The 67,359-nt window shown below is 39.8% G+C and overlaps 2 long non-coding RNA genes across 7 annotated transcripts; one reads left to right on the top strand and one right to left on the bottom strand.

Annotated features, from left to right (window-relative positions):
• Positions 1-25,929: 25,929 nt before the first annotated feature.
• LOC146767530 (uncharacterized) lies at positions 25,930-50,864 on the bottom strand. Its single transcript, XR_014954694.1, has 2 exons — positions 36,290-50,864; positions 25,930-28,113 (listed from the first exon to the last, which is right to left on the bottom strand). It is a non-coding gene; the product is annotated as an uncharacterized LOC146767530 (long non-coding RNA).
• On the top strand, positions 50,669-66,239 carry LOC110481881 (uncharacterized). Of its 6 annotated transcripts, none has more exons than XR_014954691.1 (7): positions 50,669-50,790; positions 50,862-50,987; positions 54,814-54,938; positions 56,348-56,475; positions 57,732-57,789; positions 59,466-59,720; positions 65,146-66,239. It is a non-coding gene; the product is annotated as an uncharacterized LOC110481881 (long non-coding RNA). The 6 variants fall into 6 exon arrangements; XR_002467333.4 differs by having other exon boundaries at positions 50,680-50,790; positions 50,875-50,987; XR_002467336.4 differs by lacking the exon at positions 54,814-54,938.
• The last annotated feature ends 1,120 nt before the right edge of the window (positions 66,240-67,359 follow it).

Here is a 67,359-nt window from a genome sequence, read left to right as displayed (position 1 = left end):
AGAAGTAAAATGTAAAAATTTAAAAATATTAATTGATCTTCACCTCAGTCATCACAAAATGCATTCTATACAATTACTGCTCTGCTCTTTGTCACATGAGAGTGGTGATTTGGTAGTTTATCTGGGGGCCATCTCTGGAGAGACAATATGACACACCACCAGAGTCCCAACAACAAAGTGAGAAGAGACAAGAAGCCTTTAGCCTTTGAAAAAGAGAGAGAAAGAGAGAGAGAGAGGGAGAGCATGGCTTTACAGCCCAAATTTACTCATGTCTGAGCTTCTTTTGAGTTTCTCAGCCTTACCCCTGCAATGTACCATTAGTCTTACTTCTCTCCCTGGGAGCAGTTTGCATATCAAACTCCATTCTTTAGTTTTTAGCTGTAGTGTTGGGTTTTTTTTAATAATATTTTTTTTTTATTTGATGTCATTACATATCATCTTTTTTTTCATGGATTTTGACACCCCCTCTGAGTTCAAGTCCTGCTTTCTGTTTTGGGATTTCCACAAGGTATGACTTAGCATTTTTTCTAGGTTTACTACCCAGACACATACAATTATTCATAAACCCCTGAGCTCTATAGTCACTCTGCAACCTCATCCTTTAGTTTCTCACTCTCCACCCCAAGAGCAGGAATGTCCCTTAATGGCCCTGACCAGCCTCACCTAGGACCACTCCCCAGCCCCTGACCATGGAATCTCATGTAGGCTTAGACTTGGCCCTGACCTGAGTTATGCTGTAGGTGTAGCTGTCTTTACTCCTAGGTTTGGCCCTATCTCCAGGATGGCAAATACACCTATGTTGAAGATTTGGGTCCAGCTCCAACCCTGCTGCTCCCAAATATCCAACAGAAGCTCTTATACTCTGGGCAAATTCCTGGTTACACTTCGGCCTCAGCAGTGATGACCTAGAAACTGCGGGAGTCAAATAATTGGAGGACTACAGTGAATGTGTTACAACCAAATGGCAGAAATGAACTTTTGCAGCTGCTAAAAGCTGAATTCACATGCAAGGCAAGTATTAAATCACATTTCAATTCTGTATAGTGAAATCCATTACAAAATTTCATGACTTTTTCATATTGCTAGAACAAAATACTTTTTTAAAATATATTGATCTCAGACTAACAGGGACTTATTTGACATTAATCTGGCAGTATCAAAGTGCTTTGACTCAGATACAAGAATTGTAGTGTTTCATTATAAGATAGCTCTGAAAGAATAGTAAAAAACCTCAGATTTAATGAGTTGATGTATGTGTTATTGACTTCTAACCACTTCACAAACAATTACTATTTAGCCCTAAAGGCAATTCATTTCAATAATTGCCACAAAACTACCTGAGCTGGTCTACATGGTTGTCAGTTTTCAGATCAGGCTGACTTGTCAGATTCAAGATTTTTCTGCTTTGGGTCAGTAATTAGGTCACATGAATTCTTAGGTTGTATTTCTTAGTTTTAACTAGCCTGTGCCAAAAGACTGCTGACACTGAAATGTTAGAAACATATAAAGCCATTTTGAGGAACCTGTTGTTATAAGTGAGCATATAAGAATTAAAATAAAATATAATCTGGCAGAAAAAACTGTGCAGCTCTGGAATGTGAGTAGATTATAATGGGTGTTAGATTAAAAAGAACCTTCTTCAAGTGATGAGGTCCTGACAGCTTCTATTTTAGAAAGAAGGCAAGGGGTCAGGAAAGAGGCTTAAAACAGAAGGGTGATGTGACACATAAGTATTTTATTAGATATAGGATTTAATTATTTCTTTCAATTTAAACTACTGAATTGCTACACTTTTGTTCCTTAATCTATTTTGCTGAAAAATACTGAACATAGTTTTTATCACTTCATTAAATCAGTATTTCTTGTATGCTCAGTTCCATTAATAGGGACTTTAAGAGCTTCAGCTGATTTCCAAAACCTCTGTGTATAGATAGGGAAGCTAACAAACCATGCAAAATTCCCTCCTGAAATCAATGATAAAGCCAGAGAAAGACATGCACATGTTTTGTTGCTATGACTTCCAGCTGAATAGTAACTTCCATCTCTAATTCAGCAATGCTTTTAATGACATGATATTGGCTTTTGTTGACAGAGGCTTTAATCCATAAGTCACTATATAGAATATGACTGCTTTTTGCTTTTGGCTGGCAGGTTTTGGCAGTTATGCTCTTCAAGTCATAATTAAGGATCTGAAGATAATCATTGTGAATCTAATGTAATGGACTTTGTAATAGCTACAAAAAATTGAATCATGAACCAAACCTTTATATAATTTTGAGCAATAAATAATTTAACACGGTTCTTCAATTTTACTATAGGTGCAGCTAATGTTCCATCTCTACTTGGAGCTAATACTGAATGCAGATCCTGGTGTAACAAGTAACAAAAAATACTGGCACTATTCATCTAAACAATTTACAGTGCTGCTCTACTTCTGAGTAGAAAAAGTACAATCATGGAATGAAAGCTCTAAGTCATCTGGAGAAACAAACTCTGAGTCCTACAGCAAGCTCAAACAGTGCTTTGTGAACTGATTGATATTATGTATTGTTTGAAAAAAACTTAATTATTTGCACTATAATTCTTACATGTCTATAATGCACTCTTCTTTGAGGCTACTATGAGTATACAAAAGAAAAAATTTCTCCTAATTAATCGTCCTCTTGTTGCTTCTTTAGGGAGAAGTTTATTTTAAAACATCTTGAGTTTTTCATAAGATGTGGAATAATATTTTGTACACATTGGTACATGTACTAGTACTTCAGAAGGCACCAAAAATACATGTTTATGTGGTTGCCAGCTGTTGGAGTGGTGGACTTGGCACCTGGAATACTACTTTCATTTCTCTAATGGTAAATTCACTACACCCCCAAACAGACATCAGGGTTTTCTTGAGGTTAGAATTACTCCATTAGGCTGTGAATCATGCTTGAGCCCCTTTTGCTTTGCCAGACGACATAATGTGAGTGGTGGCTGAACAATGTGTGGGAACAGGCAAGGGCCTGGATGTGCCTGGAGTGGGCATGAGAGCAGCTGGAGGCCATTGAAATCACCTCTTTCAAAGGCCATAATTTGCCCCTGAAGAGGAACAGGTTATTAAAGCACAGGACTGGTGAGCACAACATGCTTCTCAAACTCTCTGTGTAGAGAGCAAGAAGCTGCAGTGCAAATTCAGGAGCAAAAGAACAAAAGCCCAGCCATTTGTTGTTTTTCTACACATCTACTGACACAGAGGAGTGTGACACAGAAAACTGCAAACCTCTTTGGCAAAAAGGACAGAATGATGAGTGGGTGTCCCTCGCTTTGTCTGTGCTCAGCTGCTTGGGTGCCTCTCTTTTCTAAACTAGTGGTAAGGTTCATGTATATTGAACATACTGTAAATCTGCCTTTTGGCTGATTATGAAGTGTTTAGACTGCATGAAGTGATTAGCTAGATAAGGGGAGATGAGAATTTTTGTATAAATTGGATGTAAAGAAGATACATTAACTAAGCAGGGTCAAGAGCACCTTGTTCTGGGAAAGAGTCAGGGATGCTCATGAGGATGAGAGAGCACAGAAAAAGGTCTCCTGATGCAGCCTGGAACCCAGCTGTGCTAGCGTGAGACCTGCCACTCCACAAAGAGGTGGCAAGGCTTCTGTGCTTGTGACGGTGCCATTTCAAAATGCTTTCCCCTACAAGACACCCTGTAGACTGTTCCCACAGGGTAAAAGATAGAGATGAAATTTAAGTGGCCTGATGATGGATTATTTGTCTCGCCTGAGCACCCAGCTGTGCCAGTGAGCAAAGTGCTTCCAGCCCTTGCCATGGGAACAGCACGGAACACAAGGATCAGCAAAGGATGTTTCATACAGATACATGAGAATGATCATTTTGATCACTGCATGCCTGCTGGAAGTGAATTCTCTCATGGTGGCTAATGAATACTTCCTGCAGCACTATTTTTTGGGGGGAAATCTGCTTTTGCTTTGCTGGACTTGTGGTGTGTTGAGCACTTGTCTGCACTGGAGCAGAAGGCAGCGTCCACAGTTGAGTCTTGCCACCCTCAGCTTCTGATGCCTTTTTTGGGACATAGAGGTCTTAAATACAGTTCCCTGCAGGAACTGCACTCTCTCCCATTAGGAAGATGTAGTTATTAATTAATGATTTGAGGGGAAAAGAAATTAGGTGGTTGAAGTCTCCAGTTGGCAAGAGGTTTGCATACAAATCTTCTTCTTCCCTCAGGAACAATTAAATGAAATCTGTCATATTTGCATATAAAATAGCTTATTTTTTCCCTCATCTGAAAATAAGTATTGAGTCTCTTTTTCCTCACAAGAATTCACATGAGAATTATTTAATTGGAAATATTAAATCTATTTTTTCTAAAACCAAATAGAAAATGAGATTTTTAAATAATATTCATAAATGGGAACTTGAATAACTTGGTAATCTGTAAAGAAGCTGAATGTAATACTTTAATGAATTTATAATGTTTTGGGAAGTTTGTGCTTATTAATTTAAAAATTAGTTTCAGTATTTTAAAGGATTTTTTTTAACTAGTCTAGAGAAATGATAAAGAAATCCTACTGCAGAAGCATGGCCAGTTTTCCAAATTCATATTCCTGAGGATTTGTCATGACATACTTTTTTAAAATGTGCATTTCCAGACTACTATTTTAATTTAAGATTAAATGTTGAGATGATCCATAAAATAACAATAAATAAATCTCCTTAATTTACTTGGTAGTTATATAAGTAGTTTCATACCTGTTTCTGTATACCCTGTTCATGCTGAACAGCAGCTTTGCTTCACCTCACCTGCATTGCACATCTCTTCTACCGGGAGCAGGATTTGATTCATGGTGATACACAGAACTGACTCCAGAGCTCCTGAGATTAACACACCATGCAGTTAATGGGTTTTTTACACTTTGATTAGTGGATCTGTGACTGATGGTCCATTGGCCAGAGGAGCACTTCCTAGATCAGGAATCTTCAGGACTAAAAATATGACTGCTACTGGGCCTTGAACTCCACAGCAGGAAATCCATGGGCAATTCTTTACCCATGTGGCACGAGGTTGCTTTAAAGTGTGTTCATTACACCATGGGGCTTGCCCATGGCTACTAGGAGGACTGCTGGGTGACTCAATAGGCTGAGGGGGGGCAGGAAAGCCTGGAAACCCATGGTTTTATCAGCCAGACACTGGATCCTGCAGGGAAATAAGGGATGAGGCCAGCAGGACCCCTCTGGCCTCAGGGTCCTGCTGGCCTCATCCCTATTTCCTTGCAGAATCCTCTCCTGGCTCTATGAACTGCACGTGGCATTTGGCTGCTCCCTACTTACAAACTGAAGTCCTGGAGTTCTCAAAGCTGCCCTCTTACAGTGCATCTCAAGGACACCAAAGTTGGAACAAAATAGATGTCCCAAGTTGTACTTTTTATGAGTGCTCTGAAACAGTTCTTTTATGCCTTTACTAATAGCCATTGCTTTGCCTATAGTTTTTATCCTCACTATTTGAATTTTAGAGACCATATGTCAGAATTTTTACATGCAGCCAACTGCTTTTCTTTCCACGTGTGAAGTTACGGTGCTGCTCTGCTTTCAGGCTTTCAGGTAGGGTTTGGGTTTTTTCTTATTTTATTTTATTTCCTTTTAAAAACAGGGGAGAACTTGGAATCAAAAGAGCAGCTGGAGATATATTTTGTCAATGTATTTACCTGCATCAAACCTGACTTGTTATGAAAGAAAGCAACTGCTTCCTCTGCTCAAGAAATACTTCAGAACATGATTAATTCACTGCCAGCATAGATTTTGATGTGTCTTTGTCATATGTGAATGACCAGTTGAAATGTATGTTTTTCAGATTTAAGCAGGAGTCCACCATTTGAAGTTCAGAACTCGGCAGCAATAAGTTCCCTTTACTCTAAATGACTATTGCAGAGAGAGAATAAGGTTGAGGAACAGAGAAGCAGCACTGGCAGGTTGATGCCTGGACTTCTGCTCAGAAACATTATACAGACAGAAATCCCACTTCCAGCTTCCAAAAGCCTGGCATTTTATTAAAGCTGTGCAAAATGTGCCAATTTCTCCCCCCACTTCTCTTGATTTTAATTACGAGAAGACACCCATGTGCTCTCTCAGAAACTTCTCTCTCTTTTAGCAATAATATCTCCCAACTCATTGATTAGCTCCTCTCAAACCTGATAGGAGGGTGGGATAGTCAAAAATCTCTTTTCAGGTCTGCCTGACGACCCCTCCCTCTGCAGACCTGAGGCTGTTGGCTCCATGCTTGCAGGGATGCCAAGAGCAGCCAGCTGGCCCAGAGCAGCCCTCTGGCTCCAGTGGCACAGGCGTGTGCCTGAGCCTTGCTGCAGCGGCAGCTGAGGACACGGAGGGGAGCTGAGGTTACTGCAGGGGAGGAGGGAGGGGTGGGTATGGAGCTGGGGAATTGTGCTGCAGCTTCAAGAAATCAGTCTTCATTAGTCCTGCTGCAAAGACTTGGAGTGATTCTTCTCTATCTCACAGGAGACAATCTTAATCATCTGGGACAGAGGCGTTCGGTGTCTTTCTCCTGATTGCCCCTCCAGAGCTTCTTCCTTTTGCCTGGGTAATCCACAAATCAGTTCAGAAACACCAGGGACTTGCTGGAGAATGTTAGGGGAATGCACCACCCATAGCTGCTATCTTTGCCCACTGAGTAATGAATTATTTTACAGCTACTTTTAAAAGGAAAGAGGCACTTCTTAAAGGATAACTGTTCAGCACTGGTGGTGAATAACTTGTAATAGAACCACTGAAGGGTTTGGGTTTAAAGGGACCTTAATGATCATCTTGTTCCAACCCCTCTGCCATGGACAGGAGCACCTTCCACTAGAACAGGCTGCTCTGAGCCACATCCAACCTGGCTTTGAACATTCCCAGGGATGGGGCAGCCACATCAGCTTGTTACAGTGCCTGGTCAGCCTCGCAGTGAAGAATATCTTCCTGATATCTAATCTCAATCTACCTTCTTTCAGGGTATTACTCCTTGTCCTATCACCACATGCTCTTGTAAAAAGTCCTTCTTCTTGAAAAGTCACTCTTCATGAAGATGCTGCTTTCTATGCTTTTATGTTACAAGTCATATGCTTTTAAAATAAAATTAGCAGGAAGGTAAGTGGATTCAGAAAAAAAAAATTAGAAAAATAGTCTTTTTCTCTTCCACCCAGAAAAAAAGTCATACCCAGGGCATATTTTGGATCAGTGTTGAAGGAGAGCTATGCTAGGCCCATTGCTTGGGCAAACATTTGGGTTCTCAGAGGAACACCCCAGGCATTGCTAGTTCCTCTAGAACTGCAAATCCTAGAAGAATGGCTCAGCAAAGAATCCCTGCTCAACTTTCTGTTGATTTTTCTCTTTTAGTTTTGTCAAAATCATGCTTTTTTACAGGGATAATTTGATCCTTCAAAAATCAAAGGATCTCTCTGAAACAGTAGGTTGTTAACATATTATCAGTCAAATCCAGATTACATCAGATTTTTGGAAAATGCTGTTGTTAAATCCAACAGACTTTTCATTCTTATTTGAAATTAGTTAGAGCCTCTGCCTTCCTTGGATTTTCTAAAAGGCTGCAGTGGGGGAAATTCAGTTACTCTCACACCTCTTGCCCTATAGAAACATCTCTGTTATGAGAGTTGGCATTTAGATAAAAATATGTATTTTGTATAATATTTACATACAGTATAGAGAGACATTTGTCTGGTTTAGAGATACAGCCAAACAAACACTTGTAGTGTTTCTTTGTGTGCAAGTAAACTCATATTAATTCCAAGACAAAAAAAAAAAAAAACAAAAAAAACCAAAAAACCCAAAAACAAAAACAAGAAAAACCCCAAAACCAAAAACAAAAACAAATCAGAATTCTGGTAATTGTCTACTTCCAATTAAAAGATCATTGTGCAATGAATAATAATAGAAAAGAGCCATGATTTTCAAATGTTTGAGGTTGAGTGCCTTGAATGAATATTTATGAACAGAAAAACTGTTCTGACTTAGTAAGAGTGCTGTACACTCAGCAGCATCCTCTGCAATTGACAAAAAACATGGATGAAGCACAGAGTAAATTGTCCTTTCTGCATTTTGATTAAGGACACACCTTGCTGCCTTGTTAAGTGCACAAAGCTTTTGGGCCAGTTGTGAGTTGAAATTTCCTTGGTTAATGATGACAGTTTATAGTAATAACCAGTTTCAAGAAGCAGATGTACTTAGCACTTTGAAAAGCACTCAGCAACTTCTCCTGAAATCCTGGTGTCTGAAATATAAAACTCTTATTTTGTTTAGATTTGCTGGATTTTTGTGTTGTTGGTGGTTTTTTCATCCGTTGTTATTGTTTTGTGGGCTTGTTTAGTTTTGGGTTTTTTTGTTTGGTTGGTTGGTTTGGGGGGGGTGTTTTTCTTTTTTCTTCTTTTCTTTTCTTTTCTTTTCTTTTCTTTTCTTTTCTTTTCTTTTCTTTTCTTTTCTTTTCTTTTCTTTTCTTTTCTTTCTTTTCTTTTTTTCTTTCTTCCCTTCCCTTCCCTTCCCTTCCCTTCCCTTCCCTTCCCTTCCCTTCCCTTCCCTTCCCTTCCCTTCCCTTCCCTTCCCTTCCCTTCCCTTCCCTTCCCTTCCCTTCCCTTCCCTTCCCTTCCCTTCCCTTCCCTTCCCTTCCCTTCCCTTCCCTTCCCTTCCCTTCCCTTCCCTTCCCTTCCCTTCCCTTCCCTTCCCTTCCCTTCCCTTCCCTTCCCTTCCCTTCCCTTCCCTTCATTCCCAGCTTTGAAAAACTGCCCAGTTTTGGCCATTTTCCTGTTGCAGCTGTAGGTGCTGCTCTCATAAGAAATACAGTAAAAATTTTCTGTATCTTGTCTGTTAATGACTAATAAAAGTGTATTTGAGCAATGGCTAATGAAACCCCCTACTTTACACCCTTCAGAGTAGGCAGCTAGAGAAAGTGCCAGACCAGAATCAGGGCCCTGCTCTGTGCATCTCCTCCCTGGGACTCAGGACCTCTGTCCACATGATCCCACAGAGATGAGATGAAGATGTTTTATAGTATCCAGTAAGGTGTGGTTTAGATTTTTTATCCACTCTTAACTGTGAATGTCTGCCAAGTAATAAGCAATAAAATAAAATCTTTATATGGAAAGATGAGTCATGGTATCAGCTGGAACTACATTTGGAGGGAGGGTTTACTAGTACAAGTGGTCAATGCATATCAATATTTTCTGACTTTTAGTCATTATTCCCTGACTTTAATTCTATCTTAGATTTGTTAAATAACATTCTGCTTTACACAGGAATTGCAGAACTGATTGTACCCAAGGGACATGTACTCTAACACTCACGTGGAGGCAGTATCAGCTATTTCAGTAGAAGATGTAATAAATACTCAGCCATTTGAAGAAAACAGGTAAAAATGTGTCATTTTAGATCCTTTGTCTAACAGAGATTTGTCTATATGCTCATATATGACATTTCAATTATTCAATTCACTTGGGATAATTCTGAGAAGTATTATAAATACACACGTCCAATTCTTTCCAGTAAAAATAAATTTTTGCCTGCTTATGGTTTGGCTCTTCCCTGTAAGGACTGTTTTGTTCCAGACAGATGAGTGGTTATGTTTCCTTAAAGAAAATTATCTGTTTTCTCTTGGATCAAAATTTTACTTCCTCCCTTTTTACATTCATTTCTCAGATATATCTGAAATAGTAATTTGAAATAAATGGGAGCAACTTCTTCCACCAATCCAGTTGTCAGGAGTCAGCAAAAATCAGCCCCTGGCATCCATAGTAGGCCAAGGAGTGTTTTAGGAAAGCTGGAAAAGTTCAGCAATTCAGCACTGGTGAAGATTACTCTGTATTTCAACATCTCTATTCTTAGGTTGTGCCAATCTGCAGGAATATAGATTTCTCTGCAGATTGCAAGAACAGGTTTATGTCTGACCAAAGGGGAAAATTCTTTAAAAGTCTCTCAAAATATTGCCAGCTTTAACGTCTGATGAAAAACTCGATCTGCTCCATTAACTGATTTCCAGAACTCCATTTTCTCTCAGAAATGCCCTCCTTCCTCAGCTCTCTGTCCCTGCCCTGCCTGAGCCCATGGTGTGTGCTGATGGCACCGAGCTCTGTGCTGCACTGGAGGGGAGGGAGCCCATCCTGAGGGACCTGGGTGAACCTCATGGAGCTCAGCCAGCCCCAGTGCCAGGCTCTGCATCAGGGTCAGGGCAGCCCCAAGCACAAACACAGGCTGCGAGGAGAAAATGGAAGCCCTGAGGAGGAGGACGTGGGAGTGTTTGTGGACAAAAAGTTCAACACGAGCTGACAATGTGCACTTGCAGCCAAAAAAATGTCTCTTGGGCTGTATCCAATGAGACCAGCAGGACAGGGGTGTTTCTGTCCCCTGCTCCACTGTTGTGACACCCCACCCAGCTCTGGGGTCCCCAGCACAGGAAGGACATGGGCTGCTGGAGAGATCCAGGGGAGGGCTGCAAAGATGCTCCAAGGGCATTGAAATTGGAGGGGGAAGTTTTCGTTTTTCAAAGAAAATCTTTGACTCACATCTAATACAAAGTTATTGCCTTACACCTGACAAGGACTGCAAATTGCTCATAGGTTTTCTGAATCACACGTATTGCCACCTCAGCATTTTACTGAGTGAATTTTCTAGTCTTCTGAATAGTCTGTTGTGATGTGAATCTCTGGATGGACAAAGACCAGAGACAGCCCTGGACTATGTGCATATTTCTCTTTGTTTTGAAGTGTCATGTGTGCAAAAAGTATTTGATTACTGATGGGTTTTAAAACTTTTATGGCTTCTGCTCCATGATCTAAGGTATGCTTTTGTCTTTTTCCAACTTGTCATATTGAGATATTCCTAAATAGATCAAAGGCAAACTTAAATTTATTTCTTTATTTCCTATTCCATTTTGAACATAAAGCTTTCATTATTGTCTTCCATATAACAGTCCCCTGTCCAGGTGCATCTCAGAATCATAGAACCATTTAGGTTAGAAAGGATCTTTAAGATCATTGAGTCTAGTCATTAAACCAGCACTGCTAAGTCCACCATTAAACCCTGTCCCCAGGTGCCACAGCTACATTTCCAAATCCCTCCAGGAATGGTGATCTAACCTCTTTCCTGGGCAGCTTGTTCCAATTCTTGACAATCCTTTCCATGAAGAATTTTTTTCTAATATACAGTCTAAACCTCTCCTGGCACAGCTTAAGGCCATTTCCTTTTATCCTATTTCTAGTTACCTGGGAAAGGCCCAAAACTGAACACAATACTTGAGGTGTGGACTCAGCAGTGCCCAGTATCACTGCCCTGGTCCTGCTGGCCACGCTGTTTCTGATCCAGGCCAGATTCCATTGGCTTTCTTGGCCCCCTGGGCACACCTGGCTCATGTTCAGCCCCTCTCAACCAGCACCCCCAGGTCCTTTTCCATGGGGCCCTTTCCAGCCACTCTGCCCCAGCCTGTGGCACTGCAGGGGTTGTTGTGACCCAGGGGTAGGATCCTGTGCTTCACATTGTTGTACTTCATAAACTCAAGGCATCTTTGTTGTCCTCCTAGGCTACCCCTGCTTTCAAGTGATAAACTTTTTTTTGAGTTCCAGGCAAAGCTCTCTGTTCAGCCAGGCTGGTTGTCCTCCCTGCTGGTTCATTGTTTAGGACACAGGAGCAGCCTGTTCCTGCACCTTTAGGATTTCCTCCTTGTAGGTTGTTCTTTCCTGCTCTTGCCTGCTCCTCTCAGTGTGCCTTCATATAGGCATTGATTTGATGGGCAGACCTGACCTCAAGGACTGCAGTTTAGCAGCCCTGTTTTGATGCCATGTGATTTCCCTTCAAGTCTGTCTTAAACAGCTCCAAGTCTCTCTCTCCCATTTTTGTGACATTGGCTTTTGCAGCACTTCACCAAGAAACACCGGGGTAGAGGGACCTGCAGCCTGGGTCAGATGGGTGCTGTGACCTGTGGAATGAGCAAAGTCTGCACTTTAACATTCAGTGCTGCAGTTAAGTTTGGGGGCATGAAGCAAAACATGGAGGGAAATGATAAAGAGGGAAGAACAAGCTGCAAATTTCACTGCTCAGGCCTCATGGCCTGGAAGCTTATGCCACATGTAAATGTACAGCAAACAGTTATATTGTAGCATATTATTGTGTTCACCTGTTTCAGCTCGATGAAATGATTTGATTTTTTTTTTCTATGCCTGCAGTTTATTAGTTAAATGAGAAGCTCAGCTGGACTTCATCACCAGAGCATCCTGGTGGACGTACTATAATTGAATCTCCACTTAAATCTTAGTTATACAGTCAACAAGACTATACCAAATTTTGACACAGAGCTAAAAAGTTTCATTTTTGCCAGGCTAGTACTGATTAATTTGCTGATCTGTTTCTATTCAAATCTTTATAAGTAAATATATGATTTTCTAAGTAGCTGAGACCTTACCCTGGGACCCCACTGAGCAGCTGATATTCCTGGAGAGATGCATCCTCATGGAGCTGCACTGGACCTGTTTTGTTGGTGTTCTGCAAGGGGTTTCCCTGTTCACTAAACTGTGACAGAATAAGACCTGGTGTCTCTATAACTGGTGGGTCTCATGCTGCCTGTATAACTAGGACAAACATAGATTATGAGCTAGAGACTGGTGAAAATTGTCCTACTTTCTTGTCAGTTAAAAAGTTTATTTAAAAAAAAATTACCCAAATATGTATTAAAAATGGAGAAGAAATTGAAGAAATCTTAGTGTTAATTGGATAAAAGCATAATGGGAACACCTAGGCATTGATAGGAAAGTTCATATTATATTCACAGAGAAATGGGATGAACTGGAGCCCCTTTAAGCATTGGAACCATACTGCTTTGGTACTGAGTATTTAAGCTTTCTGAAAACATAGTTTTGCTTGGGGTATTTCCTTATATTAAAAAGTCTTCACAGACCAAATCTTTGTCTCTTAAAAAAGCCTAAAGCCATAAGCCCTGTTTTCTCTTATATAAATTAAATGAAATATTAGGGAAGACTGAATATTTTCTATTTAAACTAGTTTATCGATCTTAGATTTGCTCCAGGATATAAAACCAGAATTTTGCTCTGCATGGTCTCTCCTTGCACAGCATCACAAAGCTTCAGTCTTTCTTAGAGAAATAACATCCTGCCCATGCAATAATTTCTAGGCTGTCAGGACAACTACATTGGTTAGTGCAAATCATATCTGATGGCTAAGGTCAGTCCCAGTTTGGTGTTTCCTGCTAAAATGCATTATTCTGTCTTAATGTGGTTGGGTGCACATCAGTATTTTTTCAAATACTGACTAATCTGATGCATCTGGTTGAAATGAAAGTTACATGGAGAAACTCTGCTGGAGCCATGGATTTTCAGAGTGCTGGCTCAGTCAGGATGAGTGGTTAAAGTAATTTGGCTGATGGGGAAATTTTTCTGTGTGTGTCAATCACAAACAAGAAGGAACACTGCAGCTGGAATGCAGAGCCCCAAGGGGAACCCCAGTAGGAGCAATTCACATCAACTTTGTGTCTGAAACCAGTGCCCTGCACAGCTGCCTTGGGATAAACACAACACAGTGTCCTTGGCAAGACCAAAGCACATCTTTAGGGTAAGATGCAGCACACATAGGATGGAAGTGCAAAATCCTGCTGAAGGATGAAGGATGAATCCTTCTGAATCCTTCTGAAGGATGGTGGTTTATGCCTGTTTTCTGTGGAGGCTGATGACCAAAAGCAGTGGTAGAGGACCATGCTGGGGCTGCATCCCACACTGACTGAAACTTCTTAGTGTTGCCCTATTTTCAACAGTTCAGCTGGGAGCTGCTTTCATTAGACACTTGTGGCAAAATCTGTCTTGTCCTCAGAATCATTAAGGTTGAAAAATGACCTCTAAGACCATTGAGACCATAAAAAGACAGGAAAGAAGCCATGCCAAGACTGCAGCATATTAATTGCTTGTCTTACTTCTCCTACATGGTTCGAGTGGAAAACTCCCGCTGCTTTTTGTAGCTGAAGTTTGCTACTTTCAACTCTGCTGTGCAGGGTTGGATGTCACACTTGCCTCAGGTTAGGCAGGAGGGTGCTCAGACTGTTGGTAGTAAGGGCTGCAGGCAGCTTAAGGCTCTCATGCTTTCTGAGTCACTACTAAAGGCTATAAATAGGAAATAATATAAAGTAAATGTATGAATCTATCAAACCACAAAGTGTGGGGATAGTATGACTCATTCCAGTCTCCCCTTCCCCAGTTTTATAATTTTTCTTATTGCTACATTATATTTGATCTCTGAAACACTGGGGACAAACCAGGGTCCGATGCTTTGTTGAGATGTTCTTGGTTCTCAAGACATTTTTTAAATAACAGAAAGTTGGAAAAGATCTGACTGAACTGGCTGGTGAAAAACATGATAAAAAACAGATCTAAAAGTATGATGGCAAGAGAGAAAAAGGGGTTAGGGGAGAAGTGGGGAATGCTTATATAATAGACACATCAAGATTTAAAGTGAAACCAGAATTCCTGAGTAGGGCAGAAAAGGAGAGTGAAATACATCTCGTTCTCATGTTTGCAGCTGTGGATCTCTAATCAGTGATATCTAGAAGGAAGGGGAAAAGGAACAGCAAATTCCAGGATGTTTGCATTTTGACCAGGCTGGGATATAACCAGCAAGTGGTGATGGATGGGAAGAGACAGGCTTGCACAGGAAAGCCCAGGGAAGTGCAGAGCGTCCTGGGACTTGTCCTGCAGCAGAACTGCATGGTGCCAGTCATCGAGCAGGACCAAGTTTGAGATGAACTTTCAGTCATTTGGTCTTGTGGTGGACGTTTGGGGTTTTTTAGGGTTTGGGGTTTTTTTTTGGTTTTTTTTTTGGGGGGGGGGGTTGTTTTGTTTTGTTTTTTGGGGTTTTTTGTTGGTTTGGTTGGTCTTTTTAATGTTGTTTTGTTTGGATACTTTGTTTTTGAGGGGAGGAGTTGGTCTCTAAAGTTCTTTGCTGGTTTGCATTCAAACTTTGAATTTTGCTAGATGTCTGACAGGAAGCCTTGCCTCTAATGTCCTATTCCTCTACAAATTGAGAAGTTATTTGAAAGGTTGTAAGAATCTTCAAAAGATTCTTGCATCCCGTGTGTTGTGTTGGAAGCCCTTTATACCACTCTAAATGTGACAGTGCCTGGTTAGATGGAAGTGTTGATGGAGAAGCCTGAGTAGACTCAGAATTCAGTGAGATTTCAGTATTTTGAAGAGACTTCTTACAAAAAGCCACAAACATTGAGCTGTTTTTCATTATGTTGTTTCTCAAGTCAAGCAGTCTTGCATGTGGCCATCCATATGGACTGTAAATAGAAGAAACTTTGGATATTCAACAAAAGATATTCCTCAAAAAAACTAATTTCCACTTCTCTTCTATAAGGTGTCCTCATCTGGATGAAAAGGTGAAGAGTGTGAAGGAGGGCATGATGTGACCTCTGCCAGAGAAGGTCAGGGCTCGGGAGGGAAGGACTCCAAACCTGAATTCACACAGAACTCAGTGGTGGAATCCTGGCTGAATTTTTGCTAACTGGCATATTCTGAACTTTCACAGCAAAGGTCAAGGTAATTTAGCAGGAAAAAAAGCTGCTGCCAAATTCTAATGAGTTTCTTGTTTTTTTCCCATGTGGGAATAACTCTGAACTATCTAGATAAGTTTAACATGATGCATTGCCAACAAAATGAGCAGTTACCCTGGGACAAGTTCATCCTTGCCAAGACTGCTCATTGAACTGCTTTTGCACCAGGGATTGGTTTTACTCAGCTTTCCTTTAAGTTACTTTTCTGAACTCTAACAAGCTGAGACATCTGAATAAAATAGTAATTTTACATCAAAAGTATTAATAAAGCAGATATTTCAGATACTTCACTTGCAAATAATTCATTGCACTAAATTATTTTTTTCTAATCAATTAGGAGTCTGCAAGGTACCAGCAAATGGTAATTTAACAGCAGGAACAATTTTATGTATTTTTAGAGACGATGAGAACCAATTTATTTAAAATTGTTCCTCCAACACACAGGTCCCAGGCTGAACACTTCCCTTCAACAACACAAAGGCTTTTTTTACACAAATTTTCCTATTTGGAACATGGATGTGCTGCCTTAGTGCTACTCTGAGCCTAGTTGTTTTATTTGCTGTTGAAGCAGCAAGCAAAATATACCATTATATGATTTATGTGTCTCAAGGACAAACTGCAGGTCTGCAGAGACACATGAGTGCATCTATTGCTGGCACGTGGTTTAACAGGGTGGTACAGAGCTCTTTGACAATCAGTACAGAGACACAGCGGAGCAGAGTGACCCAGAATGTCCACATGGTGATCCAAGCCCTTCTGCAGGCACATGCAGTCCTTGACAAATGCTGCTTGTCACTCTCCAGTGAATGCTTCTTTGGTCTAATCCAATTTGTTTGTTCTCATAGGCTCAGACCTGCCTACAAGTAGCTAACAGAAAGCACTAGGTACAAATTATACCTGGACTCTCACTATTCTCTGGTATGTGGATACTTAATGTTGTATTTTTTCACCAGCACATAATACAAATAGAAGAGTGTCACTATAGGATAGTGAAAGCATGACGTGAGACACTGCTATTGCAAAGGTGAAAAAGAGAGTTTATTTTCTGACTCCAGCATTTATACTTTTTCAAAGGTGACAGTGGATTGGAGGGTGAAGGTGCCACCTCTCCAATGACATTGGACAAACTACTAGTATATTAAGTTTTTTTACTTCTATGAAGGAATGCAAAACAGTAGGTTGTTTACAGAAAGTTGTGTGAGAAAGTACTTTAACAGAATGTAAACTTAGAAGGCTTTAGAAAATCTTAAGAATCAGGGTGACAGAAGAGTTGCCTTATTAGTCTGTGTCATTTCTGGTGGTGGAGTTAGGGCTGGTCACTTTTTGCGTGATGAATTTGGAGCTGAAAATCCTTTCCATGAGGAGGAGGATTACAGCTGTGCCTGATCACCAGATTGTAAGCTGGATTTGTCAGTGACAACAATCCTCTTTAGCCTCTGGTAGCAGATCTGGTAGCTGCCCTTGGGAATGCAGCAGGGGAAGCCTGGCTGCAGTGCTGGGTAACAGGGCAGTCACTTCTGACTCAGCTGAAGCCTCTGAAGGGTTATGCAGACAAATCTGTAGCTAGGATGTCATGCCTTGGTATGGTGTGTTGTCATGATCCTTTCTGAACATGCTAAGAATCACCTTTTACTGTCTAAATCCTGAAACCTAAGACCTGTTGTGACTTCATGACAAATGTGTAAAAGTCCTCTTGCACATTTTTGGGTGCATGCTGGAGACAACAAGATTGGATGCTGGAAGCCATGAAATGCACCCCTGATTCTTGTAGCTGCACTGCCAGGGGCTTTGGTTTTCTCTGCCTGGGTGTTCTGACCCAGGTCCTGCTCCAGCTGTGTGTTGGTCCACAGTGTGTCAGCCCAAGTACATGCTTTGATAGTGCAGTAGGGAAACCAAAAGACAAATGCTTCTGCTTTGGCACCCCCATCACAGAATGCAAAGCTCCATGGAATCTGGCAAAGCCCATGCAGCCTTCAGTAGATTAAAAGAATAAGTCTCAAAAGAAAAAGGCATTTGACCTCAGGCAAAGGCAAATATGTGCCATGTAATTGTCATTACTGCTTTTCAGTATGATTGCAAAAAACTGAACAGCTTGAGGTTGTCACATTTACTGCCCTAATTGGTTCCATATTTGGCTGGGTAAAATCTGAAATGCTCTTGTTGTATGGAGTTCAAGATTTCTTAGTATTTGCTTCCACAAACTCTGCATTGGTTTTACTCTCTACTTGCAATTTGGTGTGCACAGCTGGCTGTCTCAGGTCAGCATTAAGGGGAATAACTGAGGTACAGCCTCTAAAGAGAGACAGACCATGCCTGAGGCAAGTCTGTTTCCTTCCATGGGAAACTTCATCAAAGTCTCTCAAGGAAAGAGAAGGCTGCCTTTCCCCTTTGCTTTATGTTAAACCAACAAAGTGATTTCTGAAAATGCTTTGTTTTAATAGTTGCTCTCTTAAGAAATACTTAAGAGTATTAAGAGTATTAAGAAATACTTAAGGGTAGCCATACAGGCTAATATTAGTATTTGGGTACTATTTAATGGAACTATGTATTCAGTACTATTTGATGTCAAATGCACACTAAACTCTATAAAAAGCTACAAAACAAAGACAGCCTCTGGTATAATCCAAAGGTTTTGTATAGAAAATTTCCTGTTAACTAAACACACATTTTCTCACTAATTTAACTGAAACAACTGATAGGCATGAAGTTGCAGCATAACCATAAGGAATGTTTTGCAGATCAAGGATTTGAGGATTTTTAAGGACATGAATCAAGGCCCAGGGGAGTCAATGGGAGGCTCCAACAAACCACTATTTTAGAAGTTAGATTGTAAAGATAGTAAATTAGCAAAAAGATCCTTGAAATTGTGGCTGAGAACTGAAATTTGTAAGATATTCCATTACCTGAACACCTGGAGAAAGAAGAGAAGACTTTTCCTTGGAAAGACACAAAGTGCTCTGCAAGGCACTGAAGAAGAAACTGTTCCCAGAACAGCTCAGGGATGCTCTCTCCAGTGTTGCCCTTCCTTTAATACCGAGGTCAGTTGCTTCTTTGATGTGTTACAAAGAACTGAAGAACGGGGGTTTTGTTGTGGGTTCTTTGTTCCTTTGTTTTAAACCCGCAGCAGGAGGAGTGCAGGTGTGTGTCCCTGCCCGCAGTTTCTCATCCACCTACCGAGTCCCTCTAGCGGTTCCATCCCGCAAATTTGCCTCCTACGTTCCCAAATTAATGAAGAATAAAAGCAATTCTAAGCGAACAAACATTTTAATGCAGCCTTCCATTAGTGGGAATGCTACAACGTTGAGAAGTGCACATTTGTTTGGTCCAGGCAGCATCAGTGCTGGAAAATCGTGTACCGTGGTAAATGCTGTGCCTCCAGTTCAACAGTGACAGCTGAGCGGGATCCTCAATTTTCAAGCAAATGTGAAACAAGCTAAAAATACAATATGTTTTTCATCATGTGAAGTTTTATCCTTGGCTCTTTTCAGAGAGATAATTTAGGAAGGTTTCTTTGAGCAAATTGAATGTATTTCCATGGTGACCTTGTGGGGGATAAGCTCAGCATTATCAGTGTGCATATTGCAAATAGGGAGTTAGAGTTGGGGCCACCATGTTCACAAATAGGGAATGATATTTCTGCTTTTTTAAGACAATAAAATGTTGGGAAGAAAATAACAGTAAAAGGTTGGAAATTACATGAAAGCTGCTGAGAGTGAAATTAAAGAATTGAGAAACACAGGATAGTCCTTGAAGCAAGCACACCTGCATGTGAAATGCTCAATACAGCATTGTCTTAATTTTAATTCTTTATGGTTTGATGTGAGGCTTTTCTCTCATGGCTTTGTTGGATTTTTTTAAGCCATGTATTTAGGTAAATAGGAGAAACCACATTTGTTTGTAGAGGCTTTTTAAGCTTTTAGGGTTCAGAGCAATCAGAGCAGATGTGAAAAATGCTTTAGCTGGCTCCAAGCCCTGCAGTGGTGAAGCACCGTGCGAAGGCAGCAGTGCTCTGGCAGTGACCTTGGTGACAGGGGACAGATGATGCTGTCCTGGCCAGGAGCCCCTCAGCACTGCACACACACTGATGGAACATTGCTCACAGCCAGGAAAACCCAAAACTGGCTGCAAAGGGTGTGGCAGGAGCACAGCACTGCTGCAGCAGCCAGGGCTGTGCTGGAAATGCAGCGAGCAGGAGTGGTGCAGCTGCAGGTGGATGTGGCTGGTGCCACTCTGCTCACTGCCCATTGGAGCCAGGTGGGGATTATCCATTCTGCACTGCTCTGCTTGGATCCTCAGGCACCTGAGCTGATGGACTTTGTTTCCCATTCCACACATTGCCAAGGAGCCACTGGGTAAAAACTCCTGATCTTTCTCCTGGGTTAAGCACTTATTTGATCAAAATTCAGCATTGTCTGGGAATTCATTACCTCAGTTAGTCTTAAGAAATGGGAGATTCATGTGGAGAAATCAAATTAATCTCCTTTATTTCACCAGGTTGTCAATCAAGGTATGAGAAGGAAAATGGTATAATTTTTCAATTTTTTTCCCAATACCCTGAGGTTAGATGAGATTAAATATACTTTAACCCTGAGCCCCCATGCAATACTCTGCAGAGATACCTGACCAAAGACTGGTGAATGACAAATAAGTTAGTCTGCAGGGAAGTTTTACTTTTAATAGATTTTTTCCTAATCATATCTTGCTTTCAAGAGAAAGACTATTAAAAGCCTATAAAGGCAGTGGGCTAGAATAATAACCAAAAAAAGATCTGGATTCACAAATTATTCTTTTAATTTCAAAACATAAAGTGGAAAGCCATGATTGCCTGATGTTTGTGTTTGTGCCTCTCCATGCAGAGGCGTGCTGACCAGGGATGGAAGGTTAGGGAATCAATTCTGAGAACTGAAGTAGCTTTTAGATGCTCAGCTCCTGCTGTGCTTGGTCTAATTTGCAGTTTGTTTTAATCCCATTTTAAATGGTGCTGGAGGGGTCTGCTTTATCTCAGCGAGAAATTCAGGAAAGCTGGCAGTTGAAAATAATGGATCATCAGGAAATAAATGTGGGGATAATGTGTGCAGGGAAAACTTCAGCCATGAAACTTGTTTTGGAGAAATGCAAGCCCACATCTGCTCATTTTTTACAATTAGAAATGAAACTCAGAACTATTATAGGAAATAATTAATGATGGTGCAGCCGTTCTGGTTTTTTTGGGGTTTTTTTTTTTTTTTTGTTTGTTTTTTTTTTTTTTTTTAGGCTGAAATTCCCAAAAGAACTACTATAAATTTGCTTTAGCTGGCAGATAAAATTCATGCCCAAACTTTCAGACTTGGGGAGAGTCATGCTTCTTCCTTACATGCTGGATTTCACCTTTCACCACACTTTGAGAAGTCAGCCCAGCTGAGCTGTCTAACTATAAAACATTCCTAGTCCATCCCAAAAACCCACAGAAGCTACTGTGTGTTCTTTTGGCAAACTGATGCTTGCAGCAAAATGCACAAGACATGTGAATATTGAGCAGGAACCCCAGAGGGTAGGGAATGACCCTCACCCTTCGCAGAGGAGAAGGTTTTGGTCAGTGAAATATCCTCTCCCTCTGCTCCTTGGCAGCCCTGTTTTGTAGGGGTCCAGCAAAGACTGGGAAAATGTCAGCCAGTGAAATGGAAAGTGAACTGAGAACGCTCATGCAGCCTGACTCCATTCATTGCTATAGCAATAATTCCCCATGAAAGTGGAGCAAAGAAATGCTTTAGATGATAATGCACTTTTAAAATGCAATACTCCTAGCATGAAACCCTCTCTCATTTTAACCCACAGATCTGTGAAATCCTTTAATGACACTGATAAGCTGCTTTGCCTTCCTAAAGGATTTCTCAAGTGGGAATGAGTTTAGCAACTCCTACCTTGCAGTTACTGGTAAAAATCTAGATGTATGAGTTCCTAAACAATAGAAATTTTAAGAACATATTTTGATATGAGTGAATCCTCGGTCTTCTCTTATTTCTTCAGATTTCCAACCCTCTCACAAAGGTAGAGATGCAAATGCAACTAAAAGTTTTTGGCTGTCCTTTGGATGCTAATTCCCTTTTGCAATTTTCAATGTCCACTCCAAAGTGTTGAGGCAGGAGAAACATTCCCACAGGACTTATCCCAGCCAGAGTTATCCCATGTCAGGGCAGAGCTAAAAAGAGATTTCCTGAACTATATAAATACTTTTTTTTTTTTTTTTTTTTTGCTATTGCCAGAGTGCAGCTACCTTCTAACAATAGCTGATGCCTTACCTCCATATATCCATTTCCAGACAATCCATCTTTGTTTCTCCACAGAGAGGGCACAAGAGCTCTTTCCTGCCTGAAGGAGGTGAAGGCACTGGAGGGGGGTGCGTGCTGTGGTGTCCTGCACAGGCTGAGGATGAAAAGCAGAGGTTTTGTTGGGTTTTGTCCCTCTGACCCACCCAGAAAGGGACCCTGGAGGCACAGCAAGGGCTGCTTGCCTCTCCTCTGCAGCTGCAAGGCTGTTGTACTTCCATACATTTTCTTCTATACATGTGAAAAACACAGCCCAAGGAATCAGTGGCTTATTTGGTTTGTGAGGTGCTGAGATGCTAACCATACCTTCTGTGTTTACAAACCTGCCAACGAACAGTGTAGTTTTAATTAAATTACCTTTGACTAGGAGAATTCAGGTACCTTGCAAAAGGAAAAACATGAAACAGCTCTGTTATAGGCTGGTATTTTATTATTAGCCTGGTTTTGTTGGCTTTTTAAGTATTTAAATGGAATTTTCGAAAGCATTTAATTTTGAAGAACATTAATTTGCCCTAAAGATTTAGAATAGCCTTATTTCTACATCTACTTCATCTAAAAAAACCCAGAAAATTCTGTTCTGGTAAATCCAGATCAGGCTAGTTTTAGATTTAGATTCTTAAGGGAGAAAATCTGGGGCTTTTAGATCCTTCATAGAACACAGTGAAAAAGAAAGTGTTTTAATTTTTGTGGCCAGCTAAAAGAATTGAGAGAATAATTCTCTTTGGTTTAAAATTGAAAGTTGGAGGGATTTTCTTTTCTTCTATTCAAAATGGGGGAAAGTGTTGAGTAAAGGGGCCAAGTAAATGTTCAGTTCCCCTGGAAAAAAAAGTCTTGATTTATTTTGGGGAAATTCTTGTTCTTGTTTCTTAATATAGCTGCATGATAGAATAATTTCAAAAGTAAGTGTTGGGAATATATTTGAGTTTTCTGCTGGATTTCCCTTTGTACTGAAACTAATTGTATAATCTAAGTCAAATGCCCAAATTGTTTCATTCCTCTTGAGTCAGGATTTTTCAGAGAAGGAGCTGTCTGGGCAAAGCCTCCCTGAAGCCCAAGAAAATGGGAATTCTCAGGGGCAATGCCCACCTGGAGGCTGCCAGGAAGGACCATGTATGTCCCCTGTATATGGCAAAGTATGAAGGTCCTATGGCACAGGAAGACCAGGATAAATCTGGAAGCAGGCAGGTATTTTCTTGAAGGCAAAAGATTCAACATTATAGGATATCATATGTAATATGGTTCTTATAACATTATATAATAGAATAGTATATATAATAAAAAATCCAATAATAACAACCAGATTTTTCCTATAATATAGGATATCTGGTATCAGGATGCTTCCAACCTGGGGAATATGAAGCTATGGATTACAGAGTAATGAAATAATTATTTCTAGACCTCTGGTCACTTGTCATCATCTCTTTTTCTTCACTGTCAGTTCTGTGATTTGTAAGGTGTATAAAGAGAGAGTGAAAGATTGCAACATCTTAGCTCAGCTCAGGCACAGCAACGTGATCCAGCCAGAAAGAGCAAAGCTAAAGGTCACCTGTACCCTTCTGCATGTTCAGCTCTTCAGGTTTTTGCCTTTGTGAGTCACTGGCTGTTCCAAACTTCAGATTGAATAAAGCAAAATCATGATGCGAGCTACCGGTTTGATTAGACCAGTTTCTTGAATAAGGGAAAGGTTCTTCCTAAATGGACAAAACAAGTGTCTTGGCATAGGCAGGGATAAGTTTCATAAAGTGATGGTGGGGAGAGAGGTAGTAAAAAAATTGTCATTTTAGCACACAGGAGTATTAGCTGTATTTTTTCAGAATAGCCAGCATCCTGCAGGAGCCCCTTCCTTTCACTGACCGTGGTACTTGGAGTGAAAGCCCAACAGTGGCTGCACACCTGGAGAAGTCATTCCAGGTGGAAAAGGTTATCACTCTCAGTCATGAGCAGGATCATTGCCCAGTGTAGCCTCAGACAGACTTTTTCTTCATTGCAGAAATACTTAAAGAAGAAAAAGGCAAGTACAAGCATGGAAACCCCTCTAGTGTCACTAAGCCTTTCAGTAGTGGATGGACACACACTGTACCTCTTTGCTGTCCAGCACCACGGTCCTTGGCAGCTTCCAGAAACAGCTGCCACACCACAAGCTCTCAGAAACAGACAATTCACTGTGGCTATGTCAAATGACACCCACCTTCCCTCAGCTGAGGGCTGCAGGGAAAACAGAGGCACTTGGGATCAGTGCATAGCCAGAAGAGCTCCACTGCTGTGGCTTCTAGAGCACCTCCTTGAACTCCCTGAGTAATTCAAGTGTTGAGTGAGATAAGTCCCTCCTCCTCATTGCAGGGCTTTCACCCTAAGGTGTAACTTAGACCTTTAAACCAAGGGAAGGGAATCACAAGCAGCTAAAGCCATGAGATTTACACACCTTGCCTCCCAGATTGCTCTCAAGATGAAGGTCAACCTCCACTAGGATACCATAGCCACCATTTGTGTCCATGAGCAGTCCTGGCAATTCTTTCAGGATGTTTGGTGGCTTTGGTACCACAGCAGGAGAGGCCAGGTGAGCAGTTTTTGAAGGCTGAATGTAACCCTCTTAATCTCTGCTGCAAGGGGGGATATTGGATGAGCTGCTTTAGAATGCTTTCTGTTAAGTATGTAGCCATCCTTTACAAGTAGGGCACACACTGCCCATATTTCTAACCATTTAATTAATCAGTGCAATGAATGCAATTGAGACAGGTAATAAAAAGTCCTCTATTCAACCTTAAACTGGCACATAATTTTACCTGTCAATAATCTGTAGTACAGAGGGCTGTTTCTGAAAGTCCTGGCTCTAAAAGTTACTGAGCTACTTACAAAAAAACACTTAACTGCCAGTGAGTCAGCATTTAGAGGCCTGAAACTCATTTCCAGGAATTGTGTGATTTACAAAGCTTGACTTTCATATTTGGCCACTGACACAGCAAGAGAAGAAATAAAAACATTCTGAAATAAAACCCCCACATGCCTTTCAAATGCAAATCACAATAAGAAAACTGTCAGTCTCTTGAGATATATCTGCACTTGTCATTTAAAATTAGAGGGTAGTGGAGAAATACTCTGTCTCAGTAATTTTCTCTTTGGAGTCACAGTTTCTCGACTGATGTCAAGTCCAAAGATACAACTGAAACTGAAAAAAAGAAGCATTCTTAAGATTTCATAGTACAAATGAATGAAGGTAATTCCTGTTCTTTTGGATCCCTTAAATGTGGAATGACAGTGTTTGATATATTATTAGCATCACAACAGCTGATGATATCTGCTTCAGGCAGTGCTGTTTGAGCAGAGCAGAGATAACAGACTCCTGGCAGTAAAAGTTTTACTATTATTATTTAGTGTTGATATTCCAGTGAAGCTCAGGAAAACTTTGACCAGATGCATTTCTAAAGATGATTTCCAAATATTACCAACGCTATTCACTTGGAAGTAAGAAAATTTGAAGTCCTAATTAGGGAATGAGATTAATAATTCATTTAGATTGTTAAAACAAGGGAAGTGACCATTCCTAGGTGACCATAAAGCACTAAGCAGGATTGGTCTCAGTCTCTTAGGGAGAATAACATTTGCTCCTGGCAGTGCCTTCAGAAGCTCTTGGAAATGGGTTGCTATCTCATTTTCTTAATTTCCTGGCTCTGTGTCCTACTTTTCAGACAGATAATTTTCCTTTTCATTAGGGATGTTATGGTAAAGGTGTAATTCATACTTCTAGGAGCTAAAGCAGTCACAGGGTTATTAATCATGGAGGCAATGTAACCTTATAAGACCCCATGGCTGGAAGGAGAGTCCATTCTCCTGACTGAAAGACAGGACAAGGCAGAGGCTGGTGGCTGCAGTTTGCTGGGAGGCAGAGCATCCACCCCTTGCACCAGAGTCTTGGCTAACCAAATGATATTTTTCCTCTTAGTGTGGTATGATTCTAATTGGAGTGAGGTACATGCCAGCAAAGAATCAAACAAGTTTGTGGCAAGCTTTGTATTGTTTCTTTTGGGTTTTTTTTAGGAGTGGCATTAAGTGTTTTTATTTGCTATCTAACTCCTCTTTTGCTGCAGAAGTTACTGTCCCTTTGACTGCAACTGGTAAATGCCACTGAAGAATATGCAAATACATAGACAATACTAGTAGCTATCATATGTGTTGACTTTTTATCTTTCTTATGGAAAAATTCATTACTTTGAAAGTTCCCAGTGTCATAATGTACAGTATCATGTATTGCTATCAGTCCATTTTCAGACCTGGTTATGCCATGGGTAAAACCTGGTTTTATATATTTAGAGCAGATGATGTCTTCATGTTTATGGATACAGGTAAAGCCCCCATAATGATTGTCTGAAATGATTAGCATATTTTATTTACTTAAATAGATGTTTAGGCTGGATTATGTGCTTTTTGTAGACTTGAAAATTTGCCTGAAAACAGATTTTTTATGTCGTTGACAGAAATATGAAGTTTACAGTGGTCTTTTTCCTTAAGAACTATCTATTCTCTTTTTCCTTCTTCTTCATAAATTTTTCACATATTTATTTTGTTTATTCAACTATATTTGACAAATTAAAAGCCCTGTCTGTGCAAGGTATGAGGACATATATGAAAACATAATTTGGAACAACTTGCTTGGGTTTTGTCAGAACAGAGGAGGAGCTGTTTTCCAAGGTTGATGCCAGGTCCGTAAATAAAGAGGAATAGTTCAGTGCTCTCATGGTAGTATGCCACTGCAGTTTTATTTTAAACTGCAATATCCCAAGCCAAATATTTCTGTTCCATCTGGAAGCCAACAGATGACCTGCCTAGGTTTTGCTGTGGTATAAGGCTCTCTTGGTGTTTTATGGGTGGGAAAAAAAAATAACCTTACCATGTAGAAATTAGGAAATTCTCAAAGCAGTACAATTGTATATTGTGGTAGCAACACCCTAACTAAGGTAAAAAGAGTTTAGAAATATTCATGGGCTACTCTACTCTATGGGAGCAGTGTGGCTCCAGCCAGAAATCTGACAGTGCTCTACTTATTTGCTTGTTGTTTGCTTGTTTTTCAAAACAAACTGCTATTCATCATCATAATTTTGAATTACACAACTTCTAGGGCTTTTCCTGGGCTGAGGTAAGAGGTGAAGAAAAATGCATTTGAAATGAACAAGTATTAAAAGTTACTTAATCCAAAGTCAGTTTACATATGGATGTAAGGTAAGAAGGATCCTTATTTTTCTGCACTGGTTTTCTGATTCTCTGCTTAGATCTCAACAGTATGGTGCAAGGTGGGCTACTTGTAAGTAACAGCATGAATTACCACATATAAAAAAGTGATAAAAATATTATCTCTCTGAAGAGTATTTTAACGGAAATACACCAAATTAGGCAAAGCAAATACTCTTATGTGTAAGTAGACAAATGTATATACATAAGTAATATGATCTTAATCACATATGTTCTTAAAATCACAAATAATCAAATGACAATCAGCAAAAATCCCCAGCCTGCTGTATCAGGCCTCTGTGCCTTTACACATTTGGAAGAGAGCATGGTATTTCAACAGACATTGCATACAGTTGATAAAGCACTTGAAAAAGGCAGCTGTAAATTATTTCTTCTAATGGCCTCAATAGACTATTTATGTTTTTTCAGGAGATGAGAATTTGAGTAGATGTGATTACCTGAGTTCAAAGAAGAAAACATTTTAACCAGGACACCTTTCCATCTACTTTTGTTTTGGCGAGGGTGATTTGTGTTCTTATTAAATCATCTAATAGCAATCAAGTGAGGAAAGACAGGAGGATAAACAAGCTGAAAATTAAACCAGAAAGCATTAAGAAAGATGTCCTTATTGTGTTTTCAGACTGCAGAATTTGGCTTTAATATTGCAGCAAGCTGGGAGGTACTTGCCTATACAAAATCAGAATCCAGCTGACTTCATTGGAGTCTGCATGGTCAGCCACTGAGCCACACACCTTCAATCCTGGAAGGGTTTACTCCCAGTCAAGAAGAAAAAAGGCGAAAATCAGAGGTGAGAACTTCTTCACCAGGGACTCTGGGAGCTCTGGATTGGAGAAGTGTCACTGCATGATAGTATTGCTGTGTTTCACTCTGGGCTGGGGAGAGAGAGGTTCTGTTGCAGCACTTGATCCTTGTTTTTCTTTTTTGTTTCAGTTTTTTTCCAGTGAGAGATTGTCCCATCTTCTCACCTAAAAAAAGGCCTTAGTAAGTGAGACAGAGTGAAAATTTAACAGGGTAGCAATCCATTTGGATTTAGGTGAAATGTGCCACTTTGAGCTTGCTAACATAAGTAAAATATGCTGTTTAGTTTGGTAACTGCAGCACTAGCAAAATTGCCCCAGCTAAGGAGAAAGAATGCAAATTTCCACACTAAAAAGATAAGAGGTAAGAAAGACTCCTCCGACCTTGAAACAGACAGTGCAGAGTGACCCAGGAGTTCTTTCTGTACTTTCTGACAAAAACTGGGTAGAAGTGTAACTAGCTGTAAGTGTAAGGCAACACGAAATCAGCATAATGAATATGCATGAACCGATCCTGAAATTCTATGCATATGGAAATTAGTTAAGGGTAAAAAAAAAAGGACTGGGAGTTCTCAGGGGTGCACATGTCCATTGAAGGGCAGTGAGTCCCCATATGAGTCCAGCACTGAAAGAAACATACCATCCCTACAAATCTTTATTGGAATTGTGGAGTTTTGATTTTTCATCCACGTTTCATAAATGAGCAATATTTTTAAGTAATGCTGTGAGAAGATACATTACATCCTTTTGTTTTATGTAAGTCTTCTTATAGTATTGGAAATTTTGGTGTTACTTGGCCTGTTTTTTCCCAGCATGTCTGTCCAATGCATAAATAACTTCCCGTGGTGAAGCAGCTGTCTTGTTAACAATGGATCATAAAGAATATGAGTTAAACACCAGTACAAATGATTATGTATTTTAGCAATTCTGTAGGGCTGCTTGTTTCTAATCTTTCCCTGTTACATTATGGGACTTACTGTTACAACAAATCATCGGAACTGGTCTTGCAATGGGAATAGTAGCCATCGACCAGATGCTCAATTGCACACCAGAGAGTTACTGAGGAGCAGGCACAAAAGGCACAAGAGCTCAAAGAGATGACTCTACTCTCAGAGCTAAGGCAAGCCACTATGGTTGTAAACTGTTGAAATACTAAAAAAACAACTAAAAGCTTTTGTATAAAAATGATTTTTTAAAAAAATTAAATAATTGTGTTGAGTTCTTGATATAAAAAGGAAAAATTAAAAACCTCCAAAACCTCCTCAAAATACAGTTTATTGTGACTGTCCCAGTTGCCTCTCATAAATGTATCAATCCCATTTCTCACTTTTATGCTCACTGGGATTCTTAAGAGACCAGTGAGCAACAGGCCATTTTGGAACTGCTATTATCAAGGGCATACATTGTTAATTCCTAAAAGAAAGGTGTTGCGTGGCATGCTCTAAATGTCATTGCTGCCACTTAGAAACTGAAGTGATTTGCATTCCTTTTAATAAATTAGGTATTTAATTACATTAGAAATGTAACCTCTAATTGAAGCACCTGCTCCCAGTGGGCATACCTCTATGATGATTTTGCATGAGCTACCTGGAGGTAGATGCATGCTGTTGCAGGAGTGGTTATCTCATTAATTGGCACTTAAACATTATTCTTGAGTATTTTTGCATCTTAATGGATCTGCCCCCAGGGTATCTCTTAGGACGGTATTTGTTTTGCTCTAGTTTGTTGCCTTTTGTTCTTGTCCTCCACTTGTGGACATTTGTGTGTCTGCACTTCTCTCTTTAAGAGCTTTTATTTTCCATGCTCTGATACCCACAGCTATCTCACAGTATATAAAGGTGGATGCAAGTTCCTGTCCATGGGTATTTCATGTAATTGGTGGTACTCTCTGGCTCTAAACCTATGTGACTATCTGAATACAGCACAGATTTTTTTAAATATCTGTAGTGTTATGAAGCTATTAGTTGAGCTCTGATACCTCAGATTGCTCTGTGTGGTAAATCATGAACCAAATGTAGAAGAGCACTTCTGAGAATGCCACATAAAATTTCATTGTATGCTGAAGTCCCATATCAGTCTGATTGTTAAAGATTTACAAACATTAAATATATTTATTTAGCACAGCCTCTTGGATAGGGTCTAGCGTAAGCAGTTATTTTCTTCTTATCTATAATTTGTTTTCATATCCATAAGAAATTTTATTTTTTGTTCTTTACCTTATGTTACTTCTTACTGTTTCTGGTCAATTTAACTCTCAAGGTGGCTGAATCAATGCATTTAAATAACTCCTGCCTGTGTTTCATATATCTAGAGAATGTTGTGAAAACACTACATTTAACTGTTGTTACTGTTTGATTGCAGATCATCAAGGTGCTGGGCATATCAGATAAAAATGACAATAATTTGTGCCAGAACAAATTGAAGAAAATCTTTAGTTTTCTTCCCTGATTTATGTTTCCAAGACTAACCCTGGATTTGCCTCCATGTTTCTGACTGGTTTTCCTGTCAGCTTCCAAGGGAAGATGCAAACCTGGTTCTCAAACCTGAACAAATGAGGCACACTCACAGCAGGCAGGAGTCTGGGGCCAATCCCTGCAGCAGCTGTGCAGTTTGGCTGCTGAAGAAGTGATGAAAGCTCTGAGGAACAGCAAAAGATATTAAGAATTGTTCAGATTTTAGGCAGTTGCAAAGGCTCACTCTTGCTCTCAAATAGTACAAAGATTTCAGCAGCACATTAAATTCTGGAATCTATGGCCTATAGTAACTTACTACAGTACCAGGCACCACAGAGAGGACCCAGGAAATAAAAGACAAAAAGACTATTTGTGTATTGTTTACAATTTAGTTTCTTCCCAAGTCCCTTAGGATTTTTTTCCTTTTATAATTATTAAACTCTCACTTCATTACTAATCTTCTGCATGCTTTTGAACTTGGTCTTTGTTCTACCTGACACTGGATAAATACACAGTGTTTGGGATATATTCCTCAGGGTTTAATTTACTTTCACCATGCTTTTCCTGGTTTTCATAGCAGAAGAAAGATGATCAGGCATTTTCCATCTAAAAAAAATCTGATATTTAAATTCAAAACAATGCTGTTTCCAGGATTAGGACTGATAACGTAAATTAGAACTGTGTGACCTTAGAAAGGTCTTATCTCTTACAGAGAACTTGAACAAGGTCCTGTTAGAGAAGTACAAATTATAACCATTTCTGGTTACTCTATTTTATAGACATGAGAACTTTCTCAGTTTCTCTGGGTGATATCCCAAGATTAATTCAGACACTTAGATATATCTATGTAGCTGATAGACCATAATATTTTTCCCTCCTCAAACCTCTCATTTTGAAAGATGAACCCTGAATTTTATATCTGAGATAAGCAGCCTATTTAATTAGTTTAGGACTCTATTACATGTGGGCGGATGAATTCTATTTGTTTTGCTGAGGTATGACAGTTCCTTTTCACATAAGCTGAGAATGCAATGCCATTAATTTTATTTCTGTAAATTGTGCCACTAAATACCTCGTTAAGTTCATTAGGAGAATAAATGAAGATGTATGGCAATACCCTTTCTGGAGGAGAAACTTCACCAAAACAATCTGGCTGCAAAATGTATGTTTGTAAACACTGGATCACATTCTCAACCATGCAGTTTCATTGACTTTGATTAATAAAGATCTGGTCTATCAGTTTTCTCTCAGATAAATACAAATGTACTCTTCCTTCTGTCTCAAAATGGCTCTCCCAGATACCAAATGCAGAAAGGAGGAGAGCTGAACCAAGGATTCCTAGCTAAGACTTCTAATGGAGGCTGTGGTATTTTCAAAAATATTAAAGAATAAACTGCATGTGGGGCTGTGAAAGAGGGGCAGCTATCTTTATGTGGGGAATTGCCTCCAAACTTCCAGGGTTTGATAGAGATGTGGGCAGAACCTCCTGCAGGGCTGTGGAATATTACAGTAAGTCTTTCTCACTCCTCATCTGCTACTACTAACTGCTTACCTTGCCTTGATAAAATAACCCCAGTATAATTGGATCAAGAGAAGGGCTCTGCTGTAGAGGTTGGTAATTCTCAAAATGTGGTGGCTTTTTCTTGATGGTCCCTGTGGACATTCTGTGGAAAACAAATTTCTCCTCTTCTGCACCGCCAGCCCAAAGTAGGTGTTGCCGCTCTTAGCACCCTTTTCATCTGTCAGACATTGCATATCTCTGCCTATCCACATTAAATTTTCTGTTAAATCCCTGTGCTGATAGAGAATAGCATTACAGAATTCAGCACAGCTGTGAGGTCACAGTGTAATGTGCATTTGGAAGACAGACATGAGCTTCAAGGTAGGAAGCTCCCAATAAACACTGCAGGGATAAATGAGCAATCTGTACATCTGTGGTGGGAAAGGAGAAGCTGTCACCTAATAATGCTGGCCATGGGAAGCTCAGGGATAGCCATGGTACTTCAGGCTGCTGGCAGGATGCCTTCTCTCAGCTGATTTCCCTCTAAGGCATCTGGCAGGGGCACCTTGTGTCTTTTGTGGGATTAAAAAAACAAAAAAAACCCAACTAAATCTTCATGCTCTACTTGATACCCTATGAGTGTGCTCCGTGTGGTTTTGCTACATGACATATGGCTTTATTATGACACTCACCTACAGTTTGGGAAGTGTCTTTTTGCTGCCTGGGACTTGTTTCTTGTCCCTCTGCCATCTGGATCTGTGACAGTTAAAATTGTGTTGGCCTGGGCTTTGTGCAGTGTTTGTTGGTGAAAAACCTCAGAGCTGAAGTTGCTCTGTTTCATCAGTAAAATCCAAAACAAATGTTCATATGGGAGAAGTGAGTTACTGCTTTGCTGAGCAGTCACAGTGATTTCCTCATGATAATTTTTGTTTTTCACAAAAAATAAGAATCTTCAAAGCTATATGACTTGTGTTAAACCTGATTTCTGTAAAGACTAATTGAATGCACTTTACCTTTCCCAAAGAACTTTTGATAGACTTCTTGTTCTCCATTTTAACTCAAATGAAAAGAAGACATTTACTTGGGCTAATTAATTTATTTTTGTTAATGAATTTTATTGACTCATCCTTCCATACTGCACTGAAATTTGAGGCATGCTGCAAATCAAGCATGGTTTGGCATACCAACAAGGCAAAAATATTTGGGGGCTGTGGGTTGGTTTTATGTCTACCATAAATAAAGGCACTTAGAAAACTGAAAGCATTGCCTGGAGGTCCCTGATTAGAGAAAAGCCCTTGTTTTCAGCCTGAGATGTGGCAGAGCTGTGTTTGTGGCACTGGCTATTTACAGCCACTTAAAGGCAGATTTATAAATAGCTTACAGAAATACTGCTTCAGTTGAACAAAACAATTTTTGTTTTTTCCAGAAGTGATGTTATAAGCCATTGAAGGCTGGGAAAATTTTTGATAAAATGTCAGAAAGAAGGAGTGGAGGAAAACTGTCTGTAACAGAAATTCAGGCAGCCATGAGGAGATATGTAAGGTCACCAGCCAGGACGCAGAATTTGGTTGCTCTTGAGTATCTGTCAAACTAGTCCAGCAGGACAACATCTCCTTGATTTAGGAGGTCAGGTGGGCAACAGTTATAGTTTGGATGTCCTGGGGTGAAAACAATTTCATTGGAGCTTCCCCAAAACTCCTGCCACTGGCAGAAGAGTTTCTGAGCATGGCTGAGCCAAAATGCCTAAGATGGGCATGAAAAGATTGAGATTGCCAGCAGAATCATCAGCTCCTTCTCTCCTAGAAGTGAGACAGCTTGTAGGGCTGCAAGAGGGTTTGGTGGGCACTTCATGTCTTTTCTACCTTTCTCAGGTACCAAGTAATAGGTAAATTATGTTTCCTTGAAGATCCAGTCAATGCAGAGATGGGTCTTGTGAAGTTGATGAGAAAAAAGGCCAAACCAAAGCAGCTACTGCTCTCAGTTAGCATTTGTGTTGGTCACTTATCCTTTTTTGCCCACGTCTTGGCCCATGATGAGCCCTGCTTGCTCCTGGCAGGTGTCTGCAGTGACTGGATGGAGGCTGTAGCTTGGTTCTGGGACCAGCAAAGTTGCCTGCAGGTGGCAAATAATGGTGGACATCTCTCCTGTACCTTTCCTCCAGGTACACTTTATGACTGAAGAATGAAAGAGGTTTGGGATATGTAAAAAGGGGGAAAATTTACATGTGATGGAAAGCAGGAGCCACAAAAGGGCCAGAGGATGGATCCTGTCTATGGAGGTTTCTGTCCTGGTGCTCTGCTGTTCTGGGAGGGGAAATACCACAATGAAAGAAGAAAAGCAATGATTTCTGTCAGGATGTCCATTTTGATAAGAACAAAAAAATTCTCAAACATGGACAGTCTAGGAGAATACTCTCTTCCTCTTCCCACCTTTAACATGGGAGACACTGATAAAATGTGAGTAGCAGCATCAGCCTGCAAAACCAGGCAAAACCGAGCCAGATGTACGGCAGAGTTTAAACCCAACTGTTGACAACAAAGGCAAACAGTACAAACCAAATGATGCTTGCTAGCATCCTACACTTCGGGCAGGTTTCCAGGCTGGGTGGGAAGTGAGCTGGAAAGTTGCCAGGCAAGTACAAAGTGCAGACGTGTCGACGAGAATCTCAGTGCTTCACTCTGCAGAGAACTTAGCAGGGTCTCCAGCAGGCACTCGGGAGGTGCTGCCTTCTCCAGCTGCTGCAAAAAGCTCCACTCTGTGCCTGCACTCAGGCATTGGCAGCAAACAAAGGTTTCCTTCTGCTGTGGGTGACCAAACCTGAAGGTATTTCAAAACTCTCCACTTTGTGACAAGATCTAAAAATGAATTCATTTCCCTGGCCCTCCTTCCTGGGTTACCTTCCCAGAACAGGGGCAGGTTCTTTTTTGACAAAGGCTTTGTGGTTTTTTGTTGTTTAAAAACCTAATTAAAATTCTTCGTGGAGGTGGATTTTTTCAGGTGGAAAGGGCATCTCTCCCCATCAGATAGTTTTGTTAAACTGAGCATCATTGTTTGGGTGAGTCTGCCTGAATGCTCATTTGGGGATGTAAACTAGCAGCTCTTGTTTCCAAATTGGTTTATATTTTGTGGAATTTCTTCCATCTGTGAGTCTTTCAAATGACATCAAATTTAAATGGTGGCATTTTGCATTTTGTCCAAATATAAATGTTTAAGCTGTTAGGTAACAAACTCAGGTCCAGAATGAAACATTTAACAGTTATCTTTTATTGAAAAAAAAAAAAAATCCCCTGAGGTAATACATTTATAATTTTATTTGTATCTAAAATTTTAACTTTCCCTTTAACCATATTTCTTTCAAACTTCCTATCTTTTCCCCCAAATGTGTATGTTTTTGGCTTTTTTTTTTTTTTTCTTGGCATTTTTTTCCCCTCGTAGTTTCTTCAGCAGAAAAATGGGCATAAAACTGTATTTGGCTAAATTTATTGCAGGGAAAGATATCAGCCTGTTACTACCTCTAGAAATCAAAGTCATGCTAGGTTATCCTCTGCATACAGCTGGCAGAATTTCAAACTTTTTCTTGCCAGGAGATGTAGTATTTGAACTTACTCATTTTCTGGGAATGTCACTTTTTCCTTACACTGCAAAGCATATGAATGCATTCCTATTTATGGAGCAAATCAGTAGTTTGCTTGAGTATTGATTAGCTAACTTCAGAATTTGCTTTAGGGAGATAAAATGTGCTGTCGGCACTTGAGTTTGTGTAAATTCCTCAGAGAAAATGCTTATGATTTTTCAAATTGTATAAATAGAGAGCTACTGAATATTTTCTCCCTAGAAGCAGCTCAAAGCCTTTGGCATGTCTGCTTTGTGACTTGAAGTCTTGATTGCCATTTAATTGCCTTTAGTGCCCCATAGCCTTTAGGTCGTCAGCATGGAACTGCTTTCATTTTATTGCTGTATAAATGGTTATAGAGATGAAGGATGGAACTAGCACTTCAACTGCATACTTCTGATTTTTTCCAGATTTTTTCATATGATGTGAGTACATTTCCAGAACATGAACTTGAAGCTTAGGAAGCAAAACCAGCAAGGGGACTGCTGTATACATATTCTGTGTATGTTTGAACCATGCAGGGATTGAATGAGTCAGTTCACAGTCACTGTGGGATTGCTTTTTCATGGCTTTTTGCTCAGACAACCATGCAAAGGTAAACAGGAATTGTTACTGATGTTTGGAAAGGTGAGAACTCTTGTCCATGTGTTGGTACTATTAGCACAGGTATGACTCCCAATCACTTCTATCATATTATAAATGTAAACATTCATCACAGAAGAAACTCTATTTAAATTACCCAGAATTTACATGAACTTAAGATCTATTAGAACTTACCTTTCTCTAGATGAAGACACAGTTGTTTCCTAATTAAAATATAGATCTAAGTTTCATCAGTAGGAATACAAGAACATTATTTTGCTTATGTGTCATTTGATTTTAACTCTGGAGGAGATGCAGTTGTTCATTGTTGGTTTAAATACAGCCATGGCTTATATGCAATATAAGGTGGGCAGGTTGGTTTGAAAATAAAAAGGATTATTTAAAAATTTCCATTAGTTCATGTGGTCTGCTTTTTATCAGCCTGAAAATATTAGTAGCTAAATTACTGCAAGAGCAGAGCCTCATTTCACTTGCACAGGTGGCTGAGAAACAGTTGGATCATGGCCTGGTATGTACAAGTTAATCAGCTAGAACAGGAGGGTCTGTCACTCCCTTCCAAAAAGAGGGATTTGGATCATCAGTGGCCTGTTGGAGATTGTTATCAAACATCATGTGCTGGCAAAGTCATTAGGCTGCTCAAAAGTGATCAGTGCTGCAGACTTTCTTTTAATCAGAGAGGCATAATTGTAGCTTCTCCACTGGCAGAAGGAAATCCGGGCTCCGAAGCTGCATTGTGTGTTTGCATTTATCTCATGCTCCTCCACTTCTTGTCGATGGAGATGTGGGAGTGGAGAACCAGAAGGTTGAAAAGTTCAAAAACATTTCAGCACAGCTTCAGGTACCTCTTCCTAGCTATGCTGAAGATATGGTCCCCTGGACATAAAAGAAAAGTATAGCCTAAATCTCTTTCTGTAGTCATTAACCAAAAGGTACCTTCACCTCTATTGGTAAATATCTGCTCTTCAAGGATTTTGGTTTAAATACAAGGCACATAAAACCTGGGCTTTTGCAAGGGATTTTAAGCCCACAAACTAAAGTCTTTGCTAAATCCCTAAATCAAGGAAAAATGAAAGGTGCCCCTAAGTCATCTCAAGGATATTAAAGTGCAAGGACAGTGACATGCAAGCAATGAATGCTCTTTAGATACCAAGTGTGTTTGTATAACTGTACAAATTTGGCTAGTAGATGGAAACACATTAAATTTCAATATAAATCAGATCTTCAAAACCACTGTTTGTTACCAAATTGAAGGATGGATTATGATGGATTAGGACTCTCTGTGAGGAGCCCCTTGTTCAAGCTGGCAGGCTGTTGCTCACCTAAACAGCTGCAATGATTTCAGTGTACAGGCTGTCTCCCCAGTGCAAGGCAAGTGCATAACCTGGTCCAAATCATAATTTATAAATCAATGAGCAGGCAAGCATATTTTCTCTGAGGACTGGCAGATGATAAGAGTTATCAGTAATTGCATGCATTTGCTTAACCCATTATTAGAGAAGGGTTATATGAAGTGGCAATGAGTTCTGTTGAGTTTTTACTCTGTTTAAACAAACTACATATAAAGCTACCACAGCCCAGATGATGCATGGTAAATCTTTAACCTTTTCCTGACATGAAAGAATCTTTTTAATAGGAAAATCCCTCTTCAGAAAGCGGAGGAATTTAAGGCAGAAAAGCACAGAGCCTGATACAATAAATAGCTTCACAGTGGGAGGATATGTAAGAAGTGTGCCTGGGATGAAAACAAAGACATCTACAAACTTTGAGAAATCCTTTCAAGAGCTGTTGGGAAAGAATAGGAAAAAGTCCAAGTCGTTTAGAGTCATCAAAAACTACAGTAGTGCTATTTTCTCAGTACCTGGAACACATGGCACTCTCTGAAAAAAACCTGTGTATTGCGTGTTGCTCTTGAAGGGCAGAGCAGAGCTGAGTCCATCACTGTGTTCTTCATCAATAGAGGCTATGAAAAAATTGTGGAAGCTGTCTTTGAATGATCACTTGCTGTTAAAATCCTTGTTAGATAAATTTAGGGAAAAGCTGAGAGTGGTATCTATTAGCCTAGCTAAAGTTTGGTTCTGTCTTTGTTTCAGGCCAAGGTTTTTTGCATATTTAGGTATTTTTTAACTCCTTTCATGGTGACTTGTGTGAAAGTTAACAGTTGAAAAACCATCCATGCGAGGGGCTTATGCAAGGGTGTCTCAGGTCATTCTGTTCTGTGAGAGTTTGAGACTCCATTGGACAAAATTTTAAACATGAAGAGAGAGAAACTGCAAAACATTGTGTAAGAGATGGCTATTTTAAAACCTCTGAATGCCATCCTGGCCTTCAGTAATAATACATAATAATAGTTATTATATAGTGAATGCTCAAAACATTTGGAGGAATGTCAAAGGAAGCATCTGTAGAAAACAAAAACACCCATCTGAGATGCTGTGGAACTTTTCACAACTCTATATTTTGCCTATATTATTTCTAGGTTGTATTTTCCTTTGTCTCTCATTTCTTAGGAAGACCTTGGCTATTTCTGGGACTCCTGAACTCACTGCTATTCCAGTCAAAGCTTACTGCAGGTTATTCATTGCCTGGGGAGTTGTGCACTCACTATTTCACAGACATTGACACTGGCACAACCCTGTGAAACAGCTTCCATAGATAAATGCACAAGAGGTGGGAGAGGAAGGGAAGAGCAGGTTAACAAAGTGGTATGGCCAAAAAGTTTTGAAATGCTTAGAAATAACATTTTGGAGATAATCTCAGGCCTCCAACAATCCCTTATACACATTCAGAGTTGATAGCTCTTTGTCTCAACCCTTATTTCAGACATAATTCCTCCTTATTGTTAAGGCTCATCTGAGGATGTGACAATGCAAAATTATGATATCAAAATTATCAAATTCTTTTACATGTTTGCTTGGACTTGATTGAATCACCAGACTTTTAGGTTTGCTTTTAAAAATCTGCTGATTTTTCCCGTTTCCACTTTCAGTAAGGTTTGGTGGGTACTTGAGTATGAATGTACCTTTGGGCTCTTCTTCATACTCCTTACATGAAGGGGGCTGGCTTCATTAACACTGATTGCTTTCTACAAGGAAGACCTATGTTTCTCCTTGCCTTTTTTCCCCAAAATAGTGATTTCAATGAGCACTTAAAGCAAAAAGGTCAGATGCACAGAATCACACAAATCACACAATAATTTGACCTGAGTAGTTGTCTACTCCAACACCCATCTCAGAGCAGAAGTCTAGCTTCAGAGGCCAGTGAGTTACTGGTTTCATATAGCTGAGTTTTGAGCATTTCCACGTTTTCACAGTTGCCTCATGTCCTTCTGTTATGCATCTTGGGAAGAGCCTGGCTCTGTGTTCTCCTAATCTCCTTTTTGGCCCTGTCTCACACTGCACCCCAGCCCCAGGCTGCCTACAGGGGAGGCTGCTCAGGTTTGTGCAGCTTCTTCCTGGTCTGGGAGCCCAGAGGTGGACACAGACTGCCAGATGTGGCCTGATCAATGCCAAAGAGGCAGCAACAACAAATTGGTTCTTTTAAGATTGTTGCATGATCCAAAACATGATTCTGTAAACAAATAAACACATAGAATAATTTTAATTACTTTTTGAACAAAACATACACATGGAAGGTTTCTAAGGAATAAAATTGTGTGGCTTTATTTACTGGCTTCCAAAGTTTGTGCTATAATATCCTTCTTTCATAGCAGGCGCAAGGTATTCTGTGATTAAAAACTAGCTAGAAGTGTGGAGATTATGATCAAAATAATTTAGGATTTGTACTTTGTCCACAAAATGCAACAAATTGAGCACTGAAGCAGGAAGCACAGCAATGGATGTGGAAGAAAGGGAAGTTTGCATGCTTGACATTATCACTGATATGACAGCAGGTCTCTAAATTCAGGCATTTATGAAATGGAGATAAAAGTAGGTGGGTTTGTTTCTGAACTTGATAATCGAATATTACAGTCACTGTCAATATTTTCCACCAAGGGCTAATGTAACCATTAATTTTTGAAATTGTCAACCTCTATGAGCAGACTGCCAGTCTGTGTAAGGATCAGAACCACTACTTAAGGGGTGTCAGTGTATTGCCTCCCTTCAGTGAGGCAGAAGTGAAGACATGTCCAAGAGTTGTCACCTGTGACTGTTCCTAATGATAGCAAATCTCACCAATCTCCTGCTGTCAAACATTTCAAATTTGAAAGCCTAAAGCTAGTGTGTAATTCCACAGGCATGAGGTCTGCAAGTGCAGGAAAGAGTCAGAAGAGTAAATATCAGAGCCACAGCTGCTCGTGTTGATTGATGGGATTGCCTTGGATCCAGCTGTCCCTATTAAAAGAGACATTATTAAAGAATATGGGCTGATAAAATGCATACTAATTTGAGCTTCCCAGAGAGTCATCATGTGTGCAGGGAGAGGAAATTCAGTGCACTACAATAGTCTGCAAATCTCTACCTGCTTTCAGCACTGTTTTCTGATCTTCTGTATTGCAGCACACACTTATCTTTTCTTCCTGTATGTTTCCCAGTGCTTTTACAGCTGCAGCAAGCCTTATGCCATTGCACAGGCATACAAAGGCTGAATGCTGCACACCAGGAGGCACAGGAAAGGATTTCTGAGCAAATTGTATGACAGATAGAAATACATCTCTGCTGCACTTTCTGCTCCTGTGGGGCACACTGCAAAGCCTGTAGATACAGTGCAAAGTTGTGTGAGCTTCTGTTTTGATCCTCATGTATCAGAAAAAAATCTACATGTGAGAAGAACATTACTATGATAGAAATTGTTTCAATTTTTGTAGCAAAAGAAGAAACTTCATAAGGGAATATCCAAATTCAAATTCATTTAAATCTGATCATGAAAGACTGGTGGAGGGCATCTGATCTCACAGGGGGGTCCAGGGGAAAGGCATGGCAGTCACCATCGTGTTTTCATGTTGGGTTTGAGAGGCATCGCTGGAAATTACCCTCGCCAGTCTGATAGGATTCCTGTGGCTAACAAAAAGGGGAACAATTCAATACAATAAACTATTTATACATCCCCAAGGCACATTTACAGATGTCCTTGGCAACATCAATTTCCAGCCTGTTAATAGCTTTAAAAGCTAAAAGCAAAACTGTAGACCTTTTCTAAGCACTAAAAAGCAGAAAATGCTGACAGACAAGTAGTGAGTAGGCAGATCCCTCTCTGCCCACCTCTGATAACAATCAAGGTGCTGTACTGTGCATTAGCTTCAGGGAATGGATTAGCCCTTTTGGCAGCCCACTATAAAGCACTTTACAGTAATCTCATTTTGAGATCTCAAAGGCATGAATCATCCAGGTCAAGTTTAAATAGAGCTTTGAGAGCCAGATTCCCATCTTGCTTGTGCCACCATGAATAGAGGGTTGTTGCTGTTAGTGTTGTCACACAAACGTGTACCATCAGCGTGCAGGTAATCAGAACTGGGCCCTAAGGGTGAAAAATTGGAATGCTTTTAAAAATTAGCTGAGGGAGGAAGTATGGCTTTCTATATATAACAGTAAAGAAACTTCTAACACCAAATGAGAACATTTTTTTACAATAAAGTTAATGGTTCAATTTCAGCTAAATATTTAAGGCCTTCACTGGAGAGGTTCCTGCTTCTCCACTGAGATCACTGGGACTCTGCAAGCATTTCACTGCAGACTTGAACATCCCATCACATAAACCCATGCACACCTGGCTTGGGATGAGGTCTCTTACTTCTGCTCATTTCTTGTTAGTACGAGGAAGAGGCAGCAGATAGGAAAGGTGGCAGACTGGGTGGATAAATTTCTTTATCCAGCAAATGTCTTGCTCTCAACTGGCTTCTGAGGGACCACAGAAAGGGTTGAAGTAGCAATGGGGAGCTGTTCTTGGGGGGCCATGTAGGCAGCATCTTTGGCATTTTCCTCATTTGTCAGCTCTGTGAATACACTGCAGGCTGCATCTTCAGGAGACATACATTTTTCAGTTTTGCATCATTTAAATGAGATCTGATTCTGATCACTGAGCTGATTCTCAGACACAAATATTTAGGGTGAAAGACCTTAGTACTTCAGCCTCTTCAGACCTGCTCTAAGTGTCAGGACACATGTTAATGCATTTTTGAGGCAGCTGACCCTGTGGCCTCTCTCCCTTCTCATCTCTGCCTTTCTATTTAAATTGTTTGCACTTTTCCCATTTGTCAGTACCTGGCAGGCAGAACAGGTTTATTCCACTGCTAATGCAAGGATTTCTTGAAGAGTTGCACAAGGCTTTTTCTCTGCAAAATGCTTATTTAATCTGTCCACCCTTTTCTACAAATTTGCTTTGGAAAGCATGTGCTTAAAATCTGCCTGGATTTCATGAGCTTCAAATGCAGAGGATGTAACCAGCATCCAGAAATCTGAAATTGAGCCAGACAGTGCACTGTCCAGTGTCCTGGAAAAAAATCAGCATGGCTCAGGGGAGCTTGCAGAGGTCAGGTAGTCTCTGCCCTGTCTTGCAGCAAGCTCAGCTCTTCCTGTAACATTTGTGACAAATCTACCCTACCCACAAGAAATCGGTGGGGGAGATTCTACTACCTCCTGAAGCAAGCAGGTCTTGTATGCACTTGTTCTCATTTGCCCTTTAACAGGCAACAGCCCTGAGAAGTTGGACAGGTCTGAAACCACAGGATCCCCAGTGTGACTCCTCTTGCCATGAAGACAGTTTTTGTCTGCACTGGATAATTCTTTTTGGAAGTTGTATGGGTCTGGATTCAAATACCAAGTAGAACCTTTGAACTTGAGCACAATATGAAGAGGGTGTCCCAGTGATTCTGAGCCCAAAATACTTGGAAGGCAAACTTATAGAAGGTGAATTTCTGCAAATACCAGTCAAGATCAGATTCCAGGGTTATAAGACATCTGGCTGCACGGTGGGGAGCCTGTCAGTCCTGTGAAATGCAGCTTCTAGGCTCTGCCACAGGTAGTGCAGGCAAGGTGGTGGAAGGGCAGCTTTACCTTGCAAGGCTGAATCAAACCAGTGTGTTTCTGCTAAAAATGAAAATGATTTAATGCATATTCATAGAATCATAGACTCATTACAGTCCAAAAAGACTTCCAAGATCATCAAGGCCAACCTTCATGTAGAGGGCAATAGGTCCTATTAAAAATTGCTAACCAGCCTTTGAGGAAACCACCCTCCCACCATGTGTTTATCAGATATGCTAACCCTTTCCCCAAAAAATGCCTGACAGGTGCTTTTGCATGGATTTGCTGGGTCACAGCATAGATGCAAGATTCTTTTAGGTCATTTGTCAAGAACATTTCTGTTTGTGTTTTCTTGTAGAAGGCCTCTGTGTGGACAGACTCCCGTCTGAAAGATTGCCAGACAAAAGCCTTTCTGCAGGTAGATTTTTTCTAGGAAGTGATGTAAGAAATGGGGGAAATTACTGATCTTTGTATGTGTGTACAGTTTTGTGATAGTACACCTCTTATTGCCTGCAATATAATAATCAGCCTGTAATAACATAATCAGCTTTCATTATGATTAATACTCTTCTGCTGAAGAAATAAGCTGCCTACACAGACATTCTGGGGAGCAGCTCATCCAGTGGGTTCACAGCTCTGAGGTTCACTCCCCAAGAACTTCAGAGAAGTTAGGCCTTTTTAGTTTGTCTGTTTTACAGCCACAACACAAATATTTACATTCTACACATTCTCTGATGCTTCTGTCAATGTCTTCACCAGGACTGACAATGTTTTTTGCAAAAGTTAAAAGGAGAGCTATAGCAAAAGCTTTTGCCTCTGGTAATAAACACTGCTGCAAGCAGCGCTGCTACTCAGCTGCCATTCAAGCCCAGGGTTATGAGGAGTGTTTGCAGAAAAATGCGCCCAGAATGGGAAAGCATTTTCTTTTCTGCTTACATTTTGTTCCCTCTCTCAACACTTGGAATTTAAATGCTTCAGTCAGGGGTTCTTTTTGTTTTGCTGGAAAATTTTAATCTTCCCCCCCCCCCCCCCCAGAAGCCTACATCATCTACAAAACCACAAGTGCTTTTTTACAAAAGATGGAAGGCAAAGCTATTCTGTCTGATGCTTGGGCAAGTGGAAGCACAAACAAAAGCTGTTCAACTACAAAAAATGAATTGAAAGTGAAGGCAGGAGACATCTTAGCAGAGTGCAGACAACTCAGGATGGAGACACGATGCTCTTTACCAGGCAATTGTCACAAGATGTTCCCTCTCTGCAGACGTGGAGAGACAGAGATGCAGCTGTTGGGCAGGCTCAGCTTCATCCTCACCACCTTCATCCCCAGCAACAGAAAACATGCTCTTAAAATATACACATTCACCATTTCTCCAGCAAAGGATGTCTGTGTTCATTTATCTAAGATCCCTTTTAAGTAGTTCAGCTCCTTTCTGGAGGATATCAAGGGTCCCTTGTCCAGCATCTCACAAAGCACCAGCAAGGAGTACCTGGGTGGTGGTTGTTGGCTGTTCATATGAAAGCTTGTACTCATGAAAGGGGCAGAGAAGCAAGAAGGTAAGATCAAGAAAATATCAAGAACACATGGATGTACCATGAAAATGACTGCAAGCACTCAGGGTAGATTTCAGAACCCCAGCTAAATAATTCACTGACAAGTTGGTGTCTCTTCCTGAATGAGGTGTTTAAAAGGCTGCTAAAGTTAATGGAGGTGAGAGGGCTGCACAGCTGGACAGACAGAGGTGTTGAGGGAAAGCTCCATTTGCCATGGAGCTTCTCTGCCAGAAAAGGCTGGTGGGTCACAGTCTAAGCCACTTCACCTGTTAGTTGAATTTTTGCCACGTATTTCATTCTCCTCTTCCCCTTTCAGTTTTAATTTGATATGGTTTAGTAAGTACACAGCTGGAATGGATTGGAGGCCTACAAATACAACTTCTGCTATCAGCTGACTACACTGCTACATCACCAAACTTTAAGAGTTTGCTGTGGATCCTCCTATAGTATGTGAATCATGTTTTGAGGCAAAGATGTTTTCCATATGCAGCATTCCACCGGAAAAATATGCTATTCACCAGCCTGTTTGGTTACTTGCCTGTGACTGAGCATATACACTTTCATTTTGTAACTGATTGTACTTCTCAATGTGATCCATAATGAGAAATGCTGCTTAGATATTTAGAATGAAGAGAATGGATCCACCCAGTACCCAAAATCAGGCCTGTATTAGGTGAATACTTGCTTTGCTTACCAGAAACAGTGTGTTACAGAGTCCTGGAAGATGTGTCCCTCACTGGGAAATGCTCTCAAAGTAATTGCAAGAGCCTTTTATACATCCCACAATTGTTTTCTTTTAGTGTTCTCTAGCCTAAAAAACTGCAATTCTGTCAACTACCCCTGAGAAGCCTTTTTCCTTGGGCTCTGATTATCCTTATCACTCTCTGATTTGTATTCCAGTGTTCCCATCTTTCTCTAATGATCATATTCTGGATGAAAGGCAGGATTACCACTGAGACCATGCCAAAGCTGGAGGGAAGGTGAGGATTACTTCACATCTTGCATAAAACCCACCTGCTTCTAAATGTCAGAAAGAGGTAGGTAGAAACAGTGCAGGTGTGTGACACTGCAAACCCTTCAATTTGCAGATCTGAACCTTTTCTCCAAAACTTAATTTCATCCAGCAGTTTTCAATCTTCTATTTGTGCAGCTGACTATTCCTACCTTTTCACCTGTCCTTGCCAAAGTGCATCCTATTTATTTCAGACTCCATCTGATGAATTTTAATTCTACACCTGTGGAGCTTGAAACTCACATTAAACTTCAGATTGTATACAGGTCTTTTATGAGGCATTAATGGGAATGCTGAGGAGTGCCAGACACGGGACAGATTTTTGCAGGAAGCCACAGGACATCCTTCTAGTTTGTCAGTGAACACTGATCACTCTTGGCATTAGGTTTTCAGGCAATTGTATATAGCTTCTAACAATTTCAGCTAGAGCAATCATTTAGGAAAAAAAAAACCTCTAGGAGAGTATTTAAGCTACTTTAAAACCTTACTGTTAGACAGCAAAATGCCTCCTATTTACCCACATGCTGCTCAGGAGAGCAGTCAGGCACTTTTTGCTATTAATGGCAGTACTAGCTTAGGAAACTGAGCCTAGGACCCCTAATCTACAGGATATTCCTCAACCTAATTCACATAAAATGTCAAATTAGTAGGTTTTTATGGTCTTTAAGGTAAAAATGCAGCATATCACATCTATTTATTTTAAGTGTTTTGGATCTATTTTTGCATAAAATGCATTGTTTGATGTCAATTGGCCTTGAGATATTCATGATGAGGTTGCTGGCTTTTTAGAGGCTTGTAAAATTGTTTTTTTGTTGCAGTATTTTGAGTGTTAGGGCTAGCCTGACAAGGTTAATGTTCTGGCATTTCTGCCTTCCTACTCCACCCACTTAAAAAAAATGGATATGCAACATCCTCTTTCCAAGGTTTCTGTTTTCACCTGTCCCCCATAATTCTCAAAAGCAATACTTGTGAACTGCCTGAGACTGCACCACTCAGTTCTTGATGCATGTCAGAGTGAGTGCCTTTGGGTCAGTCTGAGCCAGGAAATGCTATTTAGAGAAATGTAGTATAATTTAGGCAGCAAATAAATCTGGAGTTCATCTATTGCAGTCCCAGCTCACAGGGACAACTTGAACTTACGTAAGTATTTTCTGGGTTTTTTTGGTTGGTTTTGGTTTTTTTTGTGTTTTTTTTTTTTTTTTAACTATCTTATTCAAGCTTAAGCACTGTCTTTTTTATTATTAAGGTTAATAGTTGTAGTTACTTGATTACAGAGAAGACTAAACAAGATAGAGAACCAGAAAGTTGTGCATTAGCTTTTCAGTCTAACAGTGATGAACCAGGTCCTTTCATCTTCTTTTGAAGACTGTGTTTGTTGAATATTTCCCTGTTTCTGTCTGCCTATTTGTCAAGAGAAGGAAATCAAGTAGCTTCTGGGTTTGTTTGGGCCTTTATGGCCAGGTTTTGGTAGCAGGGGAGATACAGGGGTGGCTTTTGTGAGAAGCTGCCAGAAGCTTCCCCCATGGCCAGCAGGGCAAACACAGAAGAGTGACCCACACTGGGTCCAAGAGGGAAGAGTGACCCACATTGCAGCAGTTTTGGGAGGGCTGATGCCTGGGTGATGGACCCACATTGGAGATGTTCATGGGGGACTCTCTCCCATGGGAGGGAGCAGGGACACAACTCCTCTCCCTGAGCACAGCAGGAACTGTGTGATGAACAGACCAAAACCCCCATCCCTGTCTCTGTGTACTTCTGGGGGGAGGAGGTAGAGCTGGGAATGAGGGAGGGCTGAGGGGAAATTTTGTTAAGGTATTAGTTCTCATTATCATGCTCTGATTTTGTCAGTAATAAATTCAATTAATATTACTAATTCAAGTCTGCTCTGCCTGTGATGGAATTTGGCGAGTGATCTCTCCCAGCCCTTATCTCAACCTATGAAACTTTCATTATTATTTTCTCTCCCTTGCAGGGTTGCAGAGGGGAGGGGTAGAGGAACTTTAGTGTGTGCCTGAAATCCAGCCAGGGTTAACCCACTACACATCTACATAATCCAGTAACTATCTTACATTCCTCTTGACTCACTTTCCTCCTGACTATCTTGAACTAACAAAACAATATTTTCATGACATTCAGAGATTAAAAGTGTTTAGAAGTGCAGCTGAACTATTTTCAATAGTGGTAATTCCTATTTCACTCCATATTTGTTTCTTGAAGGAAAAATTATTGAACAATTCACATTCTCTTCAATGCAAAGAGAGCTGCCACTTCACTTATATACTTCATTAGGAACCTTACTGCTTATTCTTGCTAATTTTCCCTTTCTACATTGCTACTCAATGCAGACCCAAAAACTGTGTTAAGAACATGTCTCCCAAAAAAAGTCTGGCCATAAAACTCAAGTAATTTTTAACTGGAGTAGCTTTAGAACTAGAAATGGTTTTCAATATTTATCTATATTTGGGTTTGATGCACTGGTAGCTCTTAATCTGTTTAAATCTACAACATAGAAGTAATTTTCCCAGAATGACTAAAAAAACCCAAAAATCCCTCATTTCTCCCTTTCATCAGAAAAGAGTTATTTCCAGGTCTATCACCTTCTGACACAGACACTATAATAGCAAATATTATTTGTATTAACCTCTTTAATATGATAGAAAAGAGTGTTACAGTGTAGAGTTTATAAGCTCTTTCTCAGGTTTATTCTCTTTCAGAAATAAATCAATATAATTTCTAGTGATTTGATTTTGAATGATGTCTCTGGGCATTATCTTTATTAATGGAATGTATTATCACTGGCATTGATTTCTGCTTGGGAAAGGAGGCTGGCACACAGTCTGCACTGCTCTGGGTGTCTCCTGGGAATGGCACCACTCTGACCTGTAGGCAGCTGATGCACACCCCCAGAGGAGTGAGTTAACACTTCTGCTGGTATGGAGCTGAACCAGCTGACACGAGCCCTTGGCAAAAGTCTCAGAGCTGAATTTAAAGTGCACTTGTGTGTCTAAGTGTTTGTGCAAATGCTGATATTTTCTCAGTTGTGGTTTCTAAAGCCCAGAGAATGTGTCTAGACTAATCACTGAGATGTGCAAGTGAATTTAAAGCAAACTAGCATGCAAAGATAGGATTTTGAGTCCTGAAAGCAATAGAGCTGTGCTAAAATTGCATTATACAGGAATAAATAATACTGTTTCTCTACAAGGCAGTTTCCCTGGTGTGAGTCTTTGCTGGCAGGGTCGTGGCTGCTGGAGCTGTAGGTGGCTGAGAGTGGGGCTGAGCCCCTGCTCTGCTCTACTGCCCACTGTGAGCTCATGGAGCCAGTGGGGTCAGATCATGATTACAGATATTTCTGTTTATGAGAGCTGGGGATTTTCAAAATAGCTCTTGATGAAAACACAGAGTTACTTTTGGATTTTTTGTCAATGAGACTTCACTTGTGGCTAAAATCTTCTTTAAAAGTGCTGCTTCTTGGGCAGTATTATTAAAAAAGAACATGAATTAGGACTTGACACACCTCTGAAATACTGAGTGTTTGCAAATGCATCAAATAACCCTGCCCGTTCAGGAGATGTGGCATGTTTGTGTGCTTCAAATCCCTCTTACTTCAGCATAATCATGTGTTCAGTGATACATTTTCATGTCTCACAGAATAAACACAAAAGCTTTTCCATTTAAACAAATCACTTTCTGTTACATGGGCATTCAAAGTAATTTACCTGTACATCTATAAAGCAAGTGCAATAAATACATTTGTCTTGTATTTGGATTCAGCTCCACAGAATAATTTTCTCTTTTCAGCTAAGCAAAAATACGAAAGATGACTAGAAGTGAATGTTGCAATATTGCATTGTGCCAAATTCATTCAATTCAATTTTCTAAGGGAAAATATTGTGACATCAGTATTCAACTCCATGCCTTGGAGTGCTATGCATGGAGTGCTATTCTGTACATGTATAGAATTGGGTTTTTTTCTTGTAAGAGATGAAAATGCAGCTACGTTCAAATCTTAATAGTTCTTGTTGAAAATACTTTTTTCCCCTCCTCTTTCTTATTTTTCCTTCTTACTTCTTTCTTCCTTCATCCTTTTCTCTTACCCCTTTTCCTCTTTTATATCTTCTTTCTTTTTTTTTTTTCCCCCTTAAACAGAATGCAAGAATGAACATTATAACGGCCAGTTATGAGCCTTATAACTGCCAGTAAAATATGGAATAAAAGGAAAGAAATTCACAGAAAATGCCATTATCAAATGGTCATGTATGCCAAAGACCAGGGAACACTTCAGTTTGGAAAACATGCAGAGACAGGAGAGCAAGGTTGTGATTTTAAAGTGATGTCACTTTGCTTGTGAAATAAATGCACAAAACTGCGCATAGATTTACACTAGTAAAAGCTTCATGACTTTGTTCTATACTGCAGGACTGTGTTTTTCCCCCTACTCACTCACTGCTTCCTAGTAGTTAAAACAGACAATTTTTTACTACAAGGTTTCATTTACTCCAATTTTTAAGGTGAATAAAAGCATCGAAAAAAAGTAGCACGAAATAAGTCTTAAAGCATTAAAATCCAATATTCCTTATGTGTTGAAGAAAGCTCAGTTACAGACATCCATAGGTGGATAAATGTACCTGAATGCACTATTGTGGTCATGCTTGTGCAGTGAGCACTCAATGCAGCTCTGCACAAAAATGAATCCAATGCTTTATTCAAAACTCTGCAAATCAAATCAATTGATTGTTGGTTATCCCCAAAATTTCTGAGAATATAGTCCAGTTTGGAATAAGTAGCTGTAAAAATCTTAAGGCTTCAAGAACTGATCTGGAGTGCCAAGCTCCCATCAAATGTATAACTGGGGAAATAAAGTTGAATCTTTGTAAAAATATCTTACAAACTGTATTGTAGCTATGGCAAAAAAAAAAAGGCTCTGTCAGATATTTTGCCTATGAGGAAAGTGGGCCAATTTCTGCAGTTGAAGAAGCCCTTAGAAAGCTCTTTAAAAATGAGGCCAAATTCTTCTGCTACAAAGCAAGTGCAATGCTCACTGGTTTTAGAATGCTGCTCATGTTGTGCAGTTGGAGAAGTGACGTGATCCAAATAAAAAGAAATAGATCAGCTTTTTTCTGTGATAGTACTGACACATCAACTGGAGCTCATGGGTGAGTGTACAATGATGCAAACTTTTAAGCTATTCAACTGACTATTCAATATAACTTTTAATACTTTATAGTGTTTGATTTCAGACTTCATCTTTCTACCTTATGCTGTGCCATTTCTCAAGTTTTACAGAAATGGCAATGAAGTTTTGGAGGAAGAGGAATCTCGCTCTGTGACTGCAGCTTCTGCTTTCCAAAATGTAAGTTTTTTGCCTTGGAATAAGGCCAAGGTACACAGTATCTACACAAAGATTTCCAACTTTCTTCTAGAGAAACTCTTACATGTTTTCAGAAGTGAAAATATGAAGTGAGATTTTAATGACAGAATATGATTCTGAATTTGTGTGAAATGTCTTATTCCATGTAGCTGTAATGTAGATTGTGTATGCTACCATTCAAGGTATACATTCACCCTTATTCTCAAAGAATGGACAGTTCAAAAAAAATTTTTACTCTCAGGAATACTAGGTTTTTCTAGCCAACAGTCGTCTGCAGTTTCTACTCTATTGTTGGATTCCTGTGATAATTTTTATTTACCTGTGTCAGAAAGTTCTCATTTGAATGGCTTGTCTTCAGTCGGCTCTGGCTGCTGGCACTGGTGACATCCTTGATGAGTGCTGAGAATGCCACAGTCTATATAAAAACATTTTGGAAGAATTGACAGTCATGAAAGACAGACATTTTTGTCATTTTATACAATGGAAGTTAAAAGATTTTTTAATATCAAAACAAACACAAATGAACGGAAACCCAGACCCACCCCTCCCCCCCAAAAAAAAAACCCAAACCGAAATAATTATATTGGCATAAGTGCATTAATGCATTTTAATATAATACTTTGATAAATAAACTAAAATGTGCAGTTATTTGTTTTCCAATATACATACAAAAAAAGGGTTTTTTAGAGGTATTGATACATTATTACAAATGAGATGCTGGGAGAAGTCTCAATCAGATAAATTTACCAGGCAGGTAAAGTGTCCACCTCCTATGTTGCTGATGTTCAATAACATGCTCTTCCATCTGTCTCTCATCTATGTAAGCTGTTATTTAGGAATAGCTATTGTCTTTTAAATTAATGAATTTTGTCCTTATTGCAGCTATCAAATTTAAGCAAGTCCTTTGTAATCACTGAAACATCAAACTTTCGACTTGGCAGTGTGTAACCAAAACTCAGACAAAAGCACACCAGAACAAGATTAAAATTAGCAGGTAAAAGCTCAGGTATTTCTGAATCTCAGAATATTTGTAGCAGGGCTGCTTTAAAATCTACCACCAGCAGTCAAGTGCATTCCTCAGTCCTGATGCACTTTATCTCCTCAGCAGTCTGCCCTGCTACTCACAGCTGATGCTTGCATTTGCTTTTCGTAAGAGTTTACCTCCAGTCCAAAGTCTTGCCCTTGCCTTCACGAGACTCCAGGCAGTATTCACCAGACCAGCTGTAGACTCCTACATCTGAGTGAGTCAACACAGGCTCACTGCACTGTCAGAGAAGAGAAATAGGTGCTTGGTGACATAAATCTCATCCTGAGGTCAGCGCCTAAAATAGAGCCGAAAATTCTTGCCCAGCAGTGCTTATTTCTTTCTCTGTGGACCATATTTGGGTAAGATGAATTCCACCCACGCACAACTGAACTTCTGCAGCAGAGGGAAAAAGTGGTCTGCAGACTCTAAATACTATCTAGATTATTACAGAAGACACCCTACTGCAAATATTTCCCCTGCTGGGACTGACTAAGTGAGCAGACAAGTGAGGAACACGCTACAAGACCTAATGAACGCTGGAGGAGGTGCTGGCTGCAGGGAGAGCTGGGTGTGAATGTACAGGACGTGGCAATGCAGGGGGAGATATGAGCCCAAATGCTTTTCCCAATTTGGTAATCTGCCATGCAGCTCTTACTTTATCTAAGCATGAATGTACTCCTGTTCAATGTAAAGGCTATATTTAATCAGCCTGTGACATCGGCATCCTACTCCTTTTCTCAGAACAATTAAAATATTTCATATTAAATCAGTGCATATGTTGTTCCTGGTTATCTCTGAGATCACTTAGTACTCCATATGATCTGAAAATAACTGCTTGAGACATTACAACTGCTGATTTTCATGGCACAGAGTCCTGCTGAGAAAGAGAATTTTCACATAAAATCTTTTGCTTTTAGGAATTGGTTCCCTGTCAAGTCTGCCAGAGAGTGTTTTCTGATTTCTGTGGCAATCACAATATGCTTAGTGATAATTTTTCTCTATACTATCATTTGTCAAGAAGAGATGGATGTTCCTGGATCTCCTCTGAGGAATTTCAAAAGCCAATACATAGGGAATTTCCTTTCTTACCTAAACAGCTTCTGGTTACAAAAAGGGGTATTACTATTTTTTGCACATCAGCTAGGGGCCTTTCATAAAAGTATGTTGCTGTTTATGAAAACATGTCTGTCAATTTAACAGTTAGGTAGATATCAGCTTTCATTTGTTGGATCAGAAATAACATACTGATTTTCTATTGCTATGTTGTTTTGCAAACTGATTGAAATACTGTAGTGGACTCTCAGCTTTCTGATTTCATTATCATTAATGCAATTTTCTGTGAAGTTTTTTTTCCCCCCTAATAGTTATTGGTGCTTACAGGCTTATTATCATGGTTGTGCAATCCATGACAATGCTAGGATTTGCATGCCTTTTCACCATCAAACCAATCTACAAGGTTTTGGATGAGAGCTGGGAGAATTAGTAGATGGTTAAATTATCATAATCAAGTTTTCAGTGATTTAACTGATTCTCTTTGATTTCACAGTGGCAACAGGACATAAATTTTACTGACTTAAAAAAAAGTTATTTTCACCTGTGTTACAAATGAGTGGTTTTGGCCACTTAAAGGATCACCATCAAGTTGATTGACAAAACTAAGGTTTTAATAGGAATTTATGAAAGTACAACCTCAACAGACCTCGATGACAAAGTTGAGTCTGTTACTCTATATAGATGAAGCATGGATAGGAAAATCAGATTGGAATAAATTTGTGATTATTTACATAAAGACCAGGATGGGAAAGGGTAAGAGTACAAATAAAGGTGCAAAAGTCAGAGGTGTATAAATCTTTGTGCACAAAGGTACTTATCAAAAACTCGGTGAAATGCAAGTCCCTTTGTGTTTCTCATCAGGCATGGCTTGCACCTTGAGGAATGTCCTGTGGGGTGTCAGCCTAAATCTTGTCATCAGCAATGGTTTTTCAGATATTGCCAGATGAAGGGTTTGTGAGCTCCTAGAGTCCCACACCGAGGGAGGTGTTGGTGCAGCCTGTGGTCCAGGACAGCTCAAAGGAACTCACTTAGGACAGCTGTTTATAAGGTCTCAAGAAGATTGTTTTTAGTCATCTGTAAAATCTCTGTCCTCAGATTGGTAATTACTGGAGTTTATAATAGGTTTTGAATTTGTTTCCAAAATTCCAGCAGCAATGGTAAAATGGTAAAAGCCTGGACACAAAAGCAAACGGAACAGTAAGATCTCACTTCTACCTCTTCACAAAAAATTTCCTAGGCTTGCCAGAGTAAGGCCAACATTTTGATGGGACAAGGGCCAGTGTAGAGTAGGCACTCAACCTTTGCTGAAATTTGACTTGCATCCATCTCTTGGTCTACCATTCCATCTTCTAAACCCATCTTGGGTTTATAAACATTTTGAATACTGTTTTTAGGACATGTCATGTCTTCCACATGCAACTCAGAGTTCAGCTACCTGACTACACACTCAGCTCTCTTTGAGGAGCTTCCCTTGTGGGGACCTGACTACTGATAGTGGCCTCAGCAAAATTAGTGGCTTGTAAGTTAGTCAACAGTTTGTGTATAAGATAGTTCCACCACCATGGTGTCTTCACCCTATGATATCTTTATTTGATAAATAAAGATATATATGAAGATATACTATGATATCCATGAAGACATGGAATGGTAAGATATACTCAGATAAAACTTGCAAGTTTTTTTGCTTGAAAATGACAGAAGTTTTCAAATTTTTTTTCTAAATTTCAGTGAGCACACAAACTTCCATCAGTTGCATCTCTTCTTATTGCTGAACTTCAATCAAACATATTCTAGATTTCCAACAATTAAAGCATTAATCTGAGCTTAGCATCTAATAGGAGAGAATTTTCCTGGTAAGTACAAAGGGGCACTGCCTTCAGTCATGTTAGCTTTCAGGAATGGAGACAGGTAAACTAATCCTTTCTTTCCAGCCAGACTACTCTGAAAATAGGCCAGGTCCCACTGGGAACAAAAGATGCTCCTAGAAAAGTCTGTAATTAGACGACTTCAACTGCTCTACACAAATGTCTCATTAAAGTTCCACTATGATCAAGCCTGCTGATGCATAATACAGACATAAACACCTCAGCTGAAAGCTGCGTTTTCTGTGATTCATTCTCTGAAGCAAACATTATAGAATGATTATCTCTTTAATCCAAACATATAGTCATTCTTCTTCATTGATAACACAGTCAAACACCTACTATATCTTACAGAATATTTTCTAATGATTTAGAAGGATCCAGTAATTTGGATTATGGCCTGAGAAAGTCTTATGCAGGACCTGCCAAAAGACCCCTCATAACACTTAGTTCATTCATCTCAGATGTAGGTACAGCTTGCAGCACAAGTTAATTTTAGTTGACATTTATATTTAAATGCTGAGGTTAAGTCTGATATTTTAGAAAGTAAAGTCAAAGGGATGAAGCATGGGAGAAAGAAAAGTAAACATGGTAATTTCGTTAATTTATTTTCTAATTTATTCACTGAGTTCTGAACTGTGTGCCTCTTTGCAATGTAGCTGTCTTCAAGTGAAAGTCAAAATATCTTTTCTGAAATGAAGATTATGGTGATTAAGTACTAAAAACTTAGTTTTTGACACTGATTCCTGATATTTCACCTCCCATCCCATCAAAACCTATCTACTGAAAGCAATAGTGGTTCCTACTGGGCACATGACCACAAGGTAGCCCTGATCAACTTGCTGCTTTTGTGTATTCACTGTGAGATTGCAAAATCAATTTTCTCCTTTTAAGACTGATGGTGTCAACTCCTGGCAGTAGCTCATATCTAGACTGTGTTCCTTTCAGCAGGAAAGGGGAGGCAGAATAGTGATATTCCTCCCTGCTTTTTGGTTAAATAATGAGCAAAGTTAGAGAAATTTTGTTTTTCAATAGAGAAGTCCTTGAAGGCCAATGATACGCAGTTAAGTGAAATATGGCTTGCTCACTATAATTTTTCCTAACTGATTCAGCAACTCTTTGGAAGGAATTTTGACTTTATTAAAATGAACTGGGGGAAATGGGAGAGAAAAGTGAAGCCTGTAGCTAAAGTCTTACTTTAAGATATTCACAGAGAAAACAAATGATTTTGATGTCAATTAAGGTAATCAAAATAAATTTTGAGAAAAGAGTTGCATCTGCAGTCGAAGAGGAACAGAGAAAAGTCCATGTATATTAGACTTTCTTTTGCATAGGAAACAATTAAATATTTTATTTTTAATACAGTTATTTCCACACTATGTCTATCTTTTTTCTTCTAGGGATTTGCAGAGAGTTTTGATGTTCAAGGCTTGTTTTGAAGCCCTCTGTGTTGCAGTTTTCTGTTTCGGATCCTGGGGACTGACAGATGCTCAGATTCTTCTTGGTGCAGTGCCAGCAGTGGCAGCAGGTAGTGAAGTGCCCTGCGTGCTGCCAGCCCAGCTGGCATGTCCACACATTAATTGGTTCTCAAGTCAGTCCTCCTGAGTCCAACCATTTGTTGCTTTCATTGACTACTGCCTTATCTCATTAATCAATGTTCTTCAAACTTGTGTAAATCCGATCTGCAGACCTGTAGCAAGTAAAACTAGAAATACAGCTTTGTGTAACCTTGAAGTTCAAAACTTAATGGTCTGCAAAATAAGGATGACTTCCTAACTTTTACAGTTAGCACACTGGAGACTGAACTGCTGTCTCAGAAAATGATCACAGAGCACTGAGGAGCTGGAACCTGAATAACTGAGGGAAAGACTGGAGTCTCTCCTCCCAGACATGTTCTCTCTCTCCATCCTCACTGTGCTGAGTTCCTGCCAAAATATCTTTAAAGTTGGGAAACAATTTGAAGTTGGGAAACATGTTCCTTTTCTCTATAAATATGGTGGAGAGGAGCAGTACTGGTAATTTCACTTTCTTCAAGCAAAAGTAGGAAGAACTATGAAAAAAAAAATTAGTTAGATTTATCAACTCTTTTTCAGTGACATTTTTTCTTTAAAGCCATCCAACTAGAATGCAATTCTCATTATCTGCTTTAAACTGTAAAGCACTTACTAGAAGTCTTTCAAGTACTCTGGGCTTCTATTTTTTCTTTATGCTCATTGATTATCTCAAGACACACCTATCTCCCCACCTCATTTTTTGTTATATTTTTATAAATAAGCCATTTTTAATGTTTGCAAACATTGATCCTGGCTGACAGCAGATAGGGATACTCCTAGGAGGGGGATGAATGGGCTGGAAACAGGCTCCCCTCCAACATCCAGCTGCAGCTCTGCCATGAGGGCAGTGAGAATGCAAAGTGCAGCACCATGGTTTGTTTTTCTTTGGCTCCCTTGCCCTAGATGGTCCCTCTCCCACAGGGCTGCTTCTCTCCTGCTGCAGTGCCTGTCTGCTGTGCTGCTCCTTCTGTGACTCGGGAAAATCACTTCAATTCCCATCACTGTGAGAAATCACTTGAGCTAGATTACTTTCCCTATTGACTCCAGGTTCTGTACATGCTTTTCCAAGTTGGAAGAGTGTTATGTGGAAGGAATTTGTCACTGTGAGTGCTCTTGTGTTTGGGGTGTGGGGAGAAAGACTACAGCATTGAATAAAAGGATAATGGCTGCTGCTTGATTGCGGAGTCTTCCCTTCCCTTTCTACTATTAAAAGTTGTTTTTATCTTTTCAGATAAAGGAAAAGAGATGGAAACAAGAGGGATCCTTTGCCAGTCCTCACAGTTCTGCTGGTGAGCTTTCTTTCTACTATTTTTATATTAATCCGCAGAGTCTCTATTCTTCTTTCTAGAACATTACCCTGACAGAGGTTCTGTACACGAATAGCTCTTCAGAGAACTGTTGACATATCTCTTGAAAAAGTATCCCTGAGAATTCACTTTGATATGACACATCAAGCATTGTGGTCTCAAGGTTGTTTGAACTTCTAAAGAACATGGAGCAGAGAAGAGTTTGTTCTAGCTGAATTGAGAGGAGACTTCATCAGTCCACCAGCATTGTTTACACAACCTTTGTGTGATATATCACCATGTGACCTGTGGGTGTTTGCTGCCTTGAGAACCATAATACTGGCTCAGCCCTGGCTCAGCTCAGCTACTTCCAGAGCAGGGCTGGGTCATATCCAGCAAGCTTTGGTCTCCAGGGAGTTGGGTCATGTCTATATCCACCAAAGTTGTCCATTTTTACCCCTGAATTGATCTGAGAGAATCCTTCACATGGGATCTGCTTTGTTTATAGAAATATTTTTGAACCTCAGATATCTTCTGCACAACTAATACCAAATCTAAGTATGCTGACTGTATTACCTGGGAAAACCAGCTCTGGAGAGAAGGTATCTGATGTTTGCACATCTGATGTTTGATCAGGGGGCTCCTTTCTTCTGCTCTCAATGCCAGAAGGACAGGTTTGATGAGAGGGTGAGACATATGCCTAGAGTAGCCCTGAGCCATTCTGACCCTCGGTTGCAATTTGGCCCTTTGATCTTGCTGGTGGAAGCTAGAGCAGCACTTGAGAGCTCTGAGCTAAAAATGAGAACATGTCTAATCGGGAACACAGAAACCACCCCAGTGAATGTCCATACTGGGATTACAGGACCTTCCATGTACAGAGCCATTCAAACCTAGTGCATGGCTCTGTAAACTTCATTTGGTCATATCCTGAAATGTTTGGGTGACTGTCTGCCTTAAACCTTATCCTTCCCCTCTAAATTATGACCTCAGTGTGTAAAACCTTTTACTGAAAAAGGTCTCTCAGGTACACATATCCCTTCTGACATGAAGACGTACTCTTGCTAAAAACAAATGCAAAACCTTACTTGAATAAAGGAACTTGTGATTTTGTCTCTCTGAGCTGTGCATGTGCAAGCTTACCAATGTGGGACACCCTGGAGAGTTTTTCAGCAAGAAAGGAAATTGTCTGCAGCTCAGAGCCCTGTGGGAGCCTGAGACTTGGCTTCTGCTTGTGTCCAGCACAGCAAACTTACATCTGTGTAGATACAGCATGGCTCTGTGTGTCAGGATGACTGCTGATATGTCATGTGTTCATGTACAGCATGCTGAAAATGTACATCCAATAAAAGTATAATTGTTACAAGATACAGTGAAATGAGAAAGTCTTGTGCTATTGGCATATACAAGGAGAAAAATACTTCCATAATCAATTAAAAATGAAGTCAAATAAGGTACAGAGCACAATTATTTTTGTCACTCTGAATTTCAGTACTCAGTACCTTTCTTTCTCAAAAGGGAAAATTGTGCCCACACAATGCAGAATTTCACGTGTTTTCCCCTCTACTAATGTTGTATCCACATTCTTGTTTAGTTCTGAGCAAGTGCTGGTAGACATTTTAAGAGGAATCCTGGAGAGTTATTCACATTATCATCAAAAAATAGGACTTTTATTTTCACAGTTTCTCTGTCCTCTAGCAAGACCTTTTGCTGGAAATTAAGGGACATCTCCTGTAGTTCTCAAAGCAGTAGCACAGGCTCCTTGGAGGAAGAACTTAGGAAATAAAAAAAGCCACAAAGAAGCTCATGGGACAGAAAGGGCAAAAATGGAGTGGAAGAGGGAGAAAACTTACCAGCAAGACCATACATCTGCTCAGCTGGGACAAGTGCAGGTTTGAATGAAGAAGATCTGAGAGAGAAAAGAAATTATTGTCAAGGTAAATATGTGTTTTGATGTTTTGCCAAAGGAGTGGGTGGGTGTTCACAACAGACTAAGGAGAGTGTAAGTGATTTTGTGGGTGGTCCTAGGAAATGAAAGAGAGCCTGGGGAGGGTGGTGTGAGGAGAGGATGTTCAGGAGGTTTGAGACTTTACTGCAATCTGGGTAAAAAAGCAGAACTCTGAACAGGAATCTGCTCAGACTTTTTAAGGATAAGTCCCACTTGCTACTGCGGCGGTACAACCTGATAGAAAAGTCTTAGTGGATTCATTTGTATGGAAGGAACTACCTGGATGTTTTAGCAATATAAAGAGACCAGAAATTAAAGCCAGTTGAGGAATAGAGAATTTCCAGTCCTGTGTGGATTTTTTTTTTTTAATTGATAATTAACCTCACTTGAAAATCTCATATCCTCATTCTGGTTTGAGTTTTCCAAACTTAACTTTCAGCTGCCAGTCACTGAATTGTACTGTGCTTTTTAGCTGATGCCTTACAGATCTTGCAAGCATCTTTATATGGTCTTGGGTGGTTTTTTTTTTGTTTGGTTTTTTTTTTTTTTTTGGCATGGTTTGGTTTTGATATATTAGTGTCATGTGGTGGACATAAAAAAAATATTTCCTTCCTCAGTTCATTTTTTTGTGTTTTGGGAGGCATTTGGATTACATTTTACCCTTATAAAGGCTCCTAAAATACTTTTATGTTTCTCAGAGGTGGACAGATCCTTTTTATAAAGTTGGGTGAGGTAAAGGGAAGGTGATTATTTTTTCTTAACTAATTATAACACTTGAGATCAGGTGCTGTAAAAACTGGGGCTGAGTTTGACCTATTCACACTCTTTTGCTTCTACCTCCTACTTCTACAATCTGCACTTGATATGAGATACATAATGTAAATTTGAATAAATAGGAGTTTACTTCTCATCTCATATGATGATACATGAACAAAATATAGATCACAATAAAAAAACAAAAACTCTTAAAATCCTGATATAATGTGGATAGCTTTTGTACTTCAGGACAAAGCTTGGCAAGTTGAGCACATTTATTTGCTGAAAGCCATCTGCTGGAAAAGATTGGATGTCGAACAGTAATTCTAGGTTATTACTGCAATTCTGCAAAGGAAGGAAGTGGGAATTGACTACTTCTTTTTCAGCTCCTCTAAACCAAATGAGAATGACAAACGCTGGGAAAAGAAACATGATTTAAAACTCTGGGTGCTCTCTCATGGGAAAGAGGCAGAAATAATTGATGTCTACAACTAAACTACTCATTAGGATGGACATGTGTGTTAGGGAACTTATGGCTGAACAACACAATTGACTTTAGTCAGAATGTTTCTCTCAGTGTATAAAAATATCAGCAGTGAACAAAATAGATCTGCAGTGAAGGCAACAACACAGGCCACTTCTTAGGAGAGACAATTTTCTTCACAAGTTTTCTTGACATGGCAATCTGCCAGAGTTATTTCTGTGGTCCCTGGCTTGTCCTTCACTGGGACAAGACTATTCACAGAGGTGAAGGTAGGAATACAATCCTCTTTTGTCATGCAACATCATGTTGTTCATTGTAAGTGTGCCTGTGTCTCTGGCTATTGCTCTGAGCCTGCCTTGATTATCTTTTGTGTTCTTTTATATGGCCCCGAGGTCTCTGAGGGTAAACACAATTTAATGGGCAGTGTGGTTACTGCTCCTCTGCAGAGCTAGGCAGAAAATAAGTATATACATTTACATAAATGTACAGGCCCTCTTTACACTGTGAGGGATTGCATGGGCTGGGAACCAGGACAGACCCCTGTGTACAGACCCCAGTATCCAAACCCCAGCAAGGGATGGGTGCCCCTAGGCCTTTCACAGCATCTTTCCAAATGATGGAAGGGCACACCATCATCCTAATGGCAAGCCAGTATAACCAGCTTTAAAGCAGGAGCTTTATTCCTGCTTTAGGTCAAGGACACAAGGACAAAAAAGTCAAACTCAATAGGGCCCCAGGCAGCAGCTCCAAGGGTGCAGCTCTTGGCAAGCAGAAATTTCCTCAACAAAACAGCATCTTGGTTTGTAAATCACAGAATTTAGTGATTGATGTCCAAAATTAAATCAGACTATCTCTTCCCAAGAGTTTCCATAAAGCTGCTTTTTTAGTAATTTCCCATCAAGGAAAACAAATCAATAATTTACTCGATTTCTTTTCCAGTGCTCCCTATTAGCCAGAGGAGAGGCCAGCTGGAGAGGGCTGGGCTGACACATCTGCTCTGTGCAAGAAGGCAGGTGTGTCACCTTCCTGTGAACACACAGCCCAGGGCTGCTCTGCCCTGCTCAGCCAAGCCCCTGTGGCTGCTGATGAACCCAGATAAGGGAAGTGGCTTCTCCTGCCATGCTCTGACTCCACCCCTGTGGGCATTAAACAGCAAAGAGAACACCCAGCTGTGGCCTGGGCCAGAACCTGAGATCTCAGCAGGCATCATCCACAAACTATTGAGAACACTTCCCTTGTTTCCTGTCTAAAAAGGAGTTAAAACACCTCTTTCATGGGCACAAGTTAAAACCCACATCACAGGGGATTTAAGCTGACTTCTTTAAGCAGAATCATGTCTACAAATATCTGCCTTTTAAACTGCCATACAAGTAGCCTTTACAATTTCTTTGCTGCCTTCCCACTCGCACATAGATTTTTGAAATCCAAGGAAAAAACTTAATCATGCAGCTCAGGCAGTATAGGTACAAACTGGAACTTTGTGTTTTAAAAAGTGCCTTAAATACATTATGCAGGTGTATGAATAAGCACTCTTACAGAGCCATGATTGCTCATTATGTTTTCCAAGGAGTTTATTTCTGCAGAAAGGTGGCAATTCATTCACCTCAATGTCTGTTGGTCTTAACTTTAGTAATCATTATAATCAGATTTATTTTTGATCTTTTTCTGATTTAGGTGACTAAGCAGCATGTACATAGCCTGTGTTGCTATTAACTAGTGTTCTGGAACTCTTTTTAAGACTTTAACTTTTACTTGTAAAGTTAGAGCATACATTCTTTGTGGACAAGACCATCAAATGGGGCAATCTCCTTGTCATTTTCCTGTGACACCAGAAACAACTGGATTTTCTAAGCTGTTGTGAGTGAGGATGTCACTAACAGCTCAAATTAGCTGAATTTCTGTTTTGTAGGAAATTCTGACCTTTGGAAACTTGTTATTTTTGACCAGAATGATTTGCAATGCCTTTGGAAATCATGAAAAGGTCTGGGCCATTTTAAAAAGCATCATTCCCCGTTTCTAGGAAATCTTGAATTGCATAGTTAAAATAATTTCAACATCAGTGTCCTTATCTTTTTGGTAATGATTTTTATATGCAAATTTCTGCTGAAAAGAGTAAAGATCCCAGAGTCAGGCTGAATGTCTTCTCTTTAACTTCCTTTTCTTGTAGTCCAAGAGGGGAGCTATGAGTGCCAGGGAAAAGTGAGCATTGCAGAAACTGCTGCTTTTCCCTCCCACAATTTTTTTAGCACAGAGCAGGAGAAGTGCTGGTTCTTTCCATGATAGTAAGACACTTTTTTATTCTTTGCCACTAGCAAAGTGATGCTGTGATGCTGAAGTAGATGTCACATGGACTCAAAGATCTTGAGGAACTGGAGAGGACGCTGGTGGAGGGAGGGAAAGCAGAGTCTGCAGTAACAGATCCCAGATAGGGAAGCTGAAAGTGAGAAATGAAGGGAGAACCAGGGTAGCACACAGTGATGACACCTCAAACAATGCAAGAAAAAGAAGCTCCTGCCACAGGGAAAAAAAAAAAAAAAAAAAAAAAAAAAAAAAAAAAAGGCGGGGGAAAAGTATTTTAGTTCATGTTAGCTGATGACATTTCTTGGAAGTAATAGTTTCCTTCCTTTTAGGAAACCTGAACATTTCCATTATTCTGTTACTGAGGGGGGAGAAGCTTAATTGTCCAGAATTAATCTCATACTCCAAACTGACCATTGTTGAGCTTGCTCTTGTAGTCTCCTACAGAAACAATCTGTCCTCTTTTCAAGAACATGTTAAACCAGTGGCTGATTTCATCCTTATTTGATGTCTCAAATGGAACAGAATTCCACCAATTTTTGTAGAAGTGGGTAACCAGGCAAGAGAGAACTGGGGTAATAGTGTCAAGTTTACTCCTATAAATTCTATCATTATTGTATGTAAATCCTCATTCTCTTTTCTTCTTCAGCAAGATGACTTTGCAAAGCACATTACCTTTGCTTCAAAATGCTACAAAGCTGTGCAAGGCAAAGAGTCTTTGAATGAACAGTTCAGGAAAAGACTGTCAGACCCATCCTCTGTCCCTCTACATGGTTCCAGTGGCTGGACTGAAACCAAAAGATGTCATAAAGCAATTTATGATGGACATGGAGAAGACAGAAATTAGAATTTGGCATATCCTTTGTGGTGTCTGTGTACCTTTTGCGGACCGTGTGTGTAGAGAGGATCCTGGCAGGTGAATGGAAGAGGCTGTACAACAGCTCAGCTGGTACCTGATGCAAATCAGAGCTGCTGCACACCCTCCCTGGGTGTGGGGGGACGCCAGGCATGTCTGACTGTTTTCCTCCACTAAACCCACCTCTGCCTGAAATGTAAACTTTAAGGAATTTAGAGATTTTAGAGGAGCTAAGATTTTAGTTAGAAATAAGCCTTACTAGAGTTAATTAAAATAATAATAATAAATGAGTAGGCCTTGATGAAGTTAAGAGTTAGTAGTTAACTAATAATTGATTGCTTGTCAGCACAATGTTTAGTTAGCTGGGTTTATAATGAAGAATATAGAAACTGACAAAGAGCTTTTAGGAACATAAGACAATTCTGGGCCTCCTCTGTTCTGAAACCAATTGAAGACAAGGAATGGGAGTTCTACCAAGAGTTCATTTGCCATATTTGCATTGAAAAGGTAGAAAGGTCAGAACGAGGAAGACTTCATTTACTTCCTCATTTTGACCTCATTTACTTCCTCATTTTGGGACACCTTCCCATGAAAGGGACACCGACCCACTCCAAGGAACAAACTGTGCATGCTTAATAGCTCTTGAAATGATTAGCTTGTGAAGTAAGGAATGGGATGTACCAAAATTATGAACATGTGTTTGGATTTTGGGTATTCAATACTTGTATGGATAAAAGGGCTCTGTAATCACTTGGAAGCTTTGGTGTGTATTTGGGAGCTATCCTGCATGCTGCCCAGCATTGAATAAACATACACTTTCTAACTTTAAACTGTTAGAGAGCTTTTGTCCATCACAGTTAGATATCGGTACTAGATCAATATCCATATTTTTTAAATAAATCATCAGCTCTCCTTTTACTCCCCTTTTACTGCCTCCAATGATATAAAACCCTGGGTCCTGTTCTAAAAACTGTTGAAGTCCTCATCACTAACCCTGATTCAACTATCTCTTTTTTGCAGGTATATTTTCTTCCAGCTGGTCCTCCTGTTCACATCTGCTTCTAACAACAGAGCAAGCTGGATGTTTGTTCTGAGATTGAAAACAGTCAGCCTGTAGCCTTTTTTTTCATCTGAGACTTAGATCTTAGACTCTTCTGATGTCAGCCATTAGTACCTTCCAGTAGAGCATCCTCCATGGACACTTCCTTTCCTGTTTCCTCTATTAATTTTTAAATATGAATGGCTGATAATTATAGCTAAAAGTGCATTTTTGCCTTGTTTTCAGTTCACCCATCCACAAAATATTTACCAACTTTTTCCAAAATTTTTTTTAATCTAATGTCAATAATTACTCTTTAACATATTAGAATAAACCCAAACATATCTCACTGTAATCCACTTATGTTGGCATTTCTCTCTTTGTTGGTTTATTTTTCAGGTTTTCCTGAAAAATTTGAAGTTGTTTTCTTCCACTTCTTATGCAACTTCAGACTCATGCCATGAAAACTGGTACTGAAAGTATTGCTTTTTAAAAAGAACCCTCATTCATTAATCATGATGGCATCTCATATTAACTAGTTAATGTATAAAGGCCTTTGGGCACTTATGAATCTGTAATTTCAAATCTAAAATGAAGCAATAGTTTTTCAGGCAACCAAAGAAAAATTCACCAAGGGCAAAATTTAACATTATGCAACTATTCCAAAAATACTCATTCTATACACGGCACAATACACTTTTTAGAAGTAAAAATCAAAACACACTGGAGAATTTACATATGAAAACCTGGCTGCTTTCTAGGTAGAATGTCAGTTCTGTATTGAATCCTTATCATTCTGAAGAACTCTTCCTTGCAATCAAAGAGCCCTTTAAAAAAAATTGTGAAAAAGCTTTTTAAATTTATAAGGAGCTTTTATAAGGTATGTATATGTATATTCAATTTAGAGCAATATATCATATGGATGACTCTAATAGTTTTATGATAATCTGAATGATACCTTACCAGTAATCCTACAGATTTTTAAGGGTGTTTCTGTTACTTAATTTCAGTAAATTTTATGATCTGGGTGAATATTATTAGCCTGTAAACATAATAAATCAGTTTTTGAATCTCATGTGAAGTTTGTCATCATCTTTAGATAAATTCCTTCTGATGCATTCAATACACAAATATTACGAAAGATATGAAAATATTCTTTGTTTCCAAGGAAGTCACTTATTCTGGGAAAAGGATGTATTAGACAAATTGTGATAAATTATTTGAAAATATTCAAGTGAGCTGGAAGCAAAGAATGTCCAAAGGAAGAAGAGAATCAGAAGAGTGATGAAAAAAATAAGCTAGAAGAGTGACCTGAGACGTGACCTGACAGCATCTCATGCCATGACCACCGAGTCCTGCTGTTAAATTATTTTTCTGACACATGCAGAGCATCTGATCCCTACTTTTTTTGTTGTTGTTGTTTGTTTTTTAAGAAAGAAAAATATCTATTTTGGACAAATTTTCAGGTAACTGTGCAATAGCAGTGCATAGGAAATGAGCCTGTGACCTCCAGCCAGGGTGACCCACATGAGGCTTGCTGGAATTGCTGTGTGCCTCTGCTGTACATTTCTATGCAGTCCCTGACTCTTGTCCAGGTGCATGATAAAGAGTTCAGTATGGTATTAAATTCAAATCAATTATTTATTCTGTGTGAGTCTTGAATTCATTACCTTGTGTCTCCATGGAGCACAGGGGTATGGCTACATAAATAAATTACTGTGAGATAAGATAGGTTGTGCACTGAAAAACTATCAGCTGGTCCATGGACCTTGTCTACTTGCACACTTTTGCTCTTGAATAATATGAAGAAATTTGGCATAACTTGCTCCTCAAAGTTTATAGTTGGGACTGGTGATCTTAAGAGCCTTTTCTAACCTGAATTTATGATTCTGTGATTCAAAACATGTGAACTACTTTGCAGGAGAGTTCCTGAGAGATGTAACCATGAGGCAGGGGACATGCTCTGTATCCACAGTGGTCTTGATGTTTTTATGACTTTGCAATGATTTCTGAGATGTGGGAGTGAAAACTGCACACTGTTCTTACCCCAATGAACAATGTTTTACTTAACTCTCAGCTGTCCATCAAAGAACTGAGTGTTATTTATGAGTAGAACATTTTCTGGCAAATAGGAAAGTCACAATTGACAATTTAAACTATAGTTAACATGGTTGAAAATTGCACGTGAAGCTCAT

This window comes from Lonchura striata, chromosome 4 (genome assembly GCF_050655825.1).
Source record: "Lonchura striata isolate lonStrDom1 chromosome 4, ASM5065582v1, whole genome shotgun sequence".
NCBI lineage: Eukaryota > Metazoa > Chordata > Aves > Passeriformes > Estrildidae > Lonchura > Lonchura striata.
The sequence above is the reverse complement of the archived record's forward strand: the minus strand, read 5'-3'. Positions and strand labels throughout refer to the sequence as shown.